General features: G+C 37.9%; 1 protein-coding gene across 1 annotated transcript; it reads left to right on the forward strand.

Moving 5' to 3' along the window:
• The first annotated feature begins 24,422 nt into the window (after nucleotides 1-24,422).
• NUB1 (ubiquitin-associated (UBA)/TS-N domain-containing protein) lies at nucleotides 24,423-50,093 on the forward strand. Its single transcript, XM_089395405.1, has 11 exons — nucleotides 24,423-24,916; nucleotides 46,898-47,020; nucleotides 47,237-47,333; nucleotides 47,497-47,532; nucleotides 47,648-47,841; nucleotides 48,149-48,251; nucleotides 48,430-48,611; nucleotides 48,832-48,909; nucleotides 49,055-49,157; nucleotides 49,297-49,390; nucleotides 49,529-50,093. The coding sequence occupies exons 1-11, from the start codon at nucleotides 24,591-24,593 to the stop codon at nucleotides 49,885-49,887; spliced, it is 1,695 nt and encodes a 564-aa protein (XP_089251531.1). The 5' UTR covers nucleotides 24,423-24,590; the 3' UTR covers nucleotides 49,888-50,093.
• The last annotated feature ends 21,996 nt before the right edge of the window (nucleotides 50,094-72,089 follow it).

Consider the following 72,089-nt stretch of genomic DNA (forward strand, 5'->3'; position numbering starts at 1 on the left):
TGAGTTTCATCATATATTGAGACAACGTAATTCTTTAGCATAATAATTAGAAAAATTGGTACCTCATTAGCACAAGGAACATTAAGAATAAATGATCTTCAATTTTTAAAACCCCTTCCATGGTCTATGATGGTAAAATTACCTATGGGTTGGGAGTGCCATGTGGAACCCCCAAGTGGGGGGTGGGCCATGTAATGGCCTTAATGAATTAAGGTGGTTTGTGGGGAAACATCAAGCATCTAGAGTGGATGCTACTGCACAAGTGTGGGATGTACTATCCAACGATGGATTTTGAAATTTCCCTGGTTCCATTGATGTGTGAGAATATGATAGTGCTCAAAAGATGTGAGATATTGGAGGTAATTTGGTGCTTCAACAAAGGAAATGGGATAATGAGAATTAATGGCATCATGTTTCAGGTTTTATGGTTCATTGTGGGAAGACTACACTCGTGTAAAGAAAATTTGGGTGATGAAATTCACAAAATTGATATGATTATGGCTTAACATGAGGAATGCACTCATAATCATGCATGCAAGTGGATATCTACGTAAAACATCCTTAATAATGGAGGGAAAATCATTAGATGGTAGTGTTTTCGTTAGGAAGGTGGTGAAGTAAGGACAATTTTGGATTTTTATCATTAGCAACTTCCCACATCACCATGGTTTCTATTATGTTTGTGGCAAGAGCCTAATTAAATTTGATCTTTGAAGAGTCTATTAAGGTTTATGGTATTAGGAATGATATTGAGAGAATAGGTTGTTACATCTTGTCTCTCATATCTTAGTGCTCCTTGTAATGTCTCATTGCAAATTTTGGATGGAATAGCAAAAAAGGGTACATTGGGAATTTGAATAAATGGTACAATATCTAAGTGTTGGGAGTGTCAATGAATTGGTCGAATGGTATAATTGGGCTCCATGTGAATTAAGGGAAAAGAGAGGACTTTGAGCTCACCAGGATACTAGATCATTCGTGTTGTTTGCTCTCTCTTGAGGTGAATATGTGGTATACCTCTCTTGAAATGAGTACCCATCATTTTTTATGAATTCTCTTATATTTCTCTACTGTTTAAGGTGCAATGGGATTAGTATTTAGTTTCAAAATTTGTTAATTTGGCTCCAAATACATAGAGATGTCAAGTTAAGTTGGTTAATAGCTCAACTGGTTATAGAGATGCCACATTCTATGGGAGAAAACATCTATGTTGGGGTGTAGAATAATTTGAAATTTCTATCTACTAAGGTGTGACTCTCTTCCTCTGCATTCAACTAGGATTGGGAGAGATTTAGGGCAATAGTTATGGATCCTCTTAGGGAGGAGATAATATTGTTAATAGATCAAGTTTCCCTTCTTTAGGAAGATGTTCTAAATATGAAAATTGTAGTCAATTAGACTATAACTAGTGTGACCACATGTATGGACCTATAAAATGAACAAAGAACCACCATGTAGAGAACTCAAGATGGGGCCTCCAATCTCCATCATCAAGTGGAAGAAAAAAAAAATTAGCAGAGAAAAAAAAGACTTCCTTCATTAAAAATGAGAAGTTACATATGTTTATTACAAACTGTTGTTGCCCTTGAGAAAGGGAATAAAAAATGTGTCTAACCAAGAGAGAACAAAGAACTAGAGTAGCACAGATAAAGCAAAAAAAATACATAGAAACAGAGAAACAAGGTCGAGCCCAATCTGGGGCACATAGAGAATATCAAGGACTATTCTCGATCAATAGATAATATCCTATGGTACTTTTAGAATTCAAAAGATCCCTAACTATGAATGGAAGCATCTATCAAAAATTAAGAAAACATGGTACCACGGCATAGGGGGATCCCGCACTTGGACAGGGCATCCACATTCATTTTTTGTTCTCGAAATGCATGGATGAAAGAAATGTCATTGAAGGATGTGGATGCCCTGCAACCAACCAATGAATATCTTGTAGTCTCTAGTAATCTTGATGGAATCTAAGGCAAGCCAAACAACACTCTAAACTAAAACCCCACAGAGCCACGATCTTTGCCCGATAATTTGTACCACCACCTCCTTGCTAATAGAAGTGAAATTCCTGAGTCAGACAAAGCTTGATTAGAGCTCCACAAATAGAGACCATCAGTTGAGGCCCCATTAAAGAATCCAAAATAAAAATAATCCCCCATATCTTGTAAGCAGATAGTTTGTCGAGGAGACTTAAGGGTCCAAGGGCCAATTTCAAGAAAATGGCCAACAATTTTGACGTTGGTGGAATAACAGCCTAGGTTCCAGTTCTCAAAGATAGAGGCATTTCTAGAGTGCTATATCCCTCAGAGAACATACAATGGGAGCGCTCGATAGGGTCTTTTATTCATAGACCAATACAAGAGACATTCAAAGATGGTAGACCATTCCTCGTCAATCTTGATATTCAACAAAACTACCACATGGTCCCAAATGGACTTAGCAAAAGGGAAATCCAAGAATAGGTGAATAATGTCTTTGAAGGCAGATCGACAAAATTGGCATTTACCCGGACCCTGAAAACCACTTTTTATCAAAATATCCCAGGTCGGGATGTGATTAAAAAGGGTCAGCCATGTAAAGCATTTAATCTTCAAGGGGGCTTCCCACTTCCACATAGGCATAGTCCATTCATCAAAGGGACTTGGGTGGGGAGATCAAGAAATGTATGAGTATATTTCTCTAACAGTCATGTCGCCACTTGTAGCTTGAATCCCTGGAAATAAAATCAGGCTTATTAGTTAATATGGTCCTTGCCTCAATGAGTTTTTCCCTATAATCCTCCCATTCAAATTCAAACTCTCCCGTGAGACCCAATTCCCAAGAATGAGACCAAGAAGGAAAGGGGGTTTCATGAGGTATCCAATTCTACAGGTCAGCTAAATGGTGAACACCCATCTGATGTAATGAAAGGATGATTTAGGGGGAAATGTTGCGATATCCATTCATAACCTCGATCACATCCAAACTGATAAGGATCTTAGCACCATTGCCAACTTTGCATCTAAGATTTTCACAAAGACAAATTTTGGCTGACATCAAATTGCTCCAAATAAAATACTTCCTGTGCTTGGAGGGGGTTCTAACAACTACCCATTCCTCTAAACATTGATGATGGAGGTATTTTTCGTTTTTTCACTCCAGATACCTTGTACATTAAAAACTTTCCAAATATTTTGTGAGAGGAGTGTCAGGTTAAAGATCTTTGTATCCCTCAAGCCCCAACCACTCAAATGTTGTAGGCGAGTGAGAGAATAAAGATTGATAAGGTGGATTTTTCTTAAAGGTCCAACTCCCGACCATAGGAACTTGGCAATGATAACATTTATTTTTTGGAGGACCATTGAAGGTAGAAGAAATAAGTGCATCCAAAACACTAAAATTCCTTGAAGGATAGATTTGATCATGATCACTCTGCCTCCAAGAGTCATCCATTTGTGGTCCCATAGAGATATATTTTTCTAAATTTTGAAGATCAACTAGTCTCAATCCAGGATTCAATAATTGTATGGTTTTAGGAAGCACCACAAATACTTGAATCCTGAAGACATAGGGATAGATTTAATCCCAAAGAAGGTGGAAAAATTGCAACTATCAATTTATAGGACTTGTATGGAACACTCCTCCTATAGTACTCTAGTGCACAATAGCTTCTTAACCTAAATGCTCCTCCAACTTTTCAGTTTGGGAATGTAGGTTCAGGAAATGATCCCCCTTCCCAAAATAATTAACATATTTTTGCAAGTTTTATAAAAATTTGAGTGTTTTTTGTTGCATATACCCCTATTGACATATTAATTTAGACACACTAGACATTAGAAATTTTGAGCAAGTAAATACTTTTTGGTTGAGCATGATTCTTGGAAGACTATTTGAACCAACACTCTCTTAATGTACATGCTGACTCAACATGTGGATTATAAGTGATACTATTTTCTCATTCTGGTTAATAATAATAATAATTTAAAATAAAGTTATAATTGAACTAACTTTTTATGATTTTTTTAATCTTGTTAATAACGTGAGATGTATCATAAGATAAGTGTTTTGATGCCTATCATGTTTACCAACCATTTAATTTATATGGTTGTGCTAGTTTTAATGTTATCAAAATTAATAAAAATTTTATTAAAATATTTAAGAATAAATTTCAAAATATCAATTTAATTTAAAAATCAATTTAAAATATTAATAAAATTGGCAATCATTCAATGAATCATTTAATCGAGTTTGTAGACATATCTAATCAAAATATTGTATCTTCCAGCACAACAAAGAATTCACTTTGAAAAATTGTTACCTGTTATATAATGAAGTTTATAAACATATATAATAAACATATTGTATCTTCCAACACAACGAAGAATTCATCTTGAAAAAGAGTTACCTATTATATAATGACATTACATGATTATGAGTTTTTACAATCATAATCTAAATTAAATGATTAGTTGACATAAAATTCATTAATGATATTAATCATTAATAGGCAAGGGTAAGATATTCCTCAAGGCTCAAGACCATCACACCAATATACTTAATATGAGCTAAGCATGTCACTTATGGAAATTGAGTGTGGGTAGGGAGGATAACAATCATTCCTCCAAGCCACCCGAGATAAACACAATTAACAATATTAAAATCAATATATATGTCAAATAAACATATTAATTCAAATAAAAATGTAAAATATACATCATGGAAAACAATATGCAAGCCAACTACTAGTAACTAAGTGCACCACCAAAATTAGAGGTGTTAATACCTCTACCATATAATAATGTAGAATGTACCATCTAATATCTCTATCCACCAATAATTGTATTGCTATATGTGACCATAACATCTATAGCATTAATAATGAGTGCATTGGATGTAGCAACTAGTGATTGATTTGCTAGAGAATGTGGAGGTTAGTTTGCTAGAAGAGGATATGGTGATTGGTTCATTGGATGAAGAGATGGTGGTGGTTGGTTTGTGTTGTAGCGGCTACAACCACCCTCCAAAATTTTGGCTTGCATGCAAATTTCGGAGCCTACCTTGGATCCTACGATCGATCGTTCCTTGGTCACTTGTTGGTAAGATGATGATCTCAAGCTCCCCTCCTTGATCTTAAGAGTTGTTCATGTTCTCATCTTTATGTAGCATGTGTCATCTTTGGGCATAGGGATTGTTGTTTTTCATGCAAAGGGAATGTTGTTTTGCTTCAAGGGAAATCTTGTGCGTATGAGTTGTTTTCATTACATAGACATGTTTCACACTCACTTCACGCACTCTTGTCACGAAGGTTGTTGCATCAAGCAGAGTATGTTTTATAAATTCTGGATGGTCTACATTGTATCACTAAGTGTTCGTGTGTGATCATAGTCAAGTCCTATCACTGTTTACATTTGTTCCCTAATCTCACACTTAGCCAATTTCTCGAGCAACCTAGCCTCATCCAGCTTCCTAGAACTGTGCACTTTGCTTCTGCAACCCTCAAGCTTTTTCCCTTGCCTGCTGGAACTGTGCAGTGCACAAAGACCCCAGCCTCCCTTGGCATCTAAAACTGCGCAATCGTTTCCTCTAGTGTCCTTCTCCAAATTGGAACCCACTATCATCAGAAACTGCCCAGTATTGTCCCTAAGATGCTTAGTCTACCTTGCGCAGATGTGTCCTCCCAGAACCCATCCCCTAGTAGTAACTTGCATCCAAAAACTGTGTAGTATTACCTCTCAGTTTCCCAAGCTGTACTACACTCATAAACTGCACAGAGGTGTCCTCCCAAGACCCCATCCCATAGCAGTGTCTTGTGCCTCAAAACTATGTAGTGTTGTCCAAGTTTTCATGTCTTCCTTGCATGCAAAAATTGTGCAAATGGGCCTCCCAGGGCCTCATTTCGGTAACAGTCACTGCCTGTTGAAACTGTGCTGATCTATCTTTCAATGACTACAGGAAAAGGTGACAAGTTAATATCACTCCCAAGGATTTGAAGAGAAGGATCAAGATACTAAGTGATGGCAAAAGATTAGGACTGCATGCAAACTTCGTTGAATGCATGATCATCTTGAGGGTAAGTATGGTAAGTAAAGAACACCTTTCAAAGTACATCTCTTAGTTGAGTTTGTAGGACTGCTTGTCATTGTCATATCATCCTGTCTTCAGTAACATGCATGTGTGCAAAGACAAAAGTCATTTCATGCATTTCCTCTACATGTCTTGCTTCATTTTCGCTTGTTTGACCAATTGTCGTCTTTGGCATGTTGATTGTTATGTCATGCTTGCAACCTTGTTCTGATGATATCAAAGATTTGGATTTGTGTTCATGAGTTGTTCCAACTATGTAAACACCCATCATACTCACACACAAAGTTCTAGACACTGTCGCGCAAGTGTCGTCATGATCGTTCAATAACCCATCTTAAGTGTCACACTTGTCGCTCTCACCTTTAGACGGTCACACTAAGCACATGTTTTCTTGTTGGTTTGAGGTGTCTTGTCGTTGAGTCATGATAAGTGTGTGTTCATAAGGTCATATATACATGAGTTCACTCACTCACACACTTAACCATTTTCCCCGAAAATCTGTCGACCGGACAACCTTTCATCACCCAAACCTCCACTGAGTTGCACTACTCAGTCTTAGCCCTCAGTGACCCTGCATTGTTGCCCAAAACTATGCAGAGCTTGTGGTTGTCCTCTTAGGTAGCCTGCACTGTGCAATTCTAAAACTGAGCTAGTTGACTGTCTCCCAGAACTACATAGAAGATGTCCAAGAAGCCATTCCAGTCTGCGCTTCCTGCAGGACCATCCACCAAGCATCCCCTTGGTCAACCAAAAGATCTAACTTGAGTTGTGACTCAGGGTTGCGCTCATCCCCAAAACTACGCAACAATTTTCCATCTTGCCTACCTGCACTACCTGCAGAAACTACATAGACATGAGGGACAGGCCTCTGATTCATGTCACTACACAGTCCCAGGAAATTGCATAGTTTTTCCAGGAAGTCCCCCTGCTGGCCTGCTCTGCCCTCTTGCTGAAAATTGCGCAGTTTTCATTGACAGTCCTCCTGTTGCCCAACACTCCACTCATCCTAGAAACTACGCAGTCATGTTCTACCTTGAATGTCTCCCAAAACTGCACAGTTCTGACCAGTAGCTCCCGCAGCCTGATCCTGGCCTCCTCCGGAAAACTGCGCAGTTTTTAATGCTAGTGCTTTCTGCTATCTACACTACCTCCCCAGAAAAAATTGCACAATTTGCCTCCTAGCTGAGCCCTCTCCTATAGATGTCATTGTTGTTCGGACTGCTCAAATCAGCCTCCCAGTGAGCTCTGCATAGTTTTTCCTGACAGTTACCTAGAGTCCTGCATCCCGGCTTGAGCTATGCTCTGCACAGTCTCAGTACCTTGTCCTCCCTCCTGGTCACCCGGACTGATCATGGAAAACAATGCATCATGGTAGATTAGGATATTTTTGGATTTGATGTCATCTCATAATGAGTGATTGCAAAAGCAGGTACATGAATGGAACATGGCGTGATGACGAATGGGATGAAGAAGGAGCATATGCAAGAAGACTTTCTTGCTGTTGGACAAACACGCGAAGCATACCAAGTAGCAAGCGAAGAAGATACATACATATGCATGAACCATCAAGCGAATACCAAGACCATTAAAGACCCCACACACCTCATCATGCGGAGGTGAAGATATGATACACCAAGAGCATGCTCATCACCCAACAACACAGCAGCTCGACACAGACACCACAATTAGCATGTTCATATTAGTAGTGTCATGATTCATTTCGAACACATCACTGCTTTGGGCCATACTTGTTGTAATTAATGTACCGTAACGTGGAATTATAATAGACCCACGAATGAAGTTGAAGAGTCATGTAAGTCGAAGAGTCATGTAAGTAAAGAGTCATGTAAGTAGAATAGTCATGTGGGAAGTCAAAGAGTTGCAAGGGTCAGTTTCACCCTTGGCTATATATACCCCCTCATTTGTACATGCAAAGGACTTTTGACCTTGGCTCCTCCTGCATAGGTTTGAGAGTCTGTAATCTTTTCTTTGAGGAGCAAGCAGTGGATCCAATGCTCCAATATTGGGGCTAGTGATGTATAGTGTATGAATGTGTCTTGGAACTTTCGCTTAATTCAGAAGCCTGTCACAGGCTAACACGTTTTCACACATGTATTGTATTCGTTTGTAAGACTATTCTTTGGATGTTTGTAATGCATGTTGCTTTAACTTGTACTAAGATAGTTGAACTATTTCGGTTGTTTTAGTGCATATAATATTGGAAATGTGTTGTATCAATTGTTATCACTGGCTCGTTCGTGTGGACTACTTCGTTGGACCAAAAATATTCATTCTTGTAGACTTGTTATAACGACCGTCGCACTCATGTGCACTACTATGATGGGTGTTATGCGTTCTATCCGTTCACCTTGGTAGGGTGGAAAATATTTTGAAATTTAGAATGGATGTTAGTAAAAGCTGGCCAATCCAAGATAGAATGATTTTCATATTCAACCCTCTTAGTATCACATAGGTGACATAATATTTCATCCCATGGCATTTTCGGAATTGACCAGTGCCCAATTTCACTTTGAAGCTAATGAGAATTAGTTCTTATCTTAGAAATGTTCATTTTCTTCTTGACACTAGTCAAGACAGATAGATAATTTTGGTTTTCAAGATTGGGGTTGATCACCTCCTTATAATATCTTAGTTTCCTTTTCCCCTCTAACTCTTTATCACTCCACAACTTATCCTTAAATTTGGAAGTAATAATATTTTTAATATTATCCTTATTCTTCAAGATGATCTCCTCATTTATCCCCTAATGGTCTAGCCAAGATTGGGCATCCTTATGCCATCCTCGCTTGAGTTGAAGGTGGGGGTTTTGGCTAGACTTATAAGAAATTTTACGAAACCTATTGGCTTCCATGTTGAATAACTTCTTCTTATACATGAGATACCTAGTCATAGCCATGCTTTCAATGGGGGAAAGGCTAGCTTCAATCAAGAGGATAGGGTAGGGAGTATTTCCTTTAATCTTAAGGTTGTAGGTTATAAATTATTTTGGGATATGCTCTCTTCCTCTAAGTGTTGGCATTATGACACAGGTTGGTGCCATGACACAGGTATTGTCCTTGATGGCAACTCACTCAAATGACAGATCACAGTTCAGGTCCTCAGAATGAAGGAAAAAGAGATATACGCAGGTTCCTCTTATCTAAGTCGTGTATACACGCGAGATAGCCAATCAAAAGGCGCGTATACGTATGCACGCACTTTCATGCAAGGAAAAGCGCGTACATGTGGGAAAACTTATTTTTTGGTCCATGGTATTTAGTCCTTGGTATTTGAACCTATGGTTTTGGACCATGGTATCTCGTCCGAAGTGTTGAACCCAGGTATTGGGTCCATGGTATTGATTCTCTATGGTTTTGGACCATGGTATTGAGTAAGGCCTTAGACTATAAAAGGGGAAGGAAATCATTTGGCAAAGGCATTCACCCAAGCATTGAATATCTTATGAAGAGCAAGATCTGGAATACTGGTCATTGGGTTATGGTGCATAGCTGGATCTGAACCAAGGAGGAACCTGAGCGCTAGAAGAAGGATAAGTTCTATTGATGAGTCAAGATCTTAAGGCTTGAATAGTAGTATCTCTGTGTGATTTTGATCTGCTATATTTGACGCATGACTTGATCTATAAATCTGATAATCTGGGTATAATTGATGTCTGAATAAGTGAAAAGGGTAAATTATCTTTTATAGATCTGTACGCAGGTTCGGCACAGCAGAGGCGCGTATACATGCTGGTTCAGTAAGTTAAAACAATGTATACGTTGGTTGGCCTTAATACAGAAACGTATGCATGCAAGTTCTACATATTGAAGTAGCATACATCTCATGAAATATGTTTTAGCTACTTCTGTTTATTGTTGCAGTGTTCTGGGTTCAAGATTGGTTTGTGGTTACTATTAATGTATTCTAGTTACAGAATTCAGAGAAGTAATTGTTTGATTCTGTTTTGATTGAAGCAAAGGAGATTGGTTGATGCAGATGTATTTGATGTTTTATTATTTTAATTGATGGATCCAGTCTGAAAATTTATGAAACGTGGTCCTTGGAAGAAAAGAGAAGGTTGTAGCCTTCTGTAGGTCAGCACCTACGTACTAGTACATCAGCTAGTACAAGAGCTAAGGGGGTTGTAGCTCCCTTCCAGGAGAAGCTGGAGAACGAGAGAAGGTTGTAGCCTTCTGCAGGTAGAAGCCTACGTACTGGTATAAGACTGCACCAGTACAGAATTATTGTAAAAAGAAGTTTCTTTACTAAAAGAAGATAGAGACGAATTGCAGCAGGTGGTTTTCACCCACATTGGGTTTCCACCTTATATCTTGTGTCCATGTGTGTGATGATATGTTCTATTTTACTGCACCTATTTACTGTTCTTATGGTTAATGAAGTTCTAATGCACTGATTAAAGATCAACATTTAATGAATCATAAGTTTACTGATATACACTAGTTGCTTTAGACACAATAGTGTATATACGTAGTTTCCCATAACTGAAGTAGCGTATACAAATCTAATTGTGAAATGAAAAAGAATTGATTTGATAATACTGATTCACCCCCCCCTCTCAGTATTATTTCCAACAATTGGTATCAAAGCAGGTCCTTCAGAAGAAGCTTGATCGTTTGAAGGAAGATCTATCATCACGAGCAACTACGAAAAAGAGGCATCAATCAGGCCACCAATCTTTGATGGGAGCAACTTCGTCTATTGGAAGGTAAGAATCACAACCTATCTTCAATCTCTTGGTACAGAATTTTGGGATATCGTGGAAGCAGGATACACATTTCCATCAGCAACTCCTACAGATATGGCTGGTAAGAAGCAGTATGAAACAAATGCAAAGGCTGTCAATACTCTATTAGGGAGTTTATCTCAATCAGAATTTGTCAAGGTTATGCAGCTCAAAAACGCAAAAGAAATATGGGACAAGATCATTCTGAGCTATGAAGGAGACGATCAGGTAAAACGTGCAAAACTACAAACTCTCAGAATTCAATATGAAAATCTCAGAATGCACAATGATGAAAGTGTGGCTAATTGTTTCTTAAGTATAGATGGATTGTTAATCGTATGAAAAACTTGGGTGAAGAGATAAAAGAAGTTACTTTGGTTGAAAAGGTTCTAAGATCTTTGTCTTCTAAGTTTGAATCAAAAGTCTCTACCATAGAAGAAAAATAGGATCTACAGAGCATTACCATGTCACAGTTGCACGGAATCCTAATTGCTTTCGAAATGAGAAAAGGGGGACCATCAGACAAGAGAGAAGTCGCATTCAAAGCTTCAGGAAAAGGAGATTACAATGAGTCAGGACATATGCCAGAAGGAGAGGAAGAATCAAACTTTGTCAAGAACCTTTTGGAAGATTCAGAGGTAAGCTACCTTTCAAATGCTTTGCTTGTGGAAGAGTCGGTCACTATGCAGCCAAGTGTCCTCATAAAGATAAGCTTGATAAAGGTAAGGAACCAGTTAGATGGAATAGAAAACAGAATGTAAGTAAGAAGAGTTATTATACACATGAAGACAGTGATGGATTTTCAATTAGTGATGAAGATGAACAATGTAATGATTATAGACTTTTGATGGCTTTTGAAGATGATGATTTCTTGGATGCTATAGATGAAAATGATCTCTATGAAGAAATTTCTAAACTTAAAATTTGTTTAGAAGAAAAAAGCATGATCATAGATACTCTGACATTCCAACTTGCTGAAAGGGAAAAACACAATGAAAAGTTAGAATGTGAAATTGTGGGACTTAGAAAAGATATTGAGAAAACAAAAGCTCTTAATCTTAGATTTGCTAAAGGATCTGAAACTTTAGATGAGATTATCAAAGTGCATCATTCTCCTCTAATCAAGACTGGTCTTGGATATACTGAAGAAGCATCTCAAGCACAGAAGCCATCCACCTCCAAAAGTTATCTTGATGCAGCAAGGAGAAGTGAACATGTTGACAATCGATAGCAAAGGCATAAAGTAGATCACCAGGTAAATCAGGGTCAATCTACTTCAAGGATGAACAAAGATCACCAAGAACATCAGGGGCAATGTACTTCAAGGATGAATAGAAGCTACAACCAACCGCAGGTAAATCATTCTCAATTTGCCTCAAGAATGAATGTCTATGGAAACTACAATCACCTGGACGGAAGGTTTGATAATCGCAGGAATTTCTTCAATGGCCAATGTTTCTCTTGTCATAACTTTGGACACAACGCAACTCAATGTGTTGCCTACAAGACCATCATGACTAGAGAAGCACGAAATCAAAGGAGTGTGACTAGGATCATGAAAAGGAACTACAATAACTTTTCTGCTCTTGAAAATGAAATAGAATGTTCTATTTGTAACAACTTCGGTCATGAAGATTCTGAATGCACGAGTAGGTTTTAGCTAACAACTCAGAAGGAGCAAGCTTCATTGAGTCCCAAAACATGGAGAAAGAAAGAACCGCAACCAGAAAGATGTGGTACAACCTTATATGCGGAAGGACAGGAAAATCAGTGGTACATCAACAGTGGATGCTCGAAACATATGACAGGTGATAAAGAAAAACTTTAGTCATAAAGTGCCTTAGAAAAGGAAAGGAAGGTCTCATTTGGAAATGACACCCCTACACTCATCAAAGGTAAAGGTTCTGTTCTTTTGAAAGAAAAGGTCAAAGCTGGAAATGTTATGTATGTTGATGGCTTAAAGCATAATCTATTGAGTGTCAGTCAAATGTGTGATCAAGGAAATGAGGTAATATTTCGATCAAATGGATGTATTGTTCATGAGCTTAATATAGGAGAAATAGTGATAAAAGGCATAAGAACTCCAAATAATTTATACATACTCAAGGGAGGACAACAATAATGCTATCTAAGCAAGAATGATGAACACTGGCTATGGCATAGAAGATTGAGGCATCTAACCTTCTCTCAGATAAGGAAAGCATGCAAATATCAGGCGGTTCGTGATCTCCCTGACATCAGAATTCCAGACAATACAATATGCAAATCATGTTAGTTTGGTAAGCAAACCAGAACTAATTTCCCTGAGAAGGAAGGATCAGCTAGTAAGTCACTTGAACTTGTCCATACTAATTTATGTGGTCCATCCAGGAAAAGGTCACCTCGAGGAGAAGAATACTTCATATTGTTCATTGACGACTTTTCCAGGATGTGTTGGATAGGACTTCTAAAGCATAAAGGCGAAGCTTTCGAAAAGTTCAAAGCATTCAAAGCCTTGGTTGAAAATGAATCAGATCGCAGAATCAAATGCCTCAAGTCTGATCGAGGAGGGGAATTTACCTCGGATGAATTTGTTGATTTTTGTGAAGAACATAGAATAAGAAGGGAATTCTCTACTGTAAGGACTCCTCAGCAAAATGGAGAGTAGAAAGGATGAACATAACGGTTCAACAAATGGCTCGTGCAATGCTTGATGAGTCTGGAACTCCTGCAGCCTTCTGGGGTGAAGCTGCATTTGCTGCCGTTACTATTCTCAACAAGACAAACGTCCGGGTGAATAGCACTCAAACTCCTCATGAACTTTGGTATGGTAAGACTCCTACGGTAAAATAATTCAAAATTTTTGGAATCAAATGTTACATCAAAATGATTGATGAAAACCTTGGCAAGTTTGAACCTAGAGCAGATGATGGAATTCTCCTTGGTTACTCTCCCCAAAGCAAAGGATATAAGTGTTACAATAAAAGACTTGGAAAAATTGTTGAAAGTATTGATGTGGTGTTGATGAAGAAGGAAACAATCCTAGGCCGGTAAAATCCGAAGATTTTGAAGATGATGAGGACTATCCTTCAAATTAGACTTATGATGAAGAAGAAACCTATGAGGCACCAGAAGAACAGGTAAGGGTAGAAGAAAAAACTCCATCCAGGTATGTCCAGAAGAATCATCCAGAGACTCAAATTTTGGGGCAGAAAGAGGCAGGTGTACAAACAAGAAGAACTATTTCAGAAGCTTCAAGCTATCTAGCATTGTTCTCCTCCACTGAACCACGAAATGTAAGTGAAGCATGCCAAGATAAATGTTGGTTCAAGGCCATGAATGAAGAACTTGAGCAGATTGAAAAGAATAACACTTGGGAGTTGGTTCCCAGACCAAATGATAAGAATGTCATAGGGACAAAATGGATATTCAAAAACAAGTTGAATGAGAAGGGAGATGTTATTAGAAACAAGGCCAGACTTGTTTGTAAAGGGTATGCTCAACAAGAAGGCATAGACTTTGAAGAAACTTTTGCACCAGTTGCTAGACTTGAGGGCATAAGAATGTTCCTTGCTCTTTCTAGCTTTCAGGAGTTCAAAGTATATCAAATGGATGTGAAATCTGCTTTTCTAAATGGAGACTTAGAAGAAGAAGTGTACATTGAGCAACCAGATGGATTCATCCTTGGAAATGATCCAAAAATTGTATGCAGACTCAAAAAGGCTCTCTATGGCCTTAAACAGGCTCCAAGGGCTTGGTATTTTCGGTTGGACAAATATCTCCATCAACAAGGTTTTTCAAAAGGATCAACATATAGCAATCTATATATAATAATTGATAATGATAAATTGCTAATACTTTTTGTGTATGTTGATGATATCATTTTTGGTAGCAATGAAGAAACCATGAGTCAAAACTTTGCTTTGGTGATGCAGAAAGAATTTGAAATGTCCTTACTTGGTGAGCTCACATATTTTCTTGGTTTACAAGTCCAACAAAACAAAGACGGTATTTTTCTATCACAAACCAAGTATCTCAAGCAGATCTTGAAGAAATATGGGATGGAGGATTCGAAACCAGTATGTACCCCTATGGTAACAGGATGCAACCTCAACGCAAATGATGAATCAGCAGCAGTACATCAACCAAGCTATAGATCCATGATTGGTAGCCCACTCTATTTGACAGGTACCTGACTAGACATCATGCATACAGTGGGAATAGTTGGAAGGTTCCAGGCAAATCCAAAGGAAGCACACCTTCAGGCAGTTAAGAGGATTTTTAAATATCTTCAAGGAACGCAAAATTATGGCTTATGGTATCCTAGAGATACAGATCTCACACTTCATGCATATACAGATGCAGATTGGGCAGGAAGCGTGGATGACAGAAAAAGCACTAGTGGTGGTGCATTCTTTATGGGTTCCAGATTAGTATCTTGGTTCAGCAAGAAACAAAGCTCAATTGCATTATCTATAGCTAAAGCAGAATATGTGGCCGTTGCATCTTGCTGCACACAAATCCTTTGGATGATGCAAACATTGCAAGACATTCAAATCACTTGTACTCCACCTATCTCCCTTTTTTGTGATAATACAAGTGCAATCAGTATTTCAAAGAATCCAGCCATGTATTTGAAGACCAAGCACATACCTATCAAATATAATTTTCTCCGGGAACAAGTGCTTGAACAAAAGGTCAAATTGGAGTATGTTCCATCCAAGGAACAAGTTGCTGATATATTCACCAAACCACTGCCCAGGGAGACATTTGAATATCTCTGACAGAAGCTGGGAGTAGTCGATGCATCATCTTGCTGTTGAAATTATCTATTCCAGAGAACAGTGGTTGTACGCGAGTTTCACGAAGTGTATCCGCGTACATACGCAGGTATATGTGGACACAGTCGCGTATGTTATGGTTTGAAGACAAACAGTGGGGCCAGACTCAGGATGAAAAGAGTCTGACATGGGTATGACAAAGACCATTTGGCACAGGTTCAGGGGGAGCATATACTTCTAATAATGCATTGTTGGCATTATTTTAGAAGATCTTGGTTTAATTTCACTGTTCAGGTGGAACAGGTGCATAGGGAGATCATGGTTGCCAATCTGAATGATGGTTGACAAATGCTGCTTAGTTTCTGATGACTATCATAGTCTTGTCTTAGATATTTAGTCTCTATGTCATGCATTTCTTGTATTATCAAGGCCATGTAATGGCCTTGGGATGGATGATGTAATGTTCTTGTTTTATCATGTGTAAACTTTTGGTGTATCCCCACTTGGTTGGGTGGATGAGTCAATATTGGTATATCCCCACTTGGTTGGGAGATGGATGTATGTATGAGTCTTTGGTGATAGGAAGGTCATTTATGATGTATAAAGTCATGTTTCTTCTTGTAGAACATCTTCTTGCAAACCTTGCCTACAGTTAGGGGGAGCATGGATAGCACAACAGAGCAAAGATTTCAGCATGTACTCAGGGGGAGCATCACCCTTTGCCCTTGATGACAAAGGGGGAGAATGACCTTGAGTGACTTGGGGTTGCCATCAATTCCAAAGAGGGAGATTGTTGGCATTATGACACAGGTTGGCGCTATGACACAAGTATTGTCCTTGATGGCAACTCACTCAAATGACAGATCACAGTTCAGGTCCTCAGAATGAAGGAAAAAGAGATATATGCAGGTTCCTCTTATCCAAGTCGCGTATACACGCGGGATAGCCGATCAAAAGGTGTGTATACGTATGCACGCACTTTCATGCAAGGAAAAGCACGTACATGTGGGAAAACTTATTTTTTGGTCCATGGTATTTGAACCTATGGTTTTGGACCATGCTATCTCGCCCGAAGTGTTGAACCCAGGTATTGGGTCCATGGTATTGATTCTCTATGGTTTTGGACCATGGTATTGAGTAAGGCCTTAGACTATAAAGGGGAAGGAAATCATTTGGCAAAGGCATTCACTGAAGCATTGAATATCTTATGAAGAGAAAGATCTAGAATACTGGTCATTGGGTTATGGTGCATAGCTGGATTTGAACCAAGGAGGAACCTGAGTGCTAGAAGAAGGATAAGTTCTATTGATGAGTCAAGATCTTAAGGCTTGAATAGTAGTATCTCTGTGTGATTTTGATCTACTATATTTGACGCATGACTTGATCTATAAATCTGATAATCTGGGTATAACTGATGTCTGAATAAGTGAAAAGGGTAAATTATCTTTTATAGATGTACGCAGGTTCGGCACAGCAGAGGCGTATATACACACCAGTTCAGTAAGTCAAAACAACGTATACGCTGGTTGGCCTTAATACAGAAGCGTATGCACACAAGTTTTACATATTGAAGTAGCATACGTCTCATGAAATATGTTTTAGCTACGTCTGTTTATTGCTGCAATGTTCCGGGTTCAGGATTGGTTTCTGGTTACTGTTAAGGTATTCTGGTTACAAAATTCAGAGAAATAATTGTTTGATTCAGTTTTGATTGAAGCAAAGGAGATTGGTTGATGCAGATGTATTTGATGTTTGATTATTGTAATTGATGGATCCAGTCTAAAAATTTATGAAACGTGGTCCCTGAAAGAAAAGAGAAGGTTGTAGCCTTCTGTAGGTCAGCACCTACATACTAGTACATCAGCTAGTACAAAAGCTAAGGGGGTTGTAGCTCCCTTCCAGGAGAAGTTGGAGAACGAGAGAAGGTTGTAGCCTTCTGCAGGTAGAAGCCTACGTACTGGTATAAGACTGCACCAGTACAGAAATATTGTAAAAATAAGTTTCTTATTAAAAGAATATAGAGACGAATTGTTGCAGGTGGTTTTCACCCACATTGGGTTTCCACCTTATATCTTTTGTCCGTGTGTGTGATGATCTGTTCCGTTTTACTGCACCTGTTTACTATTCTTATGGTTAATGAAGTTCTGATGCACTAATTAAAGATCAACATTTAATGAATCATAAGGTTACTGATATACGCTGGTTGCTTTAGACACAGTAGCGTATATACGCAGTTTCCCATAACTGAAGTAGCGTATACAAATCTAATTGTGAAATGAAAAAGAATTGATTTGATAATACTGATTCACCCCCCCTCTCAGTATTATTTCCAACACTAAGACTATCTATATATTTTGCAACCCTAAACCTCACATTCATATAAAATAACATGGGTGATGAGAGTCTCAAAGAGGATTTTTGTTTTATTCCAAATCCAAAGATCTGTCGACTTACAATTGTTTTCAAGTTCATAGTAAGCTTTCCATCTTCCATTTATCCTTTTCTCAATGCTATAATTCCAATTGAGTTGATGATGGATGTTGATTACTAGATATTTGTATGAAGGAACTTTCTCCAAGTAGTTATTATCATAAATGAAATTATCATAGGTGATCGTTTTTTATTTAATTATCATGACTTTAGTCTTGTCGGTATTGATAGACATACCTATCTTGGAGCAAAAATCTTGGAGGATGATTAGCTGCTTGTTGAGATTGTCATGGTTTCTTTCCAAAAGAACAATATCATTAGCATAAAGGAGAAAAGTTATGGCCATACCAGTAAGCATGGGGCCATCACACCCTGCATCTTCCAAACACTTTTCCAACTTATTAATGTATATGCCAAAAAGGATAGGGGATAGGGGACACCCTCGTTTAACTCTGAGATTTCATTTAATTTCTTCTGACCAACCCTCGATGATCTGAAGCTTGGAAATAACATTATAGTACATCCTAGTCACAACAACCCTCGACTTGAGAGGAACCATTATCTCTTCTAGCCTCTTCCATATATTTTCCCTAGGAATAATGTCAAAAGCTCTTTTAAAGTCAACAAAAGAACAAAAGAGGTCAATTTTATTATTGCGACATTCCTCTGCAATGATCCTAAGAGTAATAAGATGGTCCATAGTTGAGTGATGTATCTTAAAGCCAACTTTCCCTTTAGCCCTTTTACCATGGCTTTCAAGCCAAAGGCTAATCTTCTTTTCCAAAATAAGTCCATACAACTTGACTAAAATGTGGCTAATCATAATGGTCCTATAATTAAAGAGAATGTTTTTATCCTCACTTTTAAAGATAGGCATAATAAGGCTTTGTGTCTAAGGATTAGGGAAGCCTTGCTTCATTTCTAAATTAAAGAGCTTATGTCTATGAGGGATGAGGACATACCCTCCTATTTAAAAATTTTAGCTTGGTAGCCTTCAATATCCTTTACTTTCTCGTTAGTGAGCTTCTTAACCCCAAACTCAACGTTTTCCAAAGAAAATATATCCTCCTCTACAAGAGTGTTCAAAATGGTGCCCATGGTGACAGGGCATTCATAAAGTTTTTTAAGGTAGATATCCTAGTTCTTTAAGGGAATCGAATTATTTTCTTTTGTTTTACAAATTAGAATTTTCTACCAAAATTTTTGGGATCAGCTTTAAAAAGATATAGTAGATGCTCTTGCTTTCTATTTATATGATATATTTTCTTCCTTTTGATAAGAGCTTTGTACATTTTATTTTATCAAGTTTTATGGTTTCTTTAGGAGCCTCCCTAATTGTTTTTTTAGCAATTTTACAATCATTATCCTACCAAGGGTTGCTAGTTCTTTTATTCTTTTTATAGGACACCTTGACAAAGAAATTGTTAATGGCAGTTGTAAAAGGTTGTAGTAAAATTGTGATAGAGGTGTTCAATGTTATCATTATAAGTTAAGAGGTGTAAATCCCTATTTAAATCCTTTAAGAAGAGATCCATTTTACTTTTGTCAAATGTAGGTGCCTTTGACTCTCACATTTTTCTTGCATGTGGCTAGTGTGCATGTCAAATTTTAGAGTTAGGTTAAAGTTCTATGATCAAAATCAGGTTCATGGTCATTTAAGAGGTCAAAATTTACAATATGGTTGAAAACAAGGATATCAGATATCACATAATCCATGACACTACTGCCAAGCCCATGAATACAAGTCATCTGGTTGGAGTTTGGCCACTTGTTAATGCCATTACAAGTTATAAGGTATTGGGAACTACATAGATTGATTAGTTCAGTACCAAATAAATTCTTGGTCAGGTCTTTAGAGTTCCTTTTGAATTTACTAGCTAAGCCAAGGTCCTCATCTAGCAAAATGGGATTAGGGTTAGAGTCATTACTTAGAATAATAGTTTGGTTAGTTGCGATTTAAACATTGAAGTCTCCTAACAAGAGGATATTACCTTCATTCCTTAGACTATGAATATCATGTTCTAAGGTATTATAGGGGCAATTTTGATCAAGATTGTTTTTCTTATAGAAGGTAGAGTTGATAAGTGAAAAATAACAAATTGTGAAATAAATCCTATTGGTGTTAGTGTAATATTTTTTGATCTCAATGTACTGATTGAGGGGGTCTATCTTATGAAGCCAATTGTGAGGAGAAATATTGTTTTTTATATAACATGTTATTCCTCCAATTCCTCTATGAGAGGATTTCTTGTTCCAGGGTGACCATCAAATGAAACCATTTATGTTGGGGACCTTAGACTCATCATGTTCCCAAGTTTCAACTAAGAAAATAATATCAATTGCACTTGGGATCCAACTTAACGTAAGACCTTTATACCATGAAAAGCCACCACAGTACCAGAAGAAGATCTCCAATGTTCTAAGTTCTTATTTATCTCTCTTATTTTGGTCTCTGTCTCTAATAATAACTTCCTATATCTAATAATTGCCCATTTGCTTCCTTTCGTGCTTCCTTTACCTTTTGAACCTCTTTCTTTAGTTCCACTTCGTCTTCTAGAATGAAATCCCAATTTATAAAGATTCATGTCCTGTTTAGCCTTGGAGATTTATCGAGTATGCCAAATTTATGGTCACTGCAACTTACCCTAACTTGGACTAGTCTATCTTTATGCTCGAGTATCTTTCCCAACCTTCCCGCTTCTATGAGATATGTTGTTTAAATTTGTGACTTAGATTTTAGTTGTTATTTTATGTGTTTTGAAATATGAATAGTTATGTATCATTATTATTTAAATTTATTTTAATGTGATATGTATATTGTGATGTTTTCTTAAAAAATTGTTTTTAATTTTATTAATAAAAATCAAACTACAATGCAACAAATTGAGTCGAATCCGTTTATTATTTTTATTACTTTTTTAATTGAGCCAATATTGTGCTTTATTATTATTATTTAATCTATTGCTTCATTTTACGGGCACTACAATATCTAATATCTCTCCCACATTTAGCTGACATTTAAATGTTTACACTCACTTACAACCACTACAACACTTCTCCCATATTGAGCCAATATTTAATGTTTACACTCACTTACAACCACTACAACACTTCTCCCATATTGAGCCAATATTTAATTGTTTACGCTCATTTACAGACACTGCAATGTCTCTCCCATATTGGGCAGTAGAGTGCCTCTCATCGCAATTTTTTTTGTTTTGTTTTTTAAACATGGAAAGTGGTATTTTGTTGGAATAACTAGTTGTCACTACAATCCAAGAGTATATCTAACAACTCATATGTTAGATATACCGATAAATTATGACTTAATAATGGTTAGTCTAAAGATACATCTGCGTTTTGGTTATCCTACTCCTGGGGAGTGCCTACACCTCTAGCATTATCATAATGAGCCAATTCTCTTGGGGATTTGAGCCTAGTTGGGGAGAGTGTAAGATCTACCTACCCACCACATGAGCTATTGCCCCTTGACCATATAAGTAAACATGTCACAAAGTGGGATTTGTGTCGTCGTAGGGAAAGTAATAACTTTTCTTCACAACCACTCCAAGTACACCAACTTGTATTAAACCATTTATATTAAATGCCCTTCAAATGTTAAAAAGTCAAGGGGGAATAACTCAGGTGGGGAGGTAGGTCTTGCACTCTCCCCACCCCAGGTTCAAATCTCTAATGAGACTGACCCAATTATGATAAGATTATAAAGTTAAACATCCCCAAGAACGAGATTCCTAAAATGCAAGTGAGTCTTTATATATCATACTTCTTGCTAAGCCATAAGTTATTGATATATCTAGCTTGAGAGCTATAAGATATATTCTCGAGTTATAATATCCAACACTCTTAAATTATAGCGCTAACCAATAAATTTGATCACAAACCTAACCAAAATCATTCAAATAAATTACCTATTCTCATAATTTAAAAAAAAACCAACACCTCTTAACTAATATAAAATAATAAATAATAAATATATAAAAATTTAAAATACATAATTACACCTTTCAAGAAAGCATGTAAAAAGAATACCTAAACACTTTACTTCCTTTGCAAGGCAAAGGCTTGCTTTCTACCATTTTTATAAAATTTAAATTTCCACGCATGTAAAATAATAAATATTAAATAATACAAATTTAAATAATATAAGGATGCCTTTCGCATAAAAGAAAGCACGTCCGGGCACTTGACTTCCTGTGCAAGGCAAAGGCTTTCTTTATACCATATTTATAAAATTAAAATTTATTAATAAAAAAGAAATATTATTATAATTTATCTAAAATTAAAATTTATTAATTAAAAAAATATTATTATAATTTTTCCACAATTCATGCGGGGAAGTTTTGTACTTTAAATTTGACATTTGGAACGGCACCTTACTAAGATATTTATTAAGCCAATGGCATTTAGATGGGGACTTCGGTGAAAGTGATCAAATCTAATTTTTAATATTTTTTATTATAATAATTGAATTAATAATAGTTTTAATTTCATATTTATAGATATAAATTGTATTGATTGAGATGGTTTATAATTTAGTATTGGGGAGATGTTAAATATTAAAAATTAAATGTAAATATATATATTTTTAAATTAATAAAATTATAAATATTTTTTAGATAAAAGAAAATTATAATATATATATATATATATCACATTAAAATATATAACATATAAATGATAGTTATTAAGATTTATTTTATCACATAATTTGAAATAGTTATTTAGTAATCATATTTAAATTCACAAAAAATTAATATTTACAATATAACAAGATTCTTAATCATTAATATTCATCCTCATTTTACCATGCATATTATTAACTTCTAAAAAGCTTTGTCACATTATCATGGACCAATACCATGGCTTATCAATACCACATGCCCAAAAACCATAACTCATTTCAAAAGCAAAATATTTCATAAATATTTTATTTTAATTTAATTTTATAACATTTTTAAATACTTATAATATAACAAGATTCTTAACCATGAATATTCACCTATGTTTTACCATGGATATTATTAACTTGTACGTAGGTTTTTTTACAATACTATGGGCCAATACCATGACTTATCAATACCACTTGCCCAAAAACCATGACTCATTTCAAACGAAATTTTGTATAGAAATATATTATTTTAAATTTATTTTATAACAATTTTTAAATTAATGTAGTGGTGTAAATGTTTGTAAACATTTACATGTGGGCTCAATTAAAAAAATAATAAAAGGTGAAAAGTAATTTCCTAAAGAGGGGCTCTCCAACCCAATATATAGAAATGCAATATCATGTAAACAATAATAAAATAAAATAAAAAATTAATAATGATAATTATCATAAAACATTTTGACTTGGTGAAATTACATAAAAATAAAACAAAAAATATAAAAATAATAATTATAATTAATAATAAAACCAACCTAGATCCATCTTAACTTCGAATCAAACAAGAGCCTAGAGGACTCAAATCTCTTGAGATGCAAACCTCTTTAGAGTGAAAAGAGATTTGATACCTCTCGTGTTTGGTAGATCCAGAGTTAAGATGGATCTAGACTGATCTTTATTAAGTAGTGATTGGTTCAAATTTGAGAGAGTAGGTAGAAAGTGAGAGCCATGTGTGAGAATAAACTATGTCTCACTTCACACTCGACCAATCTTGTAAAAAACTCTAATAACAATTTGCTAAATCATTCTTCTATCCAACATTGGCGTTAGTCGTCATTCTAATTGAAGAAAAAAGAAAAACACCATTCTAACATCATAAAAAAACGATTTGACTAACATAGTCCTCTCGACTCACCAATTAAATCATGTTGTTTAATCAATATCTTATAACCCTACCACTTGGATATATAAATTATTCAATGAAGTGTATAGACTCCACACAATTCATAGGTGGACAAATCAGTGTTTTATTTAACATTGAGGTAATCTTTATTTTTTTAGAGAGTAAGAAAATTTATAATAATTTAGTTTTCAAACTATTATTGAGAGACAACTATTATTAGCTCTTATCAACGAATAAAAATTGATTCATTATTATTATTAAAAAAAAACCATATCATATAGAATTACTCATTTGTAAAGATTAGTAATCGAGTAGGTGAGACTACATCATCATATCCAATAAATTGTCAAGAAACAATTGACATATTTCCTTAAATCCAAAAAACCTCTTATTCAAACAAAACAATCTTATCCCAACAAAACAATTTAGTACATACTCCAATTGCATACCTCTATCTAAATTCAACCTAATTATTATTAAAGCAACAAAAACATTAATATATTGGTTTTAACTTCATATTAAAAAGGAAGAAGAAGATATTCTACTAATATATTCCTCTCGACGCAAATTTAAATTCTGTCAAATGACGTTGTTTATTCGCCATCTTATAACCCCATCGTTGTTGAACTAGACTATAAAGCCCCCGATCTTCGCTTTGCAATCCATCTTTAGCTGTCCGAATATCAATATCAATTTAACTGTGTCCAAAACGAGCTATTTTCTCGTTAATCTGTAGGTTTTAATTTCAAATTCTATTGTTTTTGTGGCGAATCGATCATGGATGGCTCGAGTTCGAGTTGCAGTAACCCTCTCAGTGCAAAGCTGAAGGTGAGTGGCTTATGGTCTGGAGTAATTGAGGTAGATTTGGGGGAGTGGACGGTACCCATGTTGAGAGCAGAGCTTGCCAAGAGTTCGCAGTGCCCGCCAGAGAATTTAAAGGTGATCTGTGCCGGGAAAATTCTCAAAGACGAATTCGCAGATAAAAAGCTCAGAGACGTGGGATTGAAGGCTAATTCAAGAATTTTGATAAGTAAAGTTGATGTGGAACAAGCAAAGGCTATAAACGATGAGCTCGATGCCCAGAATCGACTTGCTCGTATCAAGTATGTATTTTTCTAGGGCTTAGTTTTCAATTTTTTTTAGGTAAATTATCATATTTTTGAGAAACTCTGTTGTTGCCATTTGCGTTTTTGTTTTCTTTGCATGCCTGCTGCAGTTTAAGATAATCTGTATGTTTTCATTGGAAGAAATGTTTAAAGAGTTGGCTTTCAAGCTCTTTTATAGCCTTTGTTCATCCAGGGCTTAATGCTCATAAAAACTTTCATTATTTCTATTAAAAAAATATTTTGGGAGAGGTTTTTTAGTGGCTTTTTTTTTTTCGTTAAATTTTGCAGACTATGTTATGAAAGTCTATTAGTTTTGTTGCGACATAGGTATAGTTTGACGGACTTGTAGTTTTTCTTTAAAACCTTGGATGACTATTTATTTAACCAAACTGCAATCTGGGGTAAAGTATTGTGATAAACCATGTAGGGAATTTATGCACTTATATTTGAGAAGATAAATCATGTCATGAACAAACACACAGACTATATTTTTTATTGGGTACGTCACTGTACAACCACTAACCTACACAAAGGGGTGGATAGTTTGTATTGGGTACGTCACTATACAACCACTAACCTACACAAAGGGGTGGCTTTACTTTCACCGAAATATTTTATGTCCTGTCAGTGTTTACTCTATGTGGGCTCTGTTTTTTTTCCTAGCATAAAACTTTTAGATTTTCTACAAAGAACAAATAATCGTAGGTTAAATCATGTACATGTTAAAATTTGATATGATTATCCTCCTTGATTGACATATTACTTGAGGTCCTACTTTTTATAAATATAAAACTGTCACTTTGGATCAGCACTTTATGCATTTTAACCAATTGATTGAAAAGCAAGGTCTAGCTTCGTTTTTAAGATACATTTCCAAATATACTTTAGAATATTGTCTTTGTAAACCTTTGCTTTCTACTTGGGGCTTTCAGAACATCTTGAATTACAATGAACTTTTTATAAGATTTTCTACACAATTGACAACTGCTAGATATTATTAATGGTTCTGATTCAAGCCAGATTGAAACATTGCCTTCAAAATGTTTTGACATGTTTACAGTTTGCAATCACTATGGGTTTAGCTTAGAGTGAACTTAACTCCTGTTATCTTTTCTTCATTTCTTCCAGTCCTTTAAACAAGCTTTGTTCAGTGTGGTTTCAGATTGCATGGAAAGTGGAAGAGTACATTTCTTGAGCAGAGGATACAAAAATGTTTTCTTATTTTCAGAGGAGATACCTTTTCAGTAGCCAGTTTCTCTTGAATGTCAGTCCTTAGGTTTCTAAGGATTGTATCTCTGAAACAAATACATCCCAACCCATCGCTGTTTAACAACACAGTACATTTCTAACTCAAGGGTTACCCCTGCCTGGTGTCACATAGTTTGTTTATGATCGTTTTAAAATTTTTTCAAATAATTTTTGTTTTCATCTAAACAAAATAGAATAAAGGTCATGTTCTGAAGTTTAATTTGTTTCCTATTTGCTTCTTTTGGGAACCCAGATTCAGTTAAAGTCAGTCATTCTCCTATAAGAAGTCTATGCGAAACCATAGAAATTGATTAGATTTGTTTATCCATTTAAGCCTGTTTGCGGTAGTCTCAAGATGATGCTTAATTACTTGATAAGAGCATATTATGCACCTTTGGAGTGCTATGCTGATTTTCCTGTTGCTAGGTTTTAGCCTTTTAATCCTGAAAAAATGATCAATTGTTTAGATTCAAGGTTGAATGCTGTATCCAGCTTGCCATCTGTATATTCATTTTGGTGCTTGTTAAGATTCAAAATGATTTCATTTCTCTCCAATTCATTTTGACTGGGGAGTTATTTTATCATGTTGGATCCTTATGGTTTTTGTAAACCAAATAAGGCTTTCTCATTTTATCCAGCCATTGGAGTTCATTTTCTGGCGTACTCGGGCATTTATTCCACTGTTGCATATTGAAATAGTTGTGCCTGTATTTCCTTTTTTTAATGGTCTTTGACAATTCTGACTGCAATTTCTCATCCATCATGAGTATTAGTAATAGACAACCCAATTGTAATAACTTCTCTCGTGCTTATACAATATTGCATTTGTGTATACAAAATTAAAGAATATGGCTAATGCTTGTAGTGATCGATATTTTTAGCCAGTTCTATTTGTTAGAAAGGCCACAAATAATGTCGAGATAGCAGGCATTCATGTCAGTGACTATGCATATAATTAGGCATTCATTTTTAGTATTTACTAATTGTGGGATTTTGTGGACGGTACTGTCAAAATGGGTAACGTAGATGGCTGCTAGTAGAAGTTTCTTTCAGTGCCATCCATTCTTTTGTATTATTTCTCAATTACATGGCTTGCAGGGTTAGAGGTACGTCTATTGACTGCCTTTGAGTTCTAAGATATCTCAAATGGATGATAGTGATTGGTTGGGAATGCCCAACATGCATTGTCAGCAAATGGATGAACAGTGAAAATAAGAGAAGTATCTCAATATGAAAGGGACAAAAATCGGGATCTAACCCGATCTACTTAAGGAAGATGAGATCTAACAATCACTTATACATACGGATTAATACAACATGTGATGAAGGGGAAACCAAGCATATCCATATTCATAAGAAGAGGAAAATACATAAGCTAGGTAAATTACCTTGAGTCCCGTTTGAAGCCTCTCCTAGTCCCTTGTCCAATCCTTCACCCTCACATAACTTGAGAAGTCTGATATCTGAAGGTTGAATAGTCTCTTTTAAAATGAACAGCACATGTTTGCAAATGATTCTTCCTCCTTTCTTCCTTGAGAGACCTTCCTTAAATAGATTTATGGAGGAGGCTAGAGGATGGTTGTAGATCTCTATAACTTAAGGAACTTGACTCTAATTGTTAATTTTAGCTTAACATGTTCTTTGCTTAGTTCAATTACTTCAGTGTTCCGTATTAGCCCAATCTTAATTATCATTACTTTCATCAGCAATCACATATATCATTATCACATTGACAGTAACTGAAGAAAGAACATAAATAACATATGCAGAAGACAAGCCAAGACAAGAGAACACAAGAATTAGCTCAAGCTAGGGAAAAACCCCAAGACGGGAAAACCCTTGGTCAAATCTTCTTATTATTAACATCAAATGTTCAACAGAGAGAGAGAGAGAGAGATTACAATAATATAGGTCAAAGTTGACTTGCCAAATCTCTGTTCAGCCCTGTAAAGCCTGCGATTCTGACTGATGTAGCTTGCTTCATGGATAGGGCTCCTAATAGCCATTGACAAACTTTCCCAAACAGATCCTTTGGTCTCTTAACAACTGCGGCTCTTCTCCCTAGGCAATATACCTTAAATTTCCTGTGATCTGGATGTGCTTCTCGGCTGTGGATTTAGGTGACCTGGTTAGGGCTAAGTACCAACACTTTAGCCCTCTTCCTCTGCTCCAAAAGACATCTAACAACTGTGGCCAACCTCCAAAGCAAGGTCTGCACTATATACTGGGCTAATTCCAGCCCTAAATCTGATTTGTGGTTCCTCCTTTGCTGAGTTATGGAGCTTGGTCCTCATATAACCCTTAATATAAGCCTGTGGCTCTTGGTTCAATGATCTGCCCATGCAAAACGTCCTTCAAATAATGCCCAGAATTACCCTAAAGACCTGCGACCTACTCAACAGAAGATTCTCTGCCCACAGTTCAGCAAGGTAAGGTCTGCAGCCTGGATGAGAAGGACTCCATGTAGCTGCAGCCTACATAGAAGAGAGTTTCCACACCCTAAAACATAACCAAACACACCAGCCCATCACTTATGCCTGCGGTCAGCTTCAGAGAAAACTCGGACCTGCAACAAGACAGAAATATGCCCAGATTCTTCCACGCCTTGTCCCCAATCAACTTTGCTGCCACATAGATATATTATCACAAGGACGAGTGCACAAGGATGTAAAATGAGGTTGGATACCATTTCTATATATACAAATTGTTGGGGTCAAGAGTCGTGTCGCTTGGGCTTCATGAGCCTACATTAGGGTGAGGCTGACCTTGAAAATTTGCACATGAGTGGGCTTTAATTCAAAAACACATTTTTCCTTAACCAAATTTGGTGATCTTTAGGTCGATTTTGATCCTCTCGAGAAGAGGAATTTAATGCAATGATTATCTCCATCAGATGAGCTGTCCAAAGTGGAGTTTGGTCCTAGTTGCCGATTGTAACACTCCCTCTCAACTAGGGAGAATTCCACCTGCCAATTTATCCAACATCATGCCATCCTGTCATCATATACCATCTCTGCATCTCGTCTCAACTCTGCTGAACACTGATATAGATAATGAAGAAGAATTGATCGAGAGTGAGTCACAAGACCTTGCCACTCTCCACTGACAAAAGTCAGTTCACATAACCAGGGGTCGAACCCCAATCAGACTTGATCCAGAGTGATCAAGTTGCTTGAACATCATGCATCCTAGACATAGGGAGTATGACAATACACGATGCGTCCATCGGTAGTGCTATGGTCCCTATCCACTTTTCCCAACTCATTCGCCAGATGAGAGGTACTTCCCATGTGTCCCAAACAACATGTGTAGGATGATGCTGGAGCAACAGTAGGGAAAGAATAAATCACATCTTGCTTACAACCACACGTAAGGAAAGGGTGAACCACATCTTACCGTCACGTGTCACAACCATCGTAGGGAAAGGATAAACCACCTCCTACATGCATGCAAACCACTAAGAGTAGGGAAAGGATGAACCACGTCCTACATGCATGCCAACCAACAATCGTAGGAAGGATCCAACATGTGGGGAAAGGATGAACCACATCCCACCGACATGTCAACTATCGATCGTAGGGAATGAACATCCTACATGTGGGGAAAGGATGAACCACGTCCCACCGAGTGACCGACATGTCTATATGTGACAACCGACAAATGCCAATATGCATCTTTCACTGGGTTATCTGTAAGAGAAGATGAACCACTCATCCTGCTCATATGCCATAGGAGAAGGTGAACCACTCATCCTATGCATATATCATCAATCGTAGGGGAAGGTGAACCACTCACTCTATGTATCATATATCACCATGAGGTATCACAAGGGAAGGTGAACCACTCACCTTGTACCTAGCGTACCGATAGGGGAAGGTGAATCACTCACTCTATGGTCGCTCATAGCATCAAGAAGTACCCCAGGCTCCCAGGAGCTCCCATAGATCAATGTTTAGTTGAGACCCTCATAGTAGGGTCTTTTCGCGACTCCCAACCTCGTTTTGAATGAAGATCTTACTAAGAGGCTTTGAGAGGATGTCAGTAACTTGCACATCTATCATGAAATGATGGAGCTTGATTGTACCATATTCTAAATAAACTGGTACCTAGTGTGAATCCCATGGTGATTTCCAACATGTGCACAAACGACTCACTAAGGAGCTTCTTCAACCAAATGGCTTTATTACTGCTTTATATATTGAGTGAAGCTTCCAAAGAAACACACTTCAATTTTTGATTCATCCATGAAATAAAAGTGGATTCCAAGAAATACAACACTGGGATGTGCTTTTCCATTCATCATACTACCAACCCAGCCAATATTAAAGATCCATGGAATCTTAAATTCCTAAAAGTGTACATCATATCGTAAATAAATAAGCAGTTAATCAATATGAGACGCTTAACCATATAATGTTCTAGAGACATTGTAGCAAGGTGTATATTTGGTCAGGTGTTTATCAAGAACACCAGGATCTTCTCAAGTTATCTATATCTGGTTCAACAACTTCTTCATTTCATCAGACCTGTCTTTCATGTTGACTTTAAAAGTCAACTCCCTCTTGAGAGGATCATCTTCTGTATCTTAGATTATGGCTCCCTCTAAATATCGGGGAAAATGATCTTGCTTGAAGCATAGTTATTGAGTTTGTCTGCAATTTTGCTACTTTTCCTGTAGTTTGGACCAGTGTTGATAATATTGGTATTGACAAAATATCGGCGAGGGTCCAAAAAACATCTTATTGGCAATATCAACGAAAATATTGGCAAAATATCGACAAACATAAAAAATGCATAATATATTCATTTTTTTCTTTAGATTTTTAAATAGATAAAGCAATAACAACATGAAATAAACACATTGGCACATAAATATGAAGAAAGCATTGATATATATGATGTCAAATAGAAATGTTACATCAAGGCGATACCAAATCCTGTTGAGCCCTGATAATTGTCCAATCAAGGATTCAAATGTGGAGACCCAATACAAAATAACATCACATATATAAAAGTATCTCATCATCATGAGTTATATGTAGCAAAACAAATAAAATTAGCAGCTATCTATCTGAAGTCAGTGTCCTCTCCCCCTTTTACAGGAAAACACGATGGGCTGTTTGCGAGGCCTGCCCCTAGCAATACAAGGCCCTGGCCCTGCCTCTGCACCTAATGTCAAATAATGAGTGCTAGGTATGGAGTTATGCTCTCCTATATCTATAACATATGGTGTTGATGTTGATGCTCCCACAGTCTTCTCCTCCTCCTTCTCTGCCTCCTGCTCCTCCTCGTGCTGCTCCCCTCGGAGTCCTCCTCCTCTTGCTGCCCTTGTTCTAATGGGTCATCTGGCTCTAACCATGAAGGTGACTCCTCTAAGATGGGCACCTTAGACTCCACCCTCCACTGAGATAATACATCAATATTGTCTAAGGAAATGGCATCTGGATCCATTGGTGCTTCTATTTGCTTCACTCAAAGTCGGATATCGTAATGCACATACACTAAATCATTGAGGTGTACGAACTCCAACTTGTAAGAGTGTCAAAAAAACTAATGAGTCATGAGTCTTGACTCTTGAATCTTGAGGGTCATAAATTAAAAATGTTAAATTATAATAAATGTAATTGCTCGACTAAAGGCTGAAGCTCAAAGTTATACCTGTTGCGCTTTTTTTAGTGTATTTTCTCAAATACACTTCAATTGCGCTCACACCCTGAAGAGCTACATGTTTGACTTAGGATTCTTATGGCCAACTTCTGCAGATTTGGTGCCCTTGCACCATAGATTCGCTACCAAATCAACAAAATAAAGAAATAAAAAAGTCAAAAACTTAAAACATTATTAAACTTTCAAATAAAAGTTATGTAATTGAATTTTAAAAATCTAGAATTATAAATAAGGAAAATTCTAAATTGAAAATTCTAATGAGTGATGACTTGTCACCTATGAAACCGGATTCGTCCAAAACAGGTCACGTGTCCGATTCGATGGGATTTCGAATCCAAAAATGGGACACCACGTGTCCTAACAGGGCACCATCGAATCCTGGTCGTGTCTCGTTAGGACACATTGTGTCCTGATTTTGGGATTCGAATCCCAAAAAAGTGAGGGTTTATGAGGTTTATGAGGGTTTATGAGGTTTGTGAGGGATTATGAGGTTTGGGAGGGTTTATGAGGTTTGTGAGGGTTTATGAAGATATTTGAATTTTGTATGTACTATGCATGCTATAATGTTACTAACTTCCTTTGTAAATAGTAAAACTAACATCTAGATGAAGATCTATGTTTGAAATCAATGAATTTGTATCATTAATGAGAATTTGTATAAGAAATATCTAATTTTTAATATATATATATATATATCTTTAATACAATAATATATAACAAATCCTACGTGTCCTGTTCCGGGGGGTCAATGTGTCTGAATCCGACATTCGAATCCCCGTATCCTATGAATCCTGAATCCCCGTGTCAGGTGACTTAGCTTGTTACTTACGTGGCATGAAGAGGGTCCTTTCCTTAATAGCATCATCGAAGCCAAATAGGCCAACAAAATCTGATAAAATTGTATCTCGCGATTGATTTTGCTACGAAGCTCAGGATCAAGTACCATCCTCTGAATACAGGAATGGAGCCCTTCCGTCACCTCACCATCAAAATCAAAGGCGCATTTGTATGAAAATGCGGGGTTGAGGAAGGGTGTTGCTACATGAATGGGTAGATGAAGCATCCATGTCCACCGACTATTAATCACATCCCATAACATCATATGCCTATCAAGCCCAACAGAACCCTTGCCTGCATAATAAAAACGAATGGCCTCCTTGGCCCTATCCATGGCCTTATACAAATAAGCCATTGCAGCCCTGTCCCCATCTACCAATCTCAAAACCTTTACTATAGGTTCACTAACTAAGCACACTTCTTCTACTCCCTACCAAAACGTGTTAGAGTACACCATTTTTGCAATGGCTCCCTCGTCGTGTCTCCTGTTGTATCTACAATCACGCCACTCATCGTAAACAAACAATTGTTTCAACTCGAACTGGCATTGTGTTGATTTGTGGTAGCATCGGATGTGCTCTAGCCATGAAAATTGGTGGAGAGGCTAAAGCACATGAGATCTCTAAGACCCAGAAATGGTTTGGAGAAATTCCATCCGGTTAGAGAGATATTAAAATAATTAATATTTTTAATGGAGTTCCTAAGTTTAAATTTAGGAAAATTAAAATATTAATGGATATTAATATAAAACTAGGTGAGAATGTTCTAAATGACATGGATCAAGCCAAATCTAATCTTAGCCGTTGATTAGAGACTTAATCTGGTCGTTGAAGTCTCAACAAGAAAAATATAAGAGGGGGCTTGAGGGTCAGTGGGAGATACACCAAGATTGATTAGTGAGTTCGATTTTCTGGAGCAGGGTTCGCTGAGAAAATTCGAACAAGTGATCTGAGTTGTAGCGAGGGGCAGTGAGTACATAACAGAGAGGCAGAGATAGTCCTAGAGGGCCAGCTTAGTGATTGAGGAGGCTACGCAGCAGTAGGAGACACGCAGAGGCTGCTAGTGACTGCGCAGAGGTTGAGGGGCCTGTGTGGGTGACACAGAAGGCCAGAGAGTTGACGTAGAGAGGCAGAGGGCTGATGTAGGGGGTTCCAGAGCTACGCAAAGGCTAGCAGGGCTGACACAGAGCCTTGGAGAAGCACTGGAAGGATTTTTGTGGGGCAGACTTGCTGAATATCTGCTTCCGAGGAGAGGTATTACTGCCAGATAGAAATCTCTGTTGGGTGAGCCAGTTTGGCACCCTAGTTGTACTCAAGAAAGCTGCTTAATAATAAAACCCTCAGAATTGTTGCACCGATTTTCCCAAGTTGGGTTTTTCCAGGGACGATTGTCCAAAAATAATGGTGTCCCTTGTGTGTTTGTCTATTATTTCAGTTGATGATCTGTAGATGAGTTGAGACTGCATTTGTGTTTATTTTCAGTATTTATATGGTTAAATAACTTGTTAAGGAATAAACAAGTAGGTGAAATAAACTAGATAATGCAGGAAGAATTTCTGACGTGTTAGACTTAGAAATTTCAACATGGTATCAGAGGATTGCAGATCACAGGAGAACTGAAGGCACCAGCTGAAATCAGAAAATTTGCAGCAGAAACAGCTGTCTCGAGAGACAAAGCTGTTCCTAAGTAGAAGGCAGCAGAGGAGGAGTGGCGCAGAGGGTTTTTGTTATCATTTTGATCTAGAGAGTGGGCCAACACAGAGGTAGAAAGAGGCAGAAGAGGCTCACAAAGAGCCATGTCATCCTACTCAGCGAGGGAGGCTTGACGTAGTTGGCCAGAGGAGTGATTCAGCCTTGCCGAGATTGCGCAGAGCTAAGAGGGTCAGTTTCTTCAGCTGTTGGGGCCTAGGGAGTTGTGGGCAAATTGTGGATTGGGAAGCTAGTGGGGTGCTGTTGCTGTCAAAGCAGAATAGTACCTAACAGGACAGAACCAAGGTAGAGGGAGCCGCTGCCTTGAGGGATTTCTAGCCAAGAAATCCAGATCCGAGTTGCAGTTGCAAAGAGGATCGAAGAGGAGTGGATCGATAGTTGGCGGGAAGATTTCCAGCAGGGAAATCGAGACTCAGAGGGAGTCTAGGAGAGAACTTCCAGGAGGGAAGTTGAGACTCAGAGGGAGTCCAGAAGAAGAGTGGAGATGGCAATGAACGAACTAAGGGATCAAGATAGGTTGGACGGGGCCTCCAACTTTGTCATCTGGAAGGCCAGGATCTTGTCTGTTCTGGATAGACATCGCATCAAGGGCTTTGCCTTGAGAACCGTGGCTATCCCAGTCGACCCAGCTGATAATGAAAGGTATGAGGGTGCAATGGCGAAGGCAAAGTGCATAATCCTTGATGGAGTCAAGGATCATGTAGTACAACATATTGCCGAGAAGAACACAACAAAGGAGATGTGGGATACCTTGACGACATTGTGTCAGGGCACTTTCGTGCAGAGGAAGATGCTGTTGGAGAATCAGCTGCAGTCGTATCAGATGCAGAAGGGGAGCAGATAGATCTATACCTCAACAGGTTGCATGAGATTCGGGACCAACTTACTTCCATAGGGGCCACGCTGGATCAAGAGTTCATGGTGAGGATCGCCTTGAACGCAGTGTTTGAGGATTGGGAGGCATTTGTCCAAAGCATTTTGGGCTTAGCTACTCTTCCAGGATGGGAAGAGATGTGGGCAGCTCTTTGCCAAGAAGAGATCAAACGGTTGACCAAGGCGGGGAGTAGTAGCAAAGGAGGTCGAATCAAGAAAGAGGAGGAGGAGGATGCGCTCTGGCATCTGCAGGATAGCAGGGGAAGAGGAAGAAGAAGGACATCTCCAAGGTAAAGTGCTTTCATTGTGGGGAGATGGGTCATTATGCAACCCAGTGTCCCAAGAAAAAGAATAAGGGAGAGGCTTCTGACTCCAAGGTAGCTCCGGCTAAGGCGGAGAAAGAAGTCGAGACAGATGGCGATTGTGCCATGAGTGCTCATGCACCTCTAGAGAAGAGGTGGGGTGACATCGAGCTATAGTCAGGAGGACTACAGAAGATGAGGGGCAGGATCCTTGAGGCACCCAATCTCTTGGATTATATCCGGCTACGGGAGCCCCGAGTGACAATAGCATGATGACGGATGTCGGTAGAAGCAAGATGCGGATGGAGTGACAAGGCAATGTTAGAATGCAGGTGTCTGTGGCAGGGCAGTGGGGGTTGCAGCAGTGCGAGAGGCACAAAGATGGTTGCAGCAGCGCAGAGGCAGCAAAGGGAGCACAAGATAGCAGCAGAGATAGCTTTAGCATCAGGGGGCTTCCAGACCGACAAGGATGTCAATAGTCGGGTAGATCAGTTACTTACTTCTTGGTAATTGAGTTGTAGTGCAATAGTTAGCAGTGGTAGTGCTATGGGCAACACGATGAAGCATGTTGAGAGAGAGTTTTAGTGCAGATTCAGTGTTGGGAGGAAGGACCAGCAACAGCATGAATGCAGAGGGAGCTGCAGTACTGATGTAGTAGTGGTAGTGGCAGAGCCATGGGCAGCAGTACATGAGGCAGCAATGCAGTGGATGTGGGGCAATAGGCCCAGCATCAACACAGGTACTGGTGCTGGAGGATCAGTGTGATGTTCAGTGGTGGAACATTACTAGAGCACATTCCTCGCTAAGAGGGAGTGTTGATTTGTGGTAGCATTGGATGTGCTCTAGCCATGAAAATTGGTGGAGAGGCTAAAGCACATGAGATCTCCAAGACCCATAAATGGTTTGGGGAAATTCCAACCGGTTAGAGAGATATTAAAATAATTAATATTTTAATGGAGTTCCCAAGTCTAAACTTAGGAAAATTAAAATATTAATGGGTATTAATATAAAACTGGGTGAGAATGTTCTAAATGACATGGATCAAGCCAAATCTAATCTTAGCCGTTGATTAGAGACTTAATCTCGACCGTTGAAGACTCAACAGGAAAAGTATAAGAGGAGGCTTGAGGGTCAGTTGGAGATACACCAAGATTGATCAGTCAGTTCGATTTTTTGGAGCAGGGTTTGTTGAGAAAATTCGAACAAGTGATCTGAGTTGCAACAAGGGGTAGTGAGTACATAGCAGAGAGGCAGAGATAGTTCCAGAGGGCCAGCGCAGTGATTGAGGAGGCTACGCAGAGGCAATAGGAGCCACGCAGAGGCTGCTAGTGACTACGTAGAGGATGAGGGGCCTGCGTGGGTGATGTAGAAGGCTAGAGAGCTGATGTAGAGAGGCAGAGAGCTGATGCAGGGGGTTCCAGAGCTACGTAGAGGCTAGCAGGGCTGACGCAGAGACTGGGAAAAGCGCTGGAAGGATTTTCGTGGGGTAGACTTGCTGAATATTTGCTTTCAAGGAGAGGTATTACTGCCAGATAGAAATATTTGTTGGGTGAGCCAGTTTGGCACCCTAGTTGTACTCAAGAAAGCTGCTTAATAATAAAACCCTAAGAACTGCTGCACCGACTTTCCCAAGTTGGGTGTTTCCGGGGACGATTGTCCAAAAATAACGGTGCCCCTTGTGTGTTTGTCTATTATTTTAGTTGATGATCTGCAGATGAGTTGAGACTTTATGTGTGTTTATTTTCAGTATTTATATGGTTAAATAACTTGTTAAGGAATAAACAAGTAGGTGAAATAAACAAGAAAATGCAGGAATAGTTTTTGACGTGTTAGACTTGGAAATTTCGACACATAAAAGCAAAGCTTGAAGAGTAATAAAGTTGGTGGCAAAACGTGTGATTGCAGGACGCCGCAACTCCTTGTTTCTAGTGTACCTCCTCATGAGGCTAAGAACAAAAGCATGGTTATAAATAAACTTGGGATGCTTCTAGCCATATCAATCACCTCCTTGATGAAGGAGAGTTTCCCCATATCCTCAAGCAACAAATCGATAGAATGTGCTGCACACGGAGTCCAGAACAATGTGTGATGCCTCTCCAAAAGTATCCTGCCGGCAGACACATAATTAGCTGCATTGTCTGTTATGACTTGCACCACATTTTGCACACCAATCTCCCGGATGAACCCATCTAACAACTCACATATCATTGTTGCATCTTTGATATGTGTTGATGCATCCATTGATTTAATAAACATGGTACCTTTAGGACAATGTACCAAGAAATTTAGAAGGGTCCCACCTTTCCTATTTGTCCAACCATCAGACATCACTGTGCATCTAGAAACTTCCCATGTTTGTTTCAACTCCGCCAATCTAGAGTTGATGTCTTACTTTTATGCTTGAAGAATTGGCCCGCGCAACTCCTCATATGTAGCACTTTTGTACCCTAGGCCCATAACAATAATAACATCACACATTGGCTGCCAAAATGGATTGGTTTTGGTGATGCTGAGAGGTAAGTCGCTCCAAAAAATACACCTCCCCATAACTCTATCTACTTCTTGCTTCTCCTTTTTTGAACAATCGATTTTATGGAAGGTTGTGCTCCATGTCCTGTTGGTGGAACAAAAAATGATGACCTCGCACTAGCAGTCGCAGGTGATGTTGTGGAGCCCGAAAGATCTACCTGCACGTTCGACCTTGTTTCTTTCTACCTCTTCCTTCTTTCTGTCTTTTTCATCAATTGCTTCAAGAGCTTTTTGTATAAGCTTCGGACTAGAAACTATACAAAGCCCAACATCATGTCCAGGGAGTCTAGCCGATGGTATTTCAATCACGTAACCCCTTCTGTCATCGTGGTCCCACACAATTTGCATGATAGTTATGCCCGATTTGTCCCACCATCAGGCTCCCCATACTCCCAAAATGGGTCCAAGGCTTTTGACATATTTGTAGTGAGCTAATTCAAACCTAGGGCACCAAAAAAACAAAAAATTGGAATTAATGATTAAATTTACTCCACCCATACACAAAAAATAATTAGTAATAACCACCTCATTTTACAAAATAGTTTTTTTCCTACATTATTTGCAATGTGAATTCAATGAAAAATGACAATAAGAGGGTGCATTTGAAAGTTAAAAAAAGAAATGGAGTTTTTTGTCCAAATATGGAGAAAACCCTTCCTTTGGCCCATGGGCATGAAAATCATAGCAAATGGAGAAAAAAGAAGCAAAATGTTGGTAGGCAAAGAGGCAGGAAAGAATAACCCTAAATCTATGAAAATGTAGGAATTTACACGGTAAGTTCCTTAGACAGAACACCAAAGGACATCGCTCACAAACAGATCACAGATCAGTACACCAGTATTCTTGACGTGGTTAAAACCCTCAAAGAGGTAAACAGTCCATGGCCAAGCCAACGCGGCCACTTCATGCAATTTATTAATAAAAGAATGAAAATTTACATAAGCTTCTCTCATGAACGGTTACCCTACAAATGACCCTCCATGCTCTTTAAATAGAGATCATGGAACAATCGGGTGTTAAGCCACAGATCAAGTGTCGGTAATACCGAGGAGAGAATGAACCGTTGGATCACTACATATCGTGACCGTCGGATTGTAAGTTACAAAAGTACATAGTAAACTTAAAGAAACACACTTTACCTAACTCTACACTAGACCAAGTTATACTTAACTATTTCCTATGTGTCGGAATATCCTAACATCCCCCCTTAAGAACAATTTGGGATAGGATTGAAGGATGTACAAATATGACACAATAGGAGAAGGAAGGAGGCATTAGAGCCTATCCCCCCTTAGTGATAACTTCCTGAACTCCAACCATATATCGAAGTTTAGTAAACTTCGCCTCTGTGAGAGCCTTTGTAAAGATGTCTGCAACTTGATCATCTGTTGAACAATATTGCACTTCAAGAACATGGTCATGAATGAGCTTTTTGATGAAGTGCATGTGCAGTTCAATTTGTTTGTTGCGCTGATGTTGGACTGGATCTTTGCATAGTTGAATGGCACTTTGATTATCACACCAAAGTTTAGTCGGATGCTGCTGCTGAAAGCCAAACTCTGACAGGATCTGACGAAGCCACAGGGCTTCCTTACTAGCTTCTACGGCACCACGATACTTTGCTTGTGCTGAAGAAAGAGAAATGGCACTTTGTTTCTTGCAAGCCCATGTAATAGGTCCTGAACCAAGAGTGAACACATAACCTGTAGTAGACTTCTGATCATCAGGGTCACCAGCCCAATTGGAATCAGTGAAACCAACCAATAGGGGAGATGCTTCTGCACTGTAATGAATCCCAAACTGAACTGTACCTTGAACATAACGAAATATTCTTTTAGCTGCTTTCCAATGACTTTCATGTGGGTTTTGCATAAATCAAGCAATAAGGCCAACAATAAAGGAAAGGTTAGGACGAGTATGGGTCAGATACAAAAGTTTTCCTACAAGTTGACGGTACAAGGTAGCATCAACTTCAGGGGAAGTACAAGTGACTGAATGTTTGGCTCCAGACTGAAAGGGAGAAGGGGCTGGCTTATAGTCTTCCATGTGAAAATGGCGTAGAAGATCACAGGCATACTTGGACTGGGAAAGGGAAATACCTTCCTTGGATTGCAAGACTTGAAGACCAAGAAAATAATGCAAGTGTCCTAAGTCTGTCATTTCAAACTTCTTTTTAAGGCTGGACTTCACATGGTTTATAAGGTTGGGATCACTACCAGTAAGGATAAGATCATCAACATAAAGAACAAGAATGATAAGAGACTTGCCCACTTTCTTGGTGTAGACAGTATTGTCAGAATGACACCTAGAAAAGCCAGTTTCTAAAAGAAAGCTATCCATTTTGGCATACCAAGCCCGAGGGGCTTGCTTGAGACCATAAAGGGATTTCTTAAGCCGACATACAAGACTGGAGTCTGTTTGTATAAAGCTAGTAAGTTGTTCCATATAGATTTCTTCATGCAAGTCCCCATGCAAGAAGGCAGATTTAACATCCATCTGATGGACTTCCCATTTGAAAGAGGCAGTAAGGGAAATAACAAGGCGGATAGAGTTCGTTTTGGCAACAGGGGAGAAGGTTTCAGTATAGTCAATGCCTTCAACTTGTGAAAAACCCTTAGCAACAAGACGAGCTTTATGTTTATCAACTTTTCCATCTGGTCCATACTTTGTTCTGTAAACCCATTTGCATCTAACAAGTTTTCGTCCCTTTGGAAGAGGAACAAGATCCCATGTATCATTTGCCAATACTGAACGATATTCTTCATTCATAGCTGCGTCTCAATCTGGATGGCCTGAAGCTTCTACAAAGGTGTTAGGATCATAATTCGCTGAAGCTTGAGCCAATAAAGAAGAGGCTCTATCGAACTGAGAATGTGTACGTCGTTGATCTGTAGGATCACTGGCAAGAGCACTTGCTGCATCTTGAGTAGCACTGACCCATTTTGTAAGCTGAGGAGCTGAAGGAGGATCCTGAGAAAGTGGGGGGAGGATTGTCATCCTCACTGTCATCATTTGAAGAAGAAATATTTTTAGAAGTAGAAGGGATAGAGAGAGGTGGCACATCCGCCGAACTAGGCTCGTAGGGCGATATATTTTCAGCAATCTTTACATCTCTTCTAATGATAACATTTTTGGACTTAAGTGGAATAAGTCTAAGTCCTTTAGATTGAAGCGTACAATTAGCCATTTCCTTTAAGGTGCGATTCTTCCTTTCAGCCACACCATTTTGTTGTGGAGTATATGGAACAATATGTTGCATTTGAATTCCATTCTCAGTGCAAAAGTTTATGAATTTGTTGTTAACATATTCTCCGCCATTATTAGATCTTAGCTTAAGAATTTGATGTCCAGATTGTTTTTCAACAAAGGCCTTAAAGGCCAAGAACATGTTAAATACTTCACTCTTGAGTTTTAAGAAGTATACCCAAGTGCGTCTGGAGAAATCATCAATGAAAGTTAAGAAATACTTGTAGCCAGAGAATGAAACAATTGGAAGTGGACCACATAAATCATTATGCAGAAGCTGTAAAGGGGTTGAGGCGTGCCAAGAGGCATGTTTTTCAAAACTATCCTGATGATGTTTTCCGAGTACACATCCAGAACAAACACCATCTCTGCAAGATACCATTGGAAGACCTGTCACCATATTGTCTTTACATAAATTCTGAAGGGAGCGATAGTTTAAGTGACCAAATCGCTCATGCCAAATTTTGCTCACTTCATCATTATGAGCAACAAATACTGAGGGAAGATTTGATGACCCAAAGTTGTTAAACTTATACAACCTTGTAGAATCATCAGCAATGCAGTAGCTAAAATCTGTCTAGGATCTCTTAGGTTTTTAATTACAACATCGTGAGGTGAAAATTCAACGATTTTACCTTCACCTGAATGAGTTATCTGATATACAGATAGAAGGTTTCAGGTTAAACTTGGAACACATAACGCATCAGTAAATTGACCATTGTCTAGATGAACAGTTCCAGTCCCTACAACACTAAGAGATCTATCATCACCAACATATATATTTTTGGTGTTACAATCATTTAAAGAAGAAACATGGCTTTGTTTTTGGCCATGTGATAAGAAGCTCTAGAATCAATGAGCCACTCATGAGAATGAGAGGAAGAAGATACATTTAGTGCATAACCAGATCGAGATGCTTGCCAACCACATGCAGAAAGTGCTATTCCTGAAGATGAAGTTGAAGTATAAGAGTGCTCCAAATGGATGTTATGCTTTTTCATTGCTGCTTCCAAGGCTTCCATCTTTTTAAAGCATTTAGATTCCAAGTGGCCATCTCGATTACAAAAGTGGCAATGTCTATCAGTGTTCTTCCTTTTGTTTTTATTTGCCTTATCATTTTGTTGAAATGATTTTTCATTTTGAGGCTGAAATTGCTTAGGACCCTTGTTTGGTTTAGGACCATTCTTTTTAGGATACTGCTTCTTAAGATTCTTTGAATTTGGTTGCCGCTGGGCGGCTAAGGCTTTCGTAGAAGAGTTTCCAAGATTAAGAAGGCTAAGATATAAGAGCTTTTCTTGTGCTCTTATTAAAGAATCAAAAAAGGCATCAAAAGAGGGGGACTTGTAGTCTTGTCCTTGATAAATAAAGGCTTCTTTAGTAGAATGGAAGGTGGAAACAAACAGAGTATGCTGGTCCCAATTTAGTAAGAACGGAATAGATAAGGCTACCATCTTCTTTCTTAACCTTAACACCTTCCAAGAGAAGTCTAAGGGTCTTGAACTTGGACAAAAAATCTTCAATGGAAGAAAAATTATTGGGGTCCAATGTAAGCAACTCATTTTCAAGTTGATGGGCTCTAATTTCATTTTTAATTCCAAAAACTTTAGTGAGTTGTTTCATTGCTTCATTAGGAGTATCAAGTTCTGCGATATGGAATCTAAGGTCTGGAGAAATAGACATCCCTATCAACCCACATGCTTGATCTTGCCTATTTTCCCATTTGGCTGCCTTATCTTCATCTTGAGGTTTGGTTTCTTGGCCTGAGGCTATTCTGTAAAGACCTTTACTTCTAAGTAAATCCACAATGTAGGACCACCATTGGAAGTAGTTGGTGCTGTTAAGAATAACTTGGCATGGACTTTCCATTTTAACAAAATCTGAAGCTGTAGATGCTGAAACTAAGTGTTCCAATGGAAAGATCTCGAAAAATTACGCTGATTTAAAAAAAATGGCTCCGAAAACGGCTTCCGAATGAAGAAGTTATGGCTTGTAGAGTTGAGGCTTCTGTGATCCATATCTAAGCTGGATCTATTTCTTCAACTTGTCCTGACGATGAACCACACTGGTTAGTTCGAAACGTGCCGACAAATGGTATTTCATGTGATCTTCGCTGAAAAATCTTTTGTAAAGTTATGGCTTTTTGAAGAAAAGTTGTTGAAGATGCCGACGAAGTGCGTGAATGTGCGGAAATGAATGATAATGTTATATTTAAAAAAAATACCCCCCATTTCCAAACATAAATCTAATTAGCTCACTTTTAAAAAAAATTATGTGACTCACTTTTAGAAATAAGTGAAAGTTACTTTTACAATGGTACTTTATGAGCTACCCATTAAATTGTAACTTAAATAAAAGATAGAGACTTTAGAATTATAAGTGACCCACTTTTTATAATGGGTGAGAACACTTTTACATAAAGTAACTTTAAAACATAAGCTACATGTGCTTTTTGAAAAAGTAACTCAACAAAAAGAAAGACCTGAACCCAAGACCTCTATTCTCATAAAGTAACTTTGGACCAAGTGCGCTAGTTTAAAAGGTTAGTAATTTTTGGAAAAGAGGAAGGGTTTTTTGTTTGTTTGTTTGTTGTTGTTGTTGTTGTAGTCATTGAAGCTTTGGAGTGCGTGCTTACTTGAGAAAGCTCTTTTTTTGTGTACAAAACAAAAACCACAAAATCAACACGGACATAGAAAAAAGAAACAAACCTTATGGTTTGAAATTAGCTTTACCCAGAAACTAAAAATTTTCCTCAATGTTTCTGATTTTCCAAGATCACACTAAGGCGCGGCGAAGAAGAGCATACACATGAGAAAAATCCTTTCTTTTTGTTTCTGATTTGCCCAGATCGCATAGAGTCGAGGGGCAAAGAGCATATGCAGAAATGAAAGGTATAGATCCGGTAATAAAAAACAAAGAGATAAATAAACCGAAATAAATAGAGAGAAAATAACTAAAAACTGCAAATAAACACTGTATACCTCCAGATCTTAAAGATGACGTAGCTAGGGCTACCAGAAAACTTTTCGCATGAAACGAAAGGGGTTCCTCACTGGAACAGATGCTCCTAACAAAATAGAGCAGTCCTCTCGGCCCAAAAGCAGTCAAAAATAGTAGATCTAGGAAACGACAATCGGATGCAGTTCTACTGGCTTAAGATTTGGATCACCAACAGATGCGGCCCTCAAATAGCTCTAATACCATGTAGGAATTTACACGGTAAGTTCCTCAGATAGAACACCAAAGGACACTGCTCACAAACAGATCACAGATCAGTACACCAGTGTTCTTGACGTGGTTAAAACCCTCAAAGAGGGAAACAGTCCACGGCCTGAGCCAATGCGGCCACTTTAGGCAATCTATTAATAAAAGAATGAAAATTTACATAATCTTCTCTCATGAACGGTTATCCTACAAATGTCTCTCCATGCTCTTTAAATAGAGATCATGGACCAATCGGGTGTTAAGCCATGGATCAAGTGTCGGTAATACCGAGGAGAGAATGAACCGTTGGATTGTAAGTTACAAAAGTACATAGTAAAGAAACACACTTTACCTAACTCTACATTAGACCAAGTTTTACTTAACTATTTCCTATGTGTCAGAATATCCTAACAGGAAAAAATCATTAACATAGGGGTTTTTAAGAACATACCTATTAATGGAAGAAATGAAGTTTGTCTCACTGTTCTTCAATCTTTGATCAACAAAAAATTCGTAGTTGGTAGTGATAATGGCTCTTCGATCCTCAATTCCTCCTTGACAATTACCACAACGCTCTCCCCTTCCTTCTCCAACACTCGGAAAACCAAAATGAGCAAAAAAAAATTCGGTTTTTCCCTTTTCTAGGCATGGGTTAGACAGATCGACGATATTTACTATCGTCGCACGATATTTTCGTGAGATGTCGGCGATATCTTGGAAATATCACGATATTTTCGGGGAGCGAAAATATCGCGATATTTTATTAGTGATATTTTTGAAAATAGCGATATTTTCAAGTATTGGCGATATATCGCCGATATTGTCAACATTGAGCCAAACGGTAACATGAGATGATAAATAGATGCAAAACACAGACAAAAACAGAAAAGAGCAAGGATTTTTAAAGATCTAAGGAAGAATAAAGAGATCCTTCCCCAGTGAAGTCCTAGTTCTATTATGGAGAAAATCTCTTGTGGACAGGTGAGTACTCCCTCAGACCTGCCCTTGATCTAAGACAGACTGTGTGATAGACCACTGAATGGAATTCCTCTAGATCAAATATGACTAATCATAACTCATGCCTGTAACAGAGTAGAAAGCATACTTTGTTCTTGATGGTTGTCCTTGCGTGATTGAGTTGATGTAACTCCAAAAATCCAAGCTCCAGCTCCTATCACTTGCTACCTACACACAAGAGAACCAAGATACCAATCTGAAACTGTTTAAAGCGTAAGAAATGTTAATCACAAACATATCTAATCTGATCTACTCAAGGAAGATCATATCTAACAATCACTTGTACATAAGGATTAATACCACATGTGATGAAGGGGAAACAGAACAGATCAACATTCATAAGAAGAGGAAATTATATCAACTAGGTAAATTACCTTGGGGTCCCAGTTGAAGTCTCTCTTAACTCCTTGCTCTAACTCCTCCTTTGTCTTCACACAACCTTGAGAAGTCTGATACCTGAAGGCTGAAGTGTCTCTCTGAAAATGAGTAGCATAATTTTGCGAATGTTTCTTCCTCCTTTCTTCCTTGAGAGGGGCCTTAAATAGATTCATGGAGGATGCTAGAGGATGGATATCGATCTCTAGAACTTAGGGAACCTGAGTTTAATACAAGTTCTAGAGCTCCTGATGCGAGATAACCAACTCACCCAGTCCAGATCTCCTTCAAAATGAGCGAATTTAGAAGGCTCTGGAGCTGGTTACAGGCTGCCAGTGATGCAGCACATGATCGGTTGCACCTTGCCAGTGTTGCAAGGAGTGACAAGTCGCACCTTTCTAGTGGTGTAACGTGTGACCATCCTCATCAACTAGGAATGAAAAGGCCTGGCAGTGTCTTAGCCTGATCTCTGCAGTGGGTTCTCAGTGAGTCTAAGGGGTGGCACATAGAGCTGTAACAGTGTGCCACAGACCATTCCCAACTGTAAAAGAGCTCTCTTTGCTATTTTGGATCATGTTAAACCGTAAATTTCATTGCTTATTGTTCCTTTTTCCCGGTTTCTATAGTTACAGTTTCAGTCCTTTAAATGTTGGTAGTAGAGGTTTGAAAGGGGCAGTAATATGTGTCTGTTTCTTGTATTGCTAATAAATAATATGGAAATTGCATGTTTAATAATGAATTAACTATCGGTTATTTTGATGGTAATAAATTCTTGAAGTTATTATTATTTCTGAAGTACATCAATTTTTAGTGTTTACAGATCATAACAGTTGGTTTGGTCAGTTTGATGGAAGATATAAAAACTGTCATGTATGAGAATATCTCGTCTTTTATGGTACCGGCTTCTGTTATTAGTGTTCAAATTTATATTTTATTTTTTTCTTTTAACACTTATATTCACACATGTTCTGCAGAGCTGCAGTAGACGCAATGGCAAAGAGACATACTGATAATTCATTTCCAGTTGATGACTTCAGCATTGAACTCGAGAATCAGAGTGGAGAAAAGATGAATGTTGGTTCTGAGACAGATCAAAGGTGTGACCTGACTTTGGACTTTTTGGTTCTTTTTCTTTCAATGCTCTAGTAATCTGTACTTTCATAATACCTTTCACTAGTTTACATGTTAGTGTTTCTGGCCTTATTTGAAATAATCTGATCAGGGCACTGCAACTAATTTATCATAAGAATTTTTAATTTCCGGAGCTAGAGTGAGAATGAAATCGAATCAAAGGAATGTTTTTAACATGACAGGGCCCTTGTTATGGGTTTGATGCTTCATGCAAAGGGGCGGCATCTTATAGAAAAGGGACAATATAAAGATGCTCTTGATATTCTTGGCATGGGAGAGGTAACATGCAGATTTCCCATTATTTATGTTTTAATAGCTCTTATGCAGATGCCCATGACACTTACTGATGTTTAATTAATAGATTACTTTCAATGTGCGTAGCTGATCTTACACATGGTGAAAATTGGTTTGTGGGATTTGTTGACAATTGCTTTTCTTGCAGGAGGCTTTTTCCCTTTGTGATCTAAAGGTAATTGAGGTGAGTTTTCTATTTGCGTCTCCTCGATTTTCCCAACTTTATATGTGGGCTCCCTGTTTCCAGTGTTTCTCAATTTGCTTTTGTAATAACTTTCCTTTCCTATCTTGGTGATTAGACGGTGGACAATGCATCGCTACTGCAAATAGACACAGTGTGGTGTTATTTCATGCTGCGTGACATATCCTGTTTGACTATGGCTGGAATGCGGTTGAAAGAGGCGCGCAAAGGGCTTCAACTTTGCTATGGTGCAAATATGGAGAGAGCTAGGGTTCTACAAGGAGGGTTAGGGTTTTGTCCAGAAATTGCCACGTAAACTCTCTTTCAAGCTTTATCTTATCCATAAGGAATATGTGCAAACTTCATATGGATCATTTGTTTTGAGATAGTTTACTGGAGATTTGTTCAAAAGTCAGTTTATGGTTTCCAAAGTTTAGTAGTTTCAGTTTGGTCACCATAAAGCTCGGAGCCATGTTATACTGTGAATATAATTTAAACTTGGCATAGATGTTATAAGTGGACCTAAATGCTGTTAGTCTAGATTTGTTCTTTTCTACATTTGGATTTGATTAGAAATGTCCTTTGTAAATTCAATTACTAAATAATAATTATTGGGCAGATATACACGATTGGAGCTTCTGGAAGGTGTTGTGGCTTACCACATGGGATTATTGGAAGAGTCTTACAAGGCACTAACATCAGCTCAAGCCAAATATCGACAGGTATTTAGTTCCAATTTAGGTTAACAGTGAAATTCATTTTATTTGTGGACTAAGTTGTTTGATTGCAAACTTTTCCTGTCTGTAGATTTCGTTCCTAATCATCTTTTATTCTTACAAATATTCAGTGAAGTGTAATGGCACTTCTTTCACTATTACTGACTGACTTTTTTGTGGACAGCTTCAAGTCTCAGATGATTCTTTGTCAACACTTCTCAATATGGGTTTTACAACAAAACAGTCAAGAAGGGCTTTAAGAATGTGTGGCCAAGATGTTCAACGTGCAGTAGATTTTGCCATTGAAGAAAGGGAAAAAATTGCAAAGAAAGAAGAGGAAGATAGACAACGTTACAGAGACATCAGGTGAGTACTCAATTCTGGAGGAAATTAAATTAGTCACTAGAAACTTACAGCTGATTGTAGTGATCAAGGAAATATTAGATTGGAATGTCAGAAGTCCAATAGCACCCAGGGTCTTATGTTTTTGGTACTGAAGATAGAGAGAAGACTCGTAGGAAAAAGCTTGTCTTTAGTGCAGCATTTCTTGATGTTTGTAAGATTATAATAGAGTGGTCTTTTCCAGGGAGCAAAAATCTTATGGCAGGACACCACTGGGAAAGGCTGTAGACATGACAAAACTGACTGGACTTGCTTCAATTGGGTGAGTGACAAGAAAAAATCCTCAGTTTCAAGTTGTATTGTCCAGTGAAAATCATAAACTCTAGTCTTATACAGAATTTGAGAATTCATTATCAATATATTTGATAAATGATAAAGTGGATCTGAAAGTTGCTTGTGTGCTTAAGCTATGAGAGACCTCTAGCAGCAGAAGCACTCCGGAGGAATGAGAATGATTTTCAAAAAGCTTTGGATGAATTAACAGATCCTGCATCCAATTCTTCTCTACAGGTTTGTTATTTTATTTGCTGAACAAGTATTATAGAGTTGGCGCTTTGAGTTTGAACAAGGCAATGTAGGGATGTTTACCAATTTTGATAATGTTTCTGTTGAATCTGCTGGGCAAAGTTGTTGACATGATTTCCTGCAGGGTAGTCTTGAGTCGAGGCGAAGAAAGAGGAAAAAATCTCTCCGGCAAGAAGATATTGCAGATATGATAGCGATGGGCTTTGAAAGAGGAAAAGGTACTTGATTTTTTTATTTTTAGTTTTTAATGCTACTATCTGTTCTCAAAACTCTTGAAAGTCCTGCTGTTTTCTGTGCAATTGGTATTTAAATTTCTAATTTCATATGATAACCTGTATTTTGTGATTTTGGATCAGCTGAAACAGCCTTATTACGTTCAGGTACAAAGGAAGAGGCAATAGACTTCCTTCTTAGAGAACTCCAAAATGGTGCAGGTTCGGGTGCTGCTAGCGAGGGCCATGCAGAGATAGGTTCTGCAGCTTTTGAGGAAGGAGGACCCCAAAATGCTACTGATACTGTAGACGAGATGCAAGATGTCACAGAAAATCACAATGAACATGATAGTGCACCCGTGGAAGTGCGAGATCAGGAGATGGAAGAAGATATTGTAAATAACTTGACTGGAGATCCACTAGCAGACTATGACATTGAAGTTGAAGAAGAAGGCAAGGCCATTGCAGAGTATTTGTCCTTGCTTGTGTCTGCACGGCAATAGTTTGCTCAATTTTCACAATGAATTTCTCCAAGCACCCAAGTATTGGGAAGATATAAAATAAGGCATTTCAATATTGCCAGTTCTAATATTTGACTGTAATAGTATTTTCTCTATGCACTGTGTATATTTTCACCAGTGCTGATGTCTTGGAAATAGTAAATGTAAATATATTTTCTTTTCTTTTTAGAACCATATACATTTGAGTACTTGTTGCATTGTTGCCGGATCTTTCCAATTAAAAATTACCTGGAGATCCTCCACAAATTTAATATTGGTACTTGTTATTAAAGGATTGCACGATCAAGAAACATGTGATTAAGAATGCAGTCTTTACAACTTTTGAGAATCTTTAGTAGGAATTTGACTAACTTGCTGGAACGAAGCGAGGATTCTACATATGTAGTTAAGAGGCACCCATGACTGATATCCATTAGAAAGCACTAGCAGAAAGTCCCATCTATTCTTTTGGACAAACAGTGATATGGATTTGGCCACTCTCTGATGTGATCAAGAAAGATGAGCTATACAGGTATAAAATTGAGAACTTTACGTATAACCAAATAGGTAGATGAGTTAAATGAGGCGACAGTGCACTTTACATTGTCATCCCAAAATGGCGGAAATTGTGGAACTGCAACACATGTCCATATAATATTTGGGCACTTTTATTGGAACACCTAAAAAATACTTGTTTGGCTTTTGGGATGAAGTATTAGCTGGACAACCGTGGAATTGATTGATTGTCTAGATTAGTGATTTTCGACCATGGGGCCGGTTGTTAGCACATGTACCGTGACTCGAGAGAGTACCCAGATGCCTTGACTCTTGGGTTGTGGGTTTGGGTTGGGGTGGGTGGGGGTCCATTTTGGATTTTTTTTGCTTGTAAATGTTGTAGATCTTAGCATGTTATGTATCCAAGTTTTAGAGTTGCAATTCAGAGTCAGCAGCTATATTGAAATTTTTTGATGCTGTGATTAATGCTTTTGTCCCCTTTCCTTTCGATAAATCCCAGTACATATATATAATGAAGTGATTAAAAAGGAATATGGAATATTTTATTGTAGTCATCAATTATTATTAATGATAATAAATGAAAATGTTTTAGGGGTGGGTAATGCTTTCTAAATCTTTTAGATTTTTAATATTGACAATGTTTTTGGTGAGGGTAATGTTTTTTAAATTAATTTGAAAGAGCATTAGTTTAAGTAAGGAAGGAATTCATATTATACGATACACTAATTTAAGAACCAAGCTTATGATTATTATGGATTTTATAGAGATAACAATCACAAACCAAAAACTAAAGTGGACTCACAAAGCATGACAATGCGATTCTTATTGATATTAAGATTGGATGTTGTCACATCATTTTTAACAATACACTCTAATGTTGACTACTAGCTTAGATCCATCTTAACTTTGCATTTACAAATGTTGAAAGGATCAAATATCTCAAGATACAAACCTCTTTTTGAGTGCAAAACCTGAAGAAATATTTGCATCTCGAGAGATTTGATTCCTCTCGCTTGGTAGATTCAAAGTTAAGATGGATCTATGCTGGTTCTTAATAATATTATTTATATTTATACAAATTTCACATCTTCACATCTTGGAATATTATAGTTAAGAACACGAATAATTAATATTTAAATTTATTTTAATATAATATGCATATTATATTTTTTTTTAATCGAAAAAATCACTGTAATTTTATTAATAAAAAAATTATTGAGCCAAAAGATTCATTTTACTTTACAACCCAGTGTGATGTGTAAGGGTGTCCGTCCGTCACCAAAGTTGAAATTTTATTCATGTAGGCCAAAATAAAAATTTTAAAAAATCTAAAAATTAAATAACTATACAAAATATTTAAATAATGTCTGCTCATAAAAAAATTTGCACATAAAGAAATTAGATCCCTCTTAGCGCATGTTAGATTATTTAAGATGGATGTACGCTAGTAATATGACAAATTGAATTGAATTGATATTTTAATTTAATTTTAAATCTAACAATATGCTCCCCATGTTAGGCTATAGAGCATCTCTTAGCTTAATTAGATTGCCAAGGCTTTAGGTTGGGCAATGTTTTATAAAAGACCTCTTTTACACTGGTTATACATGTGAGATTATTAACCAGAAGTGTGCATTATTAGGAGAGCACTAATGTGAAACAAAATTCCCATAATGGTAATGTCATTATAGTAGTGTCGCTTGCAGTTAATATGGGTATCACATATTTACCAACGATAAGTAAAAATTATCCATAAGGTAATCCAAAAAGATGTTTGCAATGTCCATAAATAGCAACCACATGTTAATGAAGGACTAAAAGTTGTGACATCAAAACCCTTTGACAACATAAATACCATGGCATTGGAGGATGTTATAGCATCAATTGTGTCTTTCATCTCGAATGTAACACCTTAGTTTTGATCCTTGAATTAACAATGTAATTGTATATAATATGAACAATCGAGGGCCAAGTGACGTAGCATGTAAGCATATAATAAAATGAGATTATGCTATCGTTTGTAAGATGAACATGGATAGAGTCATAGTGGGGCTATGATTCCACAAGAGGGGAGTGTTGAAAGGGGGATCTAAGGGGAAATCCACATACCCATAATTCCAATTCATTTTCGTAAGTTGATTGTCATTACCAAGTAATCCTCATTTGACTTATTAAATCCAATCATTGAATACATGTGTGAAGCCTGATAGAAGAGTCATTTTAGTTAGTTATTAAAGCATGTGGGTAAGTAGACTCATGTAAGAGGTGAGTGAGAGGGTTAATTCTCTTAGTTATGATAACATGGGTTGAGTACAATAATTTTTGTTGGGAAGAGTGTGAGTCAAGTAACCATGCATGGAAGAGGAAATTTGAATGGAGGGGGCAGATAGTTATGCAAGCAGTAAGAAGGGAGGAAAAATAGTATGGATTGTTGCGAAGGATAGGAAGCCATGACTGTGCTGAAGATAGCTTGTTGGACTTGGTAATTAATTTGAGAGCTAGGTTTGTATGCCTATAAGGAATTCTCATTGAGAAATTTACGAAAGACCTTGTGTAAAGGTTGTTATGAGCACCCTTGTTACCACTAGTATTCTTAGAAATTTCTGCCCACTCTTGTGTGGGATCCCTGGAGGGGATGGATATTTTCTAATGCACCGTGGTGGAGAGAAGGGAACCTCATCCCTTGGGTTTGTGCATGTTGATGGGGAATATAATTGGGTGGTTGGAATTGTTGTAGGAATCACTTAAAAATGTTTTCCTTGTGGAATTAGCCCTAGCTTGAGGGTGACTTGCTCCTAAGACATTTGGAGTACTAGAGTCTATAGTTGGGTGAAACAACTTACGTCTGTGGTTAGTAGTGCAACTCATTTAAAATAAAGACAAGTGATTTGTTCATTGTGTTGTTTATTATGTAAATTCCATGTTGAATGCTATGTTTGATTTATATTTTGTGGGTTAAATGTTGCTATGCATGTCTAATTCTTTTGCATTCACAATTTTGGGATTTACTATTAGTTGGATGAACATTTCTAGTATGTTGCACATATGCATTTGGAGAAGAATTGGTACTAGATATCATTTTTGATAGTGATGTGGCCCAACAAAGTGGTATTAGAGCTATGGTTTAACACTAGACTTGTATGGGTTGGAGGCTAGCGCAAATTTATCAAATTCATGATGGTAAATTTTATTGTGTCAACTTTGGGGTAGGTATTGAAATTAGAGTGAAATTCCCAAAATTAAGAGTAAATTCATGTTGAATTTGTCCTTAAAATCACAGAAAGGGTGATTGGGTCATTGATCGACATGTTTTAGAGTCGAATTTGTCTTGGAAGGTTAGATTTCATCATTCTATGGTGATTATAAAGTTTCAAGCTTTGACGGTTGTTGAGTTTCAAAATTGCCATTTTTTCACATCATTTTTAGCTTCTTTTCACAACCTTTCTTTCAATTTTAGTTCTTTTTCTTTTTCCCATAACCTTGTCTTATTTCATTTTAATGTTTTTTGTGGGATTAGGTTCAAGATATTTTCCAATGCATTTATTTTAATATTTTAAGTGGATTTATGAATAACTAGAAAAATAATTTAATCTCGCTTATCTTTGATAGTTGGGTTAGTTTGTTGATGATTAAGCACAAGGGGCTTCACTGGGGGAGTAATACCATACCACATGCGTTCATATTGGGGGATATGTATTGAGTAAAAAATGACATAATATATTTGGGGATATATAGGGGGTAAAGGGATTTTATATTTGCATGTATAAAAAATGGAGCTCAAAGTTAATGAGAAAATATAAAGGGTTATGAAAAATGTTAATGAAAAAATAGATACTTACAATATTTAGTGAAAGTATGGGTTTTAAAACCGGGAAGGTGTATTGGGTTTGTATTGATAGGGAGTTAAATAATGTGATTTATAGAGGCATTTTCCAATATATAGTCAAATTAAAAATATTGTTTAGTATGCGACAAATGCACGTGATATGTTAGAGGATCATTGAGTGAAGCCCTTGTGTTAAGCTGATTAAGGAACATTTAGAGTTTGCAATATTGCAAAATTTAATCACTTAGCTCAAAATTCAAATTTCCTTTTCAACCATTGAAAAATTTAATGAGGCTTGTTGAAAAATGTGTAACTAGGTTCAGTCTTCATAAATATGAAATGTACTTTTGATTCTTGTAAATTGTAAAATGAAAGAAAATTATTATTATTATTTTTGGAGCATGAGTTTCATGCTCAAAATATTTTATTTTATAGGTCAAGCATCCATTGAGTGCTACTAGGGTTGGTCCTAAGTCAAGAAGTCAAACGAGTCATTATCATAAGTTGAAGACCCCATTGGGTACATTGTAACTTGTAAAGTGTTGTGGCCACAACCACTTTCAAGTGTTTTCGCTGTTCCCTAAAAGGAACAACACCTTTTTGGAGTGTTTTTGCTGTTCCCTCCAAGGAACAACTGCTGTTCCCTAAAAGGAACAACACCTTTTTGAGTGTTTTTTGAGTTTTTGCTGTTCCTTGGAGGGAACAATGCTTTTAGAGTTTGTTGTGGCCACAACCACCACCCTATCAAAACCTGCTCTGAAGGCAAATTTGAATCGGTCCCCTAAGAAGTTTTGATTTTTCGTTTCTCCGAATGATAATTGGAGTTGTCAAATGGAATTATGTCTTCAAAGCTGAATGGTTCAATGGTTTAATAATTGTGGTTGCAATGCGTTTTGAGATTAAAATGGAAACTGTGACTGTGCATGCCTGAAGAGTGTCATGAAATGCTTGATACTATAATTTGTGGAATCAACCTAAACGTTCCTGAAGGTTGAATCGTGTCCGACGTTGACAACTCACCTAAGATAGTAGGAGTTCGAGATCGTCGTATGATCGCTTCCCCTGATGCCTCCCCTGATGCCTGAACTCTAGATTTCAGGGAAATTCCTTGAGGGCTCTTAGTTCACAGTACCAAATGTCAATAAGTGAAAACAAAATTCGAAAGAGATGCATCCCCACTGCGCTGAAAGACTTTAACCATTTCATTGCATGGCTATTCGTTTTGCTTTAATCATTAGTTCTCCATTTCCTAGCAAGTCTAGAGCCATCATTGTGCTGTGAACAAATAAAGATCACCATGCCCTCTTGAGATTTAGGGCCGGAAGGACTCATATAACCCCCAGATGCAGAGTCTGTCCCTTATGAAAGTTTTTATGAAGGTAAGGTTTGTTTTAGGCGTTTCTGTCATATCTCTCATAATCATAGATAATGCTGATCATTCATGCAGGCGAGGACCAAGAGAAGAAAAGCGAGGTCGACGAGCTGATGCATAAGCATCAGGAATGGCTGCGGGGAAAAAAATACAAGCGAGACCTAGCCGAAACAGAGGAATTTATGACAAGCAACAGGGAAGGCATACACAGTGGGGAGCTATGCAACAGAATACGGTGATTTCTTGTTGCTTATCCTCCCTTCAGCCCTTCCACTCTTGTAACAGAGCTTTCAATTGCAACCGCTGACTTGCAAAAAGATCTTACATCCTGAAATACTTGTCCAAGAAAAGGAGGTACGGACTCAGATATTTGTTTCATATGTACAATGTTCTGTGGATCCTAGAAAAACGCCTTCGTCTGCTGGATCTGTGCGAGTTTGATAAGGCTTGATGGACAGAAACAATTGCACAACACTCTACCTCGCAATCTGTTGAAGAAACGTATGAACACATCGTAGAAACTCTGAATGAGTACGAAGTCATTGTTGATCGCTGGCCTAAATGCTCGGTTGATTTGAAAAATGCAATCATAGTCATAGAGAGGTAAATACACATGGACAACATATAGCTAAACTCTAAAGTATTCTTCGAGATGCAAAGGGATCGGAAGGTGGTAATGAAATTCAAGAAAGCAATGCAGTCTTTAAATGATCATAGCATGAATAGTACACCTAGTCCACATGATACCTCTACCAGCTGGATTTTGTTGCCATGTGTCGTGGTTTTGAGATAGAATGGGGTAGGAAGTCCTAAAATTCTGAGAAGACAGGAAGTAGAACATATGTTGGTATAAGAGTTCTTATGTCGCTCTGGGGACTCTAGATGACACCTCTACACCACCGATGTCGATATTGCAAAGACATACTCCGCAAGAAAGGGATATGGAACCGCCACAGTGCATAATGGAGGCACACTCTATGTTAAGTGGAGGTACTCCTGATAGCGCAGATCCATCAAGCTGTTGTTACCTCTAGATACACCTTAAATCATGCTAGATGTTCGATGATGAGCGCAGTGTCTTCATTTGCCTTCAGGAAATAATAGGGAATAACGTTCAGTCGATACAAGTGCGAAGAGATGGCTTGCAGTCATTCTTCTTTCTGTCGGCATCCATTCATTTCCTCCAGGAAATAAAACGCTCCAGCAAATGTGGCCTCGACGTGTCAGCGGTTTCATTGACTGTTCTATGTTTGTATATTTTAATTTGTATCTTAAAAAAAACAGGAAGGTGGAAAGTCATGGAAGACCGAGGGTCAGTTGTCTTGCTGCATAAGTATTACCTCTAGATATGCGTAAGGGACTTTTTTTTGGTGAGAAGAGGGGTCGATTTTATTATGATAATAAAGAATACTGTTCTGGTCAAGAAGAAACCTTTTTTCAGATTCATTTTCCTTTTTCTTTTATGTTTGGAATCAGGGTGTTGTGACTGGCACGAGGATATATATGTTTTGTTTTTGTGCACAGTGATAACAGACAGCTTATGACTAGTCTTGGTTATTTGAATATAATTTGTTATCATGGTTAACTCAAGAGAGGTCTCCGATTCGAAGCTATATTAAACATCAATTGCAAGTTTTATTTGTAGAAACAGGAATGTGTATTCTTATATGAATAATTAGAATGCAATTAAGCTTAAATACAACCTTGTTCATCGGTGAACTCAGTAATTGATTCATTTGGACTTGGAATATATATATGATGTTTAATCTCTTTTATTATGCTCCTGTAGGATAGATTAGAATAGTTAGGACTAGTAGAAGTAGGTAGAATCAATGTAGATAGGACTTGATACATATAGGTTAGCTGTTTCTTTTGTTGATTTAATTGAAGTCTTCCTCCAAGAAGCAATCTTTCAACACCTATAACAGTTTACAGGATCCTTTAAAACCCATTGGAACTAGCCACTCCAAACGAAAGCGGATCTAATTGAGGTTTGCGATCGGGCTGGTTCCCTTTGTTGGCACAACGAACATTCGATGTGTCAACAAATTGGCACTAGAAGGAGGGCCTGAACTACTGTCCACAACTTTCCGGATTTCATCTATAAACGTCGCGCATGGATTCGAAAAGATTGATGTATGGATCGTAAAGGTTGAAAATATCCTTCTGCCCATTTGGAAGAGCCTCATTTCAAAGAAGCAGAGGTCCCTCTAAGTCCCGTGTTTGGGTCACCCAAGGAAGAGAGACTGTGGGAGTATCCTGTCACTCAGGAACAACTAGTCAGAGTACTTACTCATGCTTACGCTCGTTCCCTATCTCAGCTCCCCATCTTTCATTCTTTACCTCTGACAACTAAAAGAAAGCCAAGGATCTGTCCCATAAACGATGAGACATCTGCAACCCCTTCTCTTGAAGATATTGTGCTAGAGTCCTTGCAAAGTATCGACACTCCTTGGGAAGAAATTCTTGAGGATCCCCTCTCTAAAGATAATCCCTGGCTCGATTTGGGAAATCCTAACAAAGAACACCCGGGGGAAACCTTCAACCAGAACCTCCCCAACCATAATATGGCTAACGTTCCTCCTCCAAGTTGGAATCAGCCTCCACTACCTCCTCTAGGTGGGAATTAGCCTCCACCGCCTCCTCTAGGTGGGAATCAACCCCCACCCCCTTCGGGAGGACTCCCTCCCTGGCTTGCATAGGATGCTGTAGCAGTACCTGGGCAGCAGCATGCCTTACCAAAGAACGCAGAAAGAGTATTACCCAAATTCGACCCTGAGCGGGGAGACACAACTGATAACCATATTCACTCTTTCTTCCTAGTCTTGCGCATGTTGAGGGTAGTCGATGAGGATGTGGTATGTCACTTATTCCCTTTTACTCTGATTGGTGCAGCATCCACATGGTACTTTAGCTTGAGAATAGGATCAATCACTTCGTGGGATGCTTTTCAACAAGCCTTCTTAGACAATTTTGGCGATGATAAGACACCTACGGCCTTGATTTTATAACTATCACGTTTAAAAATGGAAACCAAAGAAAAGGTCAAGGGTTTTAACATCCAGTTCAACACTTTGTTCAACAGAATCTCGGCTAACGCTAGACCTATCGATGAGGTGCTCATGGAATTCTACATCACTGCTCTCCCTGTCCCTACTGTGATGTGGGTCAAAAGGAGTAATGCAAAAACCTTACAGGGTGCCATTGATGAAGCAGTAAAAGTTGAGGATGAAATGATCAGTCTCACAGCATGTCATCATACAACCGAAGAAAAGAAAGCCTCTCAATCATCAAAGAAGAATAATGGGAGTGATAACAAAGTGACCGAGATCAAAGAAAAGGACATCACAGATGTGGAATGTTTGCATCGGATCATTAAAAAATTGACAAACACAGTCATCAATATGAAAAGAAATTCTGGAGAGAGTACAAATGGGAATGGAGGAAATAATAACAGGAGGAAATCCTTCAAACCTTTCTATCGTAAGAAGACAGAAGGTGGTCATGGTCAACCTGTGTTGCCTGCTCCACCTAATGAAAGGATTTTAAATATGAAAGACCTGGCTCTTATCAGATCGCTTCTTACCAAAGAAGAACCTATAGCAGATCTGGAGCAAGAACAAGAAGATGAGGAAGATTACGAAGTAGAAGAGCCCAGGGACGAGGCATCTCAAGTCAATGTACTGTGGGATTTCTATGCAAATGGGAACGATGACAAAGAAGATAGTATAGAATAAATTCACACTAATGAAATCCACACACGAAGTAAAGGGCCACTTGCGGATGTGGTGAAGCCTGTAGACTAGACAAAGAGAGATGTTTACCCTTCGAAGACATCTGCTCCCAAGGTTCCTGTTGAGAAGAATAAACCTAGTGGTAATTCCAAGAGTACTCCAGTCGTGAGCTATCTAGAGAAGGATAATACATCACCAAATGCAATGAAGGCAACTCAAAATGGTAAATTCCCACCTAAGAGCGGCAAGACCGGTATGTTTACTCTGCCCTACCCTGTTTATAACATTGATTACAACATTGTGGATGATCTTAAGAAATCTTAGGCTAATATCACGTACTTCGATTTGTTAAAGTTAACGCAACAAAGAGATTTTCTTTTGAAAGCTATGAATGAATGAAATTACAAATCTCCCACCAATCCGAATAGTCAAACCAAAACTTTTGTGTCCAGACCCGTTAGTACCTCCAGTACATCCCAAACGCCATCAGCCATGGAAGCCACTTTGTCGAAAATGAATCAAATGCCACAAGATGTCAGTGCAGCCATGATAGGAAGGAAATCAAAATCCATGAGTCCACCTTTCCTTATCACATTTGAAATCTTCAACATGAACATACATAATTGCTTGGTAGATTTCGGTGCCTCGTCCATTGTTATGCCTTACGCTGTTGCTAAAAGACTTCATGCAATGCCCGAGAAAACTGGAACTCGAATTATGCAACTGGACAAAACAAATGTAAAAGTAATTGGAGAATTGAAAGATGTGCTGATTCGGATGACTACCAAACCACAGTACACGCAAGTCATTGACATAGTGGTAGTCGACATACCCGAGGCATATGGAATGCTTCTTAGTAGGGACTGGTCAACAAATTTGAATGGATATTTCTCAACTGATTGGTCCCATCTCTTGTTGCCTCAGAAAGGAAAAGGTGATATGCTGAGAGTTGATCAAGAAAGATACATGAAGTATGTAGTGATAGAACTAAACGACCCCAATGAACCTGTAATGTTTACCAACTCTATCCTTGGGAATTATAGTTTCGACATTTGTGCCATGGAAACCTATTTTGGAGAATTCCATGCAGAGACAGTTGAAGAAACTACAATGAACACACAGTTGGAAGCTCTCCCCTGTAGTCCAACTGATGAACTATCTTGTATTATAGTAGATGATAGGAGTGATTTCGTAGAAAGCAATTCAATTGATGTAACATTAGATTCTATATTTTGGACACTCTACTTTGATGGCTCTAACTGCATAGAGGGCATAGGTGCTGGGAGCATTCTCATTGACCCACAAGGGAACCAACATTTGATGGCCAGCTGGTTGGAGTTCGTGTGCACCAACAACACGGCAGAGTACGAAGGCTTGCTGCAGGGCCTGAAGAAAGCCATTGACATGAAGGTGAAAAATCTTAAAGTTTTTGGTGACTCACAGATAATTGTCAACCAGGTAAGGAAAATGATACATTGTAATTTTCCACACTTGGTAAGACACCAACATGAGGTATGGATCTTAATTGACAGTTTTGATTCTTTTAATATCACATACATACCTCGAGGGCATAACCAAGATGCTGATCTGATGGCTGGTATGGATTCAAAACTTTTGCCTAACCTTAGATTAAACAAGAATAAATATTATGTTGAATTTCTTTTCAGACCATCCGTACCTGATAACATCTCAAATTGGCAGGTATTCGAAGGTGATGAGAAAATCCTTGAGTTCCTGCATTGCGAAAAGACATTAAAAAATGCACTCATTGATGAAAAAGAGCATGACAAGCTTATGAATGAGAGTGAAGACGAGGAAAAATATTAATCCAATATAATTCCCAAGTCAGTTGTCAAGATGGAGCACTTTTATGAATTACATGATAAATTAAAAAAGGCAACTAATTGCAAAACGCATAGCTCATCCATGAAGTATGAGTTGGTCAAACTTGGAACCGAAAAAGAACCAAAAAATGTCAATTTGGGCTTAGGATGCTCTCCACAAGAAAAGGCTGCGTTTGTTAATCTGTTTAAAGAGTACAAGGACGTCTTTGCATGGACATATTGCGACTTAAAAACCTTCGATACCGACATCATGCAACATGTAATTCCTTTGGAAAAGGATGTTAAGCCCTACCAACAAAAGCTTCATAAGATGCATCTAAGCCTGGAACCATTGGTGAAGAAAGAATTAAACAAAATGCTGGATGCTAAAATCATTTTTCCAGTCAGGCACACCCGTTGGATAGCCAATCTCGTGCCAGTAAGAAAAAAAATGGAGACATCAGATTATGTATCGACTTCAGAAACCTGAACAGAGCATCGCAGAAGGATAACTATCCTGTCCCTTCTATGGAACACATTCTTCAATGCGTTTCTGGGTCTGAAATGCTGTCCTTATTGGATGGGTTTTCAGGATATAATCAAGTGTTGGTATGGAATGGAGATCAACTTAAGACAACCTTCAACACTAAATGGGGCAGCTACGCATATCGTAAAATGCCATTTGGACTTATTAATGCAGGCGCCACATTTTAGAGAGCTATGGACATAACTTTCCTAGGATTGATTAATGAATTAGTAGTTGTTTACATGGACGACATTATTGTGTATTCTTATCACAAAAGGGATCATATTTATCACCTAAAAAATATTTTCGAAAGATGCCGAAGGTACGAAATATCATTGAATCCAAAAAAGAGCATTTTCGCAGTTACAGAAGGGAAGCTACTGGGTCATATCCTCTCCAAGGAAGGAATTATTATCGATCTTGAAAGAATAGAGACCATCATGAGAATACAACCTCCTGCAAATAAAAGAGCAATGCAAATTTTTTTTCGGGAAGATTAATTTTGTCAGGAAATTTGTTTCAGGATTCGCGAAAATAGTGAGTCCCATTTAGTTGACGATGAAGAAAGATGCCGTGTATAGGTGGAGAGATGAAGCTAAGAGATCGTTTCAGCGAATTAAGGAGGCCATCGCAGAAGCTCCTGCATTGGTTAGCCTCGATTTTGACAAGGAATTCCTCCTGTACACTTTCGCTTCTGATGTTTCATATGCCACAGTACTCACCCAAAAAAATGATAACGGCAACGAAGTCCCCATTTCTTATATGAGCTCTAATCTTGAGGGGGAAGAACTGAATTGCCCTGATGTGGAGAAACAAGGTTTTGCGGTTTTTAAAGCCGTGAAAAATTTCCGCCCGTATTTACTGAAGGCCAGGACCAAGGTGATCGTTCCCCACCGTGCTATAAGGACCCTCTTTGTGTAGAGGGAGATGGGAGAACAGAGAGGGAACTGGATAATGACTCTTCAGGAATAAGACCTTGACATTAAACCAACAAACATAGTTCGGGGGTAGGGGTTATGTAAGCTTGTAGTAGAAGCCATGGCAGGTAAAGAATAGGACAAGTTGAGTGAGCCAAAAGGTAAGCACACGAAATTCCAGCACTTATGGTTGGGCTCGTTCTAAGTTGAGGAAAAAATTGGTTAGGGAACCTACCGATTGAAAAATTTATAGGTAGAAACCAAAAAACTCCCTGTTAATGGCCAACATATTAAGAGATACTTCCAGTAGCCACCACATGGTGGTTACCTCCTGAGTAGGTTAGGATTCACTTTTTTTTGCTGATAGCTTAGTTATACCTTTTTTTTTTTTTTTTCGTTCTTGTTTTTCCTGCAAAGTTTATCTTCCTTCTGTTTTGAATTCCAGTCCTTTTTAGCCAATTAATTTCGGTCTTTCAGTCTCATTTTCACCTTTTATAACTCTCTTTCGATCACCCTCATTCGCTACCTTCAGCCTTTACTTCCCTCATTAACCTGCTGATGAGTTTGCAGATCCTAAATTCATTATTTCTTTGCAAGTCAAACGAACCTTTGATGAGCCTCTGAGAACTGGAAAAATCAGGGGTAAAATTCGAATCGAAGCCACTCATTGGCATCTATTGGGAACTAGGTAGGCTCTGTCGATAACTTGGATACCCTGAGCATGTAGGGATATCTTTATAAAAAGAAAAATGTGTAACCATAGTTGGACTGGCATGGCGGAACGCTGCATTTAAAAAAAAATCCCACCTAGACCTAGCCTATACTTGCCTATGAGATTTGCAGTCATTCTCCATTGGTTCTGTCCACCACACTAAATTTCCAATATTTGTCATCTACAAGTAAACCTCCTTTCATGGGCTAAGCTCGCTATCGTATATCCTGTGGAAAATTCAATTTTGCTCTAGTCCTTGTGCCCGTAACTAGAAGGACTTATTTAAAAGAAAATGAAATGTTGAGTCCTTGTGCCAATCTGAAAGGACAGGTTGTTTGGGAAGCTAATTGGACTAGGGACTATTGCTGGACTCAGAGTACCGGTTGACACAACAAGCCCAACCTTGCTTAAGCGGTTTAAAAATATGGCATGATCCATGACTGCGCCCCATTCGATCATACGAAAGTAGATCACTAAAAATTCTTACATAAAGTGTGGATAAACATACCTACATATATTCGTCAAGCTTGATGTGCGATAAAGAGCTGAGGTACACACCTAAACAGGTATTGACAAATCAGTGATGGCCCCGAAAGGATTTTGAAAGTAGAAAACAGGTAAAGGAGGGTCAATAAATCCCATAATACGACCATCCGATAATTCCTATCAAAACCCTATTAGTAAGTAGAAGCTATTTGTCTTTATCCCGCCTAAAGCGATTAATGCTGAAGTGGAACCCATGCCTATCCGTCTATACAGTTTGCATTTTGAGTTTATCTTAACACCTTGATGTTCTACAGATCAAAGTTTATTTGGTAACAGAGATAACTGGTTCGCCATTGGTTTGCCATTTTGTTATGGCCATAACCACTTTTGAGTGTTTTTGCTGTTCCCTCCAGGGAACAACTGCTGTTCCCTAAAAGGAACAACACCTTTTTGGATTTTTTTTGCTGTTCCCTCCAAGGAATAGCTGCTATTAAAAACACCTTTTTGGAGTTTCTTTGTTGTTCCCTAAAAGGAACAACACCTTTTTGGAGTGTTTTTGCTGTTCCCTCCAGGGAACAACTGCTGTTCCCTAAAAGGAACAACACCTTTTTGAGTTTTTGCTGTTCCCTCTAGGGAACAATGCTTTTAGAGTTTGGGTCCCCTAAGAAGTTTTGATCTTTCGTTTCTCCAAATGATAATTGGAGTTGTTAGATGGAATTATGTCTTCAAAGCTGAAGGGTTCAATGGTTTAATAATTATGGTTGCAATGCGTTTTGAGATTAAAATGGAAATTGTGACTGTGCATGCCTGAAGAGTGTCACGAAATGCTTGATACTATAATTCGTGGAATCAACCTAAAGGTTCCTGAAGGTTGAATTGTGTCTGGCGTTGAAACCTCGCCTAAGATAGTAGGAGTCCGAGATCGTCGTGTGATCACTTCCCATGATGCCTGAACTCTAGATTTCAGGGAAATTCCTTGAGGGCTCTCAGTTCACAGTACCGAATGTGAATAAGTGAAAACAAAATTCGAAAGAGATGCATCCCCACTGCGCCGAAATACTTTAACCATTTCATCGCATGGCTATCCGTTTTGTTTTAATCATTAGTTCCCCAGAACTTAGCAAGTTTAGAGCCATCATTGTGCCGTGAACAAATAAAGATCACCGCGCCCTCTTGAGATTTAGAGCCGGAAGGACTCATATAACCCCCTGTTGCAGAGTCTGTCTCTTATGAAAGTTTTTATGAAGGTAAGGTTTGTTTTAGGCGTTTCTGTCATATCTCTCGTAATCATAGCTAATGCTGATCATTCATGCAAGAGAGGACCAAGAGAAGAAAAGCGAGGTCGACAAGCTGATGCATAAGCGTCAAGAATGGCTGCTGGGAAAAGATGCAAGCGAGACCTAGCTGAAACAGAGGAATTTATGACAAGCAATAGGGAAGGCATACACAGTGGGGAGCTATGCAACAAACTACGGTGATTTCTTGTTTCTTATCCTCCCTCCAGCCCTTCCACTCTTGTAACAGAGCTTTCAATTGCAACTGCTAACTTGCAAAAGGATCTTACATCCTGAAATACCTGTCCAAGAAAAGGAGGTACGGGCTCAGAGATTTGTTTCATATGTACAATGTTCTGTGGATCCTAGAAAAACACCTTCGTCTGTTGGATCTGTGCAAGTTTGATAAGGCTCGATGGATGGAAACAACCGCACAACACTCTACCTCACAATCTGTCGAAGAAACATATGAACACATCGAAGAAACTCTGAATGAGTACAAAGTCATTGTTGATCACTGGCCTGAATGCTCGGTTGATTTGAAAAATGCAATCACAGTCATAGAGAGGTAAATACACATGGACAACATATAGATAAACTCTAAAGAATTCTTCGAGATGCAAAGGGATCGGAAGGTGGTAATGAAATTCGAGAAAGCAATGCAGCCTTTAAATGATCATAGCATGAACAGTATGCCTAGTCCACATGATACCTCTACCAACTGAATTTTGTTGCCATGTGTTGTGGTTTTGGGACAGAATGGGGTAGGACGTCCTAAAATTATAAGAAGACAGGAAGCATAACAGATGTTGGTGTAAGAGTTCTTATGTCGCTCTGGGGACTCTAGATGACACCTCTGCACCACCGATGTCGATATTGCAAAGACATACTCTGCAAGAAAGGGATATGGAACCACCACAGTGCATAATTGAGGCACACTCTATGTTAAGTGGAGGTACTCCTGACAGTGCAAATCCATCAAGCTGTTGTTACCTCCAGATACACCTTAAATCATGCTAGATGTTCGATGATGAGCGCAGTGTCTTCATTTGCCTTAAGGGAATAATAAGGAATAACGTTCCGTCGATACAGGTGCGAAGAGATGGCTTGGAGTCATTCTTCTTTCCGTCGACATCCATTCATTTCCTCTAGGAAATAAAACACTCCAGCAAATGTGGCCTCGACATGTCAGTGGTTTCATTGACCATTCTATGTTTGTATATTTTAATTTGTATCTTAAAAAAAATAGGAAGGTGGAAAGTCATGGAAGACCGAGGGTCAGTTGTCTTGCTGCATAAGTATTACCTCTAGATATGGGTAAGGGATTTTTTTTTGGGTAGAAGAGGGGTCGATTTTATTAATAAAGAAGACTGTTCCGGTCAAGAAGAAACCTTTTTTTTTTTTTTTTTTTTTCAGATTCAGTTTCCTTTTTCTTTTATGTTTGGAATCAGGGTGTTGTGACTGGCATGAGGATATACATGTTTTGTTTTTGTGCACAATGATAACAACTAGCTTATGACTAGTCTTGGTTATTTGAATATAATTCGTTATCATGGTTAACTCATGAGCAGTCTCTGATTCAAACCTATATTAAACATTAGTTGCAAGTTTTATTTGTAGATACAGGAATGTGTATTCTTGTATGAATAATTATATTGCAATTAAGCTTAAATACAACCTTGTTCATCGGTGAACTTAGTAATTGATTCATTTGGACTTGGAATCTATATATGATGTTTAATCTCTTTTATTATGCTCCTGCAGGATAGATTAGAATAGTTAGGACTAGCATAAGTAGGTAGAATCAGTGTAGATAGGACTTGATACATATAGGTTAGCTGTTTCTTTTGTTGATTTAATTGAAGTCTTCCTCCAAGAAGAAATCTTTCAACACCTATAACAATTTATGGCATCCTTTAAAACCTGTTGGAACTAGCCACTCCAAACGAAAGAGGAACTAACTGGGGTCTACGATTAGGTTGGTTCTCTTTGTTGGCACAATGAACATTCGACGTGTCAACATAAAGAAAATAATTTTTTCCCTTAAAAATTTCACAAATACCCTTCAAAATCAAGTCAATCTGGCAACTGACAAGTCGACCTAATTTGAGGAGCCACGTCCAGCTTGAGAAGTCTATATAAAGGAGGAAACTTGACCTCATTGAAGCACATTCATCTCTCACTCATCTAGGCAAAGGAGGAACATGAAGGAAACAAAGAAGGAAGTGGACAAAGGAAAATTGTTTTTGGGCTATTTCTCTCTCACACGTGTGAAGGAAGGCTAAGGTCTTTGCATTAGATCAACGGTTTTCTTTTACAAGTTCGATCTTGAAGAAGGGAAGGAAATAACGTCAAGCAAAGGTCACAATAAGCCATCCTCAAGTTCTAGAAGGAAGATAAATCCAAGCGAAGGTCTGAGGAAGCCTTAGAAGGCTAAACAAAGCTCACATGTGTGGTAACAACAACTGCTAGAGGGCCAAAATTTCAGGTTTGCAGTGGAGGTCGAAATTTTGTAGTTGTGGGTCGAAGTTGTGCTATTGGAAGAGATTTGAGTGGGTTTGACTTGTTCAAGGAAAGCACATCATCCAGAAAGGTTGGACTTGGTCTTGGTCTAGAGGACTTGGAATTCGTCAATTGAAGAATCATTAAAGAAGAGAAGAGATTTGTAGGTTTTCCTCTCAATTAGAGAGGTTTTGGCCTTGGCTTGCAGCCTATATTATGTTTTCTTGTTATTCTTGTTTTGGTAGCTGTTTGATGATATACAAACATAATAATAAGTAAAGAAGCTAATAAGTGAGAAAAAGTAAACTAACATCACAAAGCAGTTATCAAGGAAAGAGACATTACTCTAATCATTTCCCTATATATTTCTCAACGTGGTATCAAAGCTAAGGTTGGGAGAGGGCATTATGAAGATATCTACTACATTAAATAAGTTCCTAAATAAGTTTTCAAAGGTAGCAAGTCATCTCAAGTCTTCTAAGGCATGGAATCTTCTATTTACTCCAAAGAAGAAAGTAACCAAGACAATGGACGAAGGACTCTTCTCAGCACACACTGGCACATTTCAAGATGAAAACATTTGGGTAATCGATAGTGAAGCATCAAGGCACATGACCGCGCATCACAAGTAACTTAAAAAATTGTCAAAAGGAAAGTCTTCTTACTTCGTAGAGCTTGGAGATAATAAGAGCTATCCTGTGAGAGGAATTGGATCAACCTCAATAGAGCTGGAGAATGAAGGCAATATTCATCTCAACAACATCCTATTTGTTCTAGGTTTGCATAAGAACTTACTCTTCATTTCAAGTATAGAAGATAAGGGTGATAGAGTGGCTTTCATTGATGGAAAATTTGTAGTATGGAGTAACAAATCAAGAAAAAAAATGCTAGATTAATTGGGATTTGTTACGGAAGACTCTACAAGTTTCTATCCCTCTTTTTCAAGCTTTAGTTCACATTGAAATCAACCCATGTGAACTTTGGAATAGAATATTTGGTCATATCCATTTCAAAACTATTCCCACTCTAAGCTCTATAGTAGAGGGAATCCTCGAACTAAAATAAGATCACGGAGGGGTATGCAAGGGATGTGCATTGGGTAAGAAAACCAAGAGACCATTTGTAAGCAGTGCTTTACGGTTAAAAGAAATCTTGGATCTTATTCATTCCAATGTTTGTGGTCCTATGACTCCTAAATCACTTGAAGGTCATCTATATTATGTCACATTTATAGATGATCGTTCAAGTAAGACTCGGGTTTACTTAATGAAATCCAAGAATGAAGTATTTACTAAATTTCAAGAATTCAAAGCTAAAGTAGAGAACCTTACAAAAAGAAGAATCAAGATATTAAGATCCAATAATGGAGGAGAATATACATCCAAGGAAAGCATAAATTTTTGTAAGGAGTCCAGGATTAAGAGGGAGATGATAATCCCATATAATCCTGAACAAAATGGAGTTGCAGAATGAAAGAGTCTATCCATTGAAGAAAGTGCAAAAGCAATGATAAATGATCAAGAATTGCCGAAATTTCTGTGGGGTGAAGCTACAAAGACACATGTATATATACAAAATCAATGTCACCATAGAGGTGCTCAATGGAAAGAAACCAACTATAGATCATCTCCGAATTTTTGGTGGTCCTGTCTATATACATATACCTAAGGAAAAAATAAAGAAGCTGGATCCATCTAGCATGAAGGGAATCATTGTGGGCTACAACAAGTCTCCTATAGGATTTACATAAAGGAAGGAAACCAAATAAAATTTAGTTGAGATGTGATATTTGATGAAAATATTGCATTCAAGAAATCAAAGGATCTCCCTATGGACTCTGATGATGAAGAAATTCCAGTATTCGAAGAAGAAGTTACAAGGGAAGACGAAGAAACAAACCATGAAAAGGAAGGTCCTTGTGAACCAATAAAATTTGTGTGAATTCTCGAAACCAGAAAAAGACCTAACTAGTTGAAGTCTACACTTTTAGATGCAGAAGGTCATGGAGCAACTCAAGGTACATTTAGGGAAAGTAATAAGCCCAAACGGTATTCTGGGTTTGCAATCTACATGACAACATTAATTGAAGCAGAGCCATCCACTTTCAAAGAAGCTATCAATCACCAAGAATGGAAGGATGCCATGAGTGAATAATATAAATCTATAATTAAGCATGGAATTTGGGAGATCATACCTAGGTCTGAAGACAAATCTGTGGTAACTTCCAAGTGGCTCTACAAGATCAAACAATGCAGTAGATGGAAGTATTGATAAACATAAGGCAAGATTTGTGGCTAAGGGTTTCTCTCAACAAGAAGGAATTGATTATGAAGAGACATTTTATCTAACAACAAGGTATACAACTATTTTTTCATTGGTCTCTTTGGCAGCTTCAATGGGAGGGAACATCCATCAAATGGATGTCAACACTACATTCCTAAATGGAACAATTGATGAGGAAGTCTATATAGAGCGAACCTTGGGAGTTGAAGTTAAAGAAAAAAACACATATATTTATAGATTGAAGAAGAAATTATATGGCCTCAAGAAAGCACCAAGGGAATGATATTATAGAATGGATGTATGCCTACAAAGAGTAAGCTTCTCAAAGAGTCCTACTGATCCAAACCTTTATATTAAGGTTGTGAAGGGAGAACTGATAATCATTCTTTTATATGTGGATGATCTTCTCTTGACAGGTGTGTAAGGTCGAATTGAAGAATGTAATAAGTGTCTAGAAGAAAAATTTGACATGAAGGATCTAGGGATGATGCACTACTATTTGGGATTGGAATTCTACAAAGAGCCTGATGAATTCTATCTAGTTCAAGGAAAGTATGTGATAAATATGTTGAAGGGTTTGACATGATGGATTTAAAACCAATGACAACCTCAATGATCACAAACTTGAAAAGAATAAGGATTTTGGAATCAAGCACTGTGGATCCTTCTAGGTATAGGAAATTGATTGGCTCGATGATGTACTTGGTGAATAATAAAAAAGACATATGTTTTGCAGTAAATATTCTCAGTCAATTCTAAGTCGATCCAAAGCATGATCATTGGATAGAAGCAAAACACATACTGAGGTATTTGCAAGGAACAATCCATTACTGCCTAAAATATGGTAGGAGGAATGATGTCCACTTGATTGTATATAGAAATTCTGACTGGGGAGGCAGTGAGCAAGATGGAAGGAGCACTATAGGAGGATGTTTTAGTTTGGGATCCTCCATGATCTCATGAATGAGTAGAAAGAAAGATCCAATTTCTTTGAGTAGTGCTGAGGATGAGTACATTGCAACCTGTGAAGTAAGCAAAGAAGTCTGGTTAAGGAAGCTTCTATCAGATCTATTTGAAGGACCAATGGAACCTGTAGTGATATATTGTGATAACACCAGTTGTTTATGATTGTTTGAAGACCAAATATTTCATGGAAAGACAAAGAATCTCAACAACAAGTATCACTACATTTGGAAGCTAGTACAAGATGGTGTGCTGAAGCTACAATGTATCTCCACCAATGAGCAGGTAGCTGACATATTGACAAAATATCTTCCTAATAAGAATCTTGTATATCTAAGAGACAAGCTTGGTTTGGTTGATGTATCCTCCCTAATTGGGAGGGAGAGATAGGTACATCAATCTTGTATTCACTTGAGAAGATATAATGGAGGATTGGGTAAACATCTGGCATCTGATGCTCTTTGAGGATGTGGTAGGGAATCCAAGATAAGAGTAGTCATGGATCGATATTCTTTGAGGACTAGCTATTCAAGATAAGAACAGTCCAAAGAAGGTCATACTCTGTGAACACCCGGGTGGGGTATGTACCTTGAGATACAATGATGACGATGTTTATAAATCATTGGTCTCACTAGCATTGTGCTCTGATCTTGTGGAGAGATAGAGTTGTTAGCCAAGGCCTTGCTATATGACAATGATGGTTGTTATGATGCTACATATATGGGTTACTAATCTAACTCTTCTTATGAGATCTCTTCAGATTGAGAATGTCCATGTACCATTTATGAATACCTCCCTAGTTAAGAGGGAGTATTGAAAAACATGTAACTAGGTTTGGTCTTCATAAATATGAAATGTACTTTTGATTATTGTAAATTGAAAAATGAAAGAAAATTATTATTATTATTTTTGGAGCATGGGTTTTATGCTCAAGGTATTTTATTTTATAGGTCAAGAACCCATTAACTGCTTCTAGGGTTGGTCCTAAGTAAATAAGTCAAAATAGTCATTGTCATAAGTTGAAGACGCCATCAGGCACATTGTGACTTATAAAGAAATTTAATTTTGTCTTAAAAGTGTCACAAATACACTTCAAGATCAAGTCATCCTGGAAGCTGGAAATTCGGCCTAATTTGAGGAGCCACGTGTTACACAATATTTTGTCACTCCTCCTACACTTCGCTGTGACATATCCTGAAGTGCTCGAAACATGATCATTATACAGTATACTCATCCATGTATACAACTTAGATCCCTCATTTAAATTTTCT

Source organism: Pinus tabuliformis, chromosome 1_2 (assembly GCF_031772625.1).
Source record: "Pinus tabuliformis cultivar Carrire ecotype Pingquan chromosome 1_2, CPIR1, whole genome shotgun sequence".
NCBI lineage: Eukaryota > Viridiplantae > Streptophyta > Pinopsida > Pinales > Pinaceae > Pinus > Pinus tabuliformis.

Bases quoted from the DNA above. Each gene is read 5' to 3' on its own strand.
- NUB1 (XM_089395405.1), top strand. From the start codon at position 24,591: ATGGATGGCTCGAGTTCGAGTTGCAGTAACCCTCTCAGTGCAAAGCTG. The intron at 47,533-47,647 runs GTGAGTTTTCTA...CTTGGTGATTAG, and splicing joins GTGATCTAAAGGTAATTGAG to ACGGTGGACAATGCATCGCT. The intron at 48,612-48,831 runs GTGAGTACTCAA...GGTCTTTTCCAG, and splicing joins CAACGTTACAGAGACATCAG to GGAGCAAAAATCTTATGGCA.